This window comes from Microtus oregoni, unplaced genomic scaffold (assembly GCF_018167655.1).
Source record: "Microtus oregoni isolate MIOR12 unplaced genomic scaffold, Mior012 000026F_ref0000081, whole genome shotgun sequence".
Classification (NCBI taxonomy): domain Eukaryota; kingdom Metazoa; phylum Chordata; class Mammalia; order Rodentia; family Cricetidae; genus Microtus; species Microtus oregoni.
In genome coordinates, this window is record NW_024543085.1 from 30,725,867 (window position 1) to 30,796,937 (window position 71,071).

General features: G+C 47.9%; 2 protein-coding genes and 1 pseudogene across 3 annotated transcripts; all 3 read right to left on the minus strand.

Moving 5' to 3' along the window:
- Positions 1-233: 233 nt before the first annotated feature.
- Slc13a4 (solute carrier family 13 member 4) lies at positions 234-41,853 on the minus strand. 2 transcript variants are annotated; one of them, XM_041675606.1, is made up of 16 exons: positions 41,112-41,853; positions 36,189-36,317; positions 23,167-23,303; positions 21,076-21,248; positions 20,611-20,665; positions 18,254-18,293; positions 16,980-17,060; positions 12,272-12,459; positions 11,494-11,613; positions 10,152-10,253; positions 8,493-8,594; positions 7,679-7,776; positions 7,342-7,466; positions 4,405-4,566; positions 3,034-3,171; positions 234-1,342 (listed from the first exon to the last, which is right to left on the minus strand). In XM_041675606.1, exons 1-16 carry the CDS (start codon positions 41,208-41,210, stop codon positions 1,205-1,207), a joined length of 1,887 nt encoding a protein of 628 aa, XP_041531540.1. In that variant the 5' UTR covers positions 41,211-41,853; the 3' UTR covers positions 234-1,204. The 2 variants fall into 2 exon arrangements, with proteins under 2 accessions (XP_041531540.1, XP_041531539.1); XM_041675605.1 differs by having other exon boundaries at positions 16,980-17,063.
- A 5,263-nt stretch (positions 41,854-47,116) lies between these two features.
- On the minus strand, positions 47,117-61,211 carry Fam180a (family with sequence similarity 180 member A). The gene is made up of 3 exons (XM_041675704.1): positions 60,935-61,211; positions 49,867-49,967; positions 47,117-48,483 (listed from the first exon to the last, which is right to left on the minus strand). The coding sequence occupies exons 1-3, from the start codon at positions 61,008-61,010 to the stop codon at positions 48,139-48,141; spliced, it is 522 nt and encodes a 173-aa protein (XP_041531638.1). The 5' UTR covers positions 61,011-61,211; the 3' UTR covers positions 47,117-48,138.
- Positions 61,212-62,334: 1,123 nt separating this feature from the next.
- Positions 62,335-63,333, minus strand: LOC121463291 (annotated as a pseudogene).
- Between the last annotated feature and the right edge of the window lie 7,738 nt (positions 63,334-71,071).

The window sequence follows — 71,071 nt, forward strand, 5'->3', positions numbered from 1 at the left end:
TAACAGATAAAGTGTCCCGAGAAAACCGCTGTCAGTGGTAAACTGAAATCAGTTATAGCAGTGTAGTACCGCAGGGGGCTCTTCTAAGACAGGTTTAACAAGCAACCGAGAGTGAAACCAGAAGCACAAACAGAAGGGATGGAGGTCTCCATCTAGCTGTCCAGCAAGGGCATCTGACGCGGTTCCCCAGCAGAAGGAGTAGACCTTGCTTTGCAGTGGCTTTTTTTCCCCATCAGAAACATTTATTGAACAGTTAGAGTTTAATATATTATAAAGAACCCAAAACACCTCTTTTCCCTCAAAGGTCTCAGGGATGCATAGGAAGGCCTGGTAGGGCCTTTGGGCACTACTTGGAACTTGGTGTTCTCAGAAACAAACTAGTCATTAAATGGAGAAGCAAGTATAACATCAATAATACTGTGGTCTTAACAGGAGGTTTGGTCTCCCTCATGAGACAGATGCGAACCTTTTCCCTCCCTCACCACACTCACAAGGCAATAACATTTCTGGTTAATGACAGTGCATTGAGAGGCTGATTCCACAATGTTTTGTTTTGTTTTGCCCCCCTCTTACCTTTGATGGGATAAGGCCAACCTCTTCCTAAAGGGGCATATCATTTCTTTACAGAAATCTGGTGCCAAGGGAAAGGGAACCACTAAAGAGAAAGACTTAGGCAAACAAAACTGATGGAAGTACAGGTCGCCGCTAAGAGGACCTCTCCAGGGTTGCCTTTTTCTAGACACAGGTAAAAATGCTTGAGAACACAAGGAAAGGCTTTCCCCCAGAAGAGAGGTCACAGGTCTCGTGGTCTGTGTAGGCAGAGTGCTCTGCTATCTCCGATCCCTAGGAAGGGGCAGGGAGCATAAAACCTGGTGTGGCCAGTCAGTTTGTGAGGCTCCCCTCAGGGAACTAAGGCTTGCAGTGTTTTTTGGTCTCAGGAGGAGTTAGGGTTGGACAGAGAGAGAGAGAGAGAGAGAGAGAGAGAGAGAGAGAGAGAGCGCGCGCGCAGCTGTAGGCTTTCTTGAGAGTTGGTTCTAGGGGAAGCAGGCAGTCTGGGAAGGAGACACGCCCACACATCTGGTGGCAGGTGGAGGAATCTGGTGACAGGGATGTCCTCCACACGGGTCTGGGCTGTGCGTGCCTGCTGGCTTCGGTTGCCTGTGGCTCAGCTCCGGATGTGCTGGTTAACTGTCCACCAACTGCGTTAGGTCTGATCGGTGATGTTGCTGACCTTAGCCCAGGCCGGGAAAGTGTCCAAGTGGAAGAGGCTAACTCCCCAAGTATTGATGGCCACCATCACTATCACCAGGCCAATGACATTGACTCCCAGGCCAGCTTTCACCTGCGGGACAAAAGCCAGAAAAACGCTGAGCCAACAGTAGCCAGATTGCCTCATAGTGAGCCCTTCCCAGGCCCAGCCTTAGCCTTGCCCCCGTGCTGTGTGGTTTCTCCCAGCAGCTGCTTAGACTGCTCTTGCTCTGTTCTGTACCCTTCTGTGGCAGGACCGGAAACGCGGTGGGGGAGGGGTTGGTGGGGGTGGGGAGAGGGATAAGAATCACCTTCTTGTCTATAGCACTCTCCCGTCATTAAGTAGAAGCCTGGGAAGTCTGTGAAGCTACCCGAGAAACCAGGTCTGAGGAGTGTTGTTATTTGTATAACAGAGTGATGGGGAAATAAATTTAGCATAAGCAGATCTCCTGAGCAGGAATGCAGAACCTCCTAAGTGCTCACGGACATTAAGAATTAAGTGGCTGTGTTTGCCACTGTTACCATCTCTCGCCCCCCAACAGCTGAGGGATGTAGAGTACCTTGGGTTAACAGGCCGATGATGTGAAGGTCGGTGACTGGTTGAACTGTGACCCAAGCAGGTCCTCTAGCTAGTAGGAAGCTGGGGAAAATGGATGCTGGAAAATTGTTCAAAACACACAACTAGCCTTCTAGCTAGGACCTGAACTTCTCAGTCATCCTGTGCCCTGTTGTGTGAGGCATGGCTGGCCCATGCTTTCCAGGGATGGTGGATGGGGTCTTGCATACTAAATTCAGGTTCTGTGGAATGGAAAGGGACCACAGGAAGTACCTACTTGGAACCATCTTGTTGAACAGGTGAAGAAACTGGAGTTTTAAGTTAGCATCAATCTAGGAACAGAACCTGACACTGGCTCACTTCCTGTCTTCTAGTCCCTGCATTAAGTACTGTCTCTGATAATGGAAAGGCAAGGGGTAAGAGGGGTCAGCCACAGGGGAAGCGGAGGCAAGAGAGTTGAGGCAGAACTCAGCATGAGCAGCCTATAGTGATACAGTGAGAGGGGAGGGGAGTGGCCATGATCTCCCACCCTGAAGTCACCCCCTTGAAGAGCCATTTTAATGGTGAAAAAGGTCTCCAAAACTTGTGTGGCCACTGAGGAAAAGTTTCACCTCATCAAAGGTGATCCTGCTTCAGACTGTTGGGCCTCAGGGCTTTGTGTTAGTTGGTTTAATATCTCCTCGCACTGTGGTCAGCTTTGGGGACTGAGATCAGCTGTAATTATAGGCTGAGAGAGGAATGTGGGTCTGCCCACCACTAATGGCAGCCACAGACTGTCTCTCCACAGCCACCGCCTGGGACCCAGCTGGAAATCAGAGTCTGGGGAGTAGACATTTTAATTTGTATTGCTGCCTTCAGGGCTCCCTCGCTTGGGACACCTTTCACCAGAGATCATGCAGTTTATCATACTCCATGGTCTCCGAATAAATCAGCACGTGTTCAGGAAAGGTTTGCACAAGCTCATGCCTTCTGGAACGAGCCCAAAGCCTGTGCCCTGGTATCCTTCTCTATCCCCGGGCCTGCTTTTTTCCAGATGAGAGTTAGGGAAAGCCCATTGCTATTCTGGAACTTCCAGGCCAACCTAGAACCCTTTGATAGGAATCAGTCTTTCCGCACACCAGAGGGTGCTGGGAGCCTGCTATGAAATCAGAGATTCCAGGAGAAGTTCACACAGCGAACCATCCCTGCCCTCGTGGAATGGGGCCTGGCAGAGGGCACCCACAGCTCACCATGTCTTTGATCTGGCAGTGCCCATAGCTGAAGACGATGGCATTGGGGGGGTTGCCCACCGGTAACATCACAGCAAAGGAGATGGACATGGTGACGGGGACCAGGGTGTATAGTGGATTGATGTGCAGCGTTTCCGACTGGAAGAGAAAAGTTCACAGTGACGTTAACTCTGAGAAGAGGTTGGCATGGCCTGTGCTCTCAAGGTGGCGTGGTGTTGGACACCATGTTCTGGGGCATGTTCTTGTTAGCTCCCTTCCCTCTGGGGCATGCCTTTGCCCACAAGGGCAGAAACTCTGAGGCAATTCCAAGGATGGATGTTTGAGCTTTGGGTGGGGGTGGGGAAGGACATCTTATACTTTATGTTTATTTTACGTGCATTGGTGTTTTGTCTGCATGTATATGTCTGTGTGAGGGTGTCAGATCTTGGAGTTACAGACAGTTGTTAGCTACCATATGAATGCCAGGAATTGAACCCTGTTCCTCTAGAAGAGCAATCAGAGTCCTTAACTACTGAGCCATCTCTCCAGCCCCCCCTTTTTTGCAATTTATTTTTTTTTAATTGGGAGGAGACATCTTAATGAACTGGTTCTTGAAGTTCATTCTTTAGCTAAGAAATCCCTTCTTTAAGAAAATCTCACTAATAAATCTCAATTGAAGTGGCTTTAATGGAAGCAAGAATCCCTCACCGTTGGGGTGTAGGTCTGAGGGGCTCTCCCACCCTGGAACATAGTTTAGTTGCTCTCTTTGGGATTTGAATCCATGACCTGGCTTTCAGTATTGGCATGTTTTAAGAAAATGGTCTTGAAGGGCACCGTGGCACATGGATTTAATTTCAGCACCCCTCCCAGTACTGGCAGGCAGAGGCAGATGGAGAGGGCAGAGAGCAGCCGTGAGAGCTGGCGTTCCATGAAGTAGGAAGGATTTTTGTAGGTTGGTAGGGCCTCCATGCCCTACGCTTCCAGGGGCAGCATTCCATCAAGTGTATTTCCTTGGGGACTTCGACACTTGCTCCACCCATTAAAAACTGGCGTGAGGTCATGCTGATATTGGAGGTGGTGCCTGTTCAAGCTACAGTCTTGTGTATTGTTTTCCTGAGATGACTTCAGTATGCAGCCCAGGCTGCCTTCAAAGAAATTAATTCTGCTTTTTTTTTGAAAAGTGTTTCTAAATTATTGATATATTAATGTATAATTTTATTTTATTAATTGTCATTTTAAAAAAATTCGCCACTTAAACTACGGATTGAACACCAACCAGTGAAAGTGGTGGGCAGTGAGAGAGGAATAGCTATAGGAACAGTTCCCCAGGCCAGGCTTGGCACTGAGGCCCTGGGGTACACGTCTGGCCATCAAGGAGTCTCAGCTACTCACCAGGGTGCACAGGATGGGCAGGAAGATGGTGATGGTGGCTGGATTGCTGACAAACTCTGTGACGATGGACACCAGGACACATGCCAGGAGAGTGATAGCCCACGGTGGGAGGCTGCTCAGAGACAGCATCTGGTGCCCAATCCACGTGGAGAGTCCGGAGCTCTGCGGAGGAGGTGGGCCGGTGAGAAGGAAGGAGCAAAAGCCAGTTCCGGAGGGGTCGGGAACGCTGCCTGGGAGGGCTACCAGGCCTCATCCGACCTCTCCGGCCTCTCCAGAGCCACACTGAGTTCATGAGTAGATCGATTTTATAGTCCAGAAATGTCTTAAAAATGGACAGCATTCTATCTTTGGGTTTCCTGGTCATGGGGTGTTAGAGCCGCCCACCTTGGCCTGAAGGTCCTCCCCAGGCAGAATTGGGAGTCTTCAGGGTTACTCATCCTTCTTCCACCCTCTGACACCCTCACTCCGTGCAGCCCCCTCGCAATGGTGAGGGTTATCCTTCCTCTCCTAAATAATGGCCAATGACATCATCGAGTTTCTGTACTAAAACATCCCAGGTCACCATATGCATTTTTTTCTCTCTTCTCTGTGACCGACACACTCAGACTCTTCCTAGAGCATCCCAGAGACTGCAAAGGCGATAAAGAAATGGAGAGTGGGCAGGAGGCAAAGTGGACTATTTCATAACCCATCAAGCTTAAGGACCACTTCCATGTGGTTGGGCGGCAAGCCCCCTTCGTTCCTCTTCGCTAAAGTCATCGAGAGCTCATGGATCTCTAGGGAACTCTCACCACACCACGGCAAGCTCACAGACTAGTGATGACCAGAGCCCTTCACAGTTCTCTCTGCTGTAACTGAGGCGTGTGGAGGGCTCTGAGAGTGGCCCACACAGTAGTTAGTGTTGGCTAATAATTCATACAGCTCCTCGCAGCCTCTGGAAGCTGTTGTTCTTCCTTCTTCTAACACATTATTACACCAAGAGAATGGTACAAAGGCTGGAAGAGCCACCAGATGAGTTATAAACTGTGTTAGGAAACGACTGAGTTTTACTTATGACATTATCCAGGTAGTACTTATAAACTAAAGTAACATAAGGATAACTAGTTTTCCAACAAATTGTTTATATGAAAGTTTGAAATAAATTGATAAATTATGGTGCCAAGTCAGAAGAAGTACAGTGAAAGATGTCTTCCTTTTTTAAAGACTTGGTTGAAAATGCTTTACAGTGGAGTTTCCTTACTTGTGTCAACACTCTGAAATAGTTTCAGACTCAGTAGGAATGGCACAGATTTTACCTGACTTGCTCTAGAATCAAAGCTAGCTGAGTCAGAAGGGTTTACAGGGACAGGACCGTGGTGTCTATAATTTATACACAGTTTTGATGGAAAAAGGAATAGGTCATGTCAGGGAAGGTCCAGGCCAAATGAATAACTGAAATGCAATAAAAGACAATATAAAACTCTGAGCCCAGAGTCAGAAATGTTGACAGCATAGACACGGGGTGGCTGAAAAGGACTGAGGTTTATAGCGGCCCCTAATGCAAAGAATTAGAGCTGCAAGTGATTGCAGTTTCATTGTAGATGTGGACACATGTGCCCAGGTAGCCTCAGAAAAGCTCCTATGCTTTTCTGCATAGCAACTGCAGGCGGATGCTGCCGTCAGGGAAAGAGGAGGGCTAGCTAATATAATTAACCGATAGATCGGCCACCAGAGGACCATATTTAAATACAGCGGCGGAAAACTTCAGTGAGTCCTGAGTGAGACCAGAAATTGTATGTAACCTCTGAGAACAGTTAAAGGAGCTAGGGACTTTTCGCTGGGGGAAAAAGAGTCTAATAGAACCTATTGGTTACATTAATAACTATTACCTGGAATTCTAGACGACAGCCAGAACCAACACTGACGACACACAAAGAAGAAAGAACAACTTGACTGGAAAATGAGTAACTGTTCTTTGTATAGGGAGTGCCCAGTCAGTGGAGGTGTGCAAGGATGCTGTCCTGGGGCAAATACTCAGGGGGTAGGAAACTGGCCTCAGTGTCCCCTGAGGTTCCTTCCTGTATAGGAGTCTGGCTGGCTGCCAGTGGTGAGATAGTATTGAGGCCCAAAAGGAATGGTACCAGTTTGGGGCTGGCGAGGGCTCTGCAGAGAAGACCACTTATTCTTGCAGGGGACCTGGTTTCAGTTCCCAGCACCCACATGGTGGCTCACAACCAACCCTAACTCCAGTTCCTGGGGATCTAATGTCTTCTGAACTCTGCAGACACCAGGCACACATATGGTGCATATACATACATGCAGGCAAAACACTCATATACATAAAATAAATTCTAAGGTGGAAAATATACCAAGTTTGGGGCAGGTTAGTGCATGAGGCCAAGGTGGAGGGAGAAGCAGTCTGAACCTCAGTCTGATTAATTCACAGGATTCTTTCCTTCACAGAGAGCTAATGGTAGAAGAGCTTCGATTATTCCCACCAGTCTCACTCAAACGATCCCATGCTGGGCGTTCTCAGCCAGGAAGCCAAGCAGACGTATATCTGCTTCTGCTAGGATTCCCTGGGAGGCTCAGTCCAGGCATGTAGATGGTCAGAGGGACAGCCTACTGAGTTGTCATTTGGGGTCTCTATGAACATTTGTGATCAACCTCCTGTCAGTGAGACCCCAGAAAGGAGATACCTATAAAATCCCCACTTCCTTTTGCTTGTGACAGTGTGGGGGTTGCAAAGGAGGTATCAATGTCTGTGCTGACTTGTGGCGCCAGCTAAGATGGCCAGGGAGGAACCAGCGTCCGCTCTACCATGTTGCCGTCCTTCCTAGTGACTTGGTGGTCACTATGCTCTCCCTTGGTCACTTCTAGTCTCTCCTTCAGGGTTGTAATGGACTCCCAGGAAGCTTCTGGACCGATATTTGACCAAGAAGAGAGTTGAATTGTTACCTTGCTGCCAGATGCCAGGGCATAGCCTCCTCCCACCAGGATGACAATCTCCCAGGGCATCGTTTTCTGGAAGTCCTTCCAGGTGATGATGGGCTCGATCCCTTGGGTGGGCTCCTGGCTTGCCCCTGGATCACAGATAGGAAGAAACGGAGGCAGGTAAAACCCTGGAGGCATGACGGTTTGTGAAGAAGAGCCTAGCTAATGTAGAAATTCCAGGGGTTGGGAGCTAGCTATCCGGGTTGGAGTCTGAAGGGCCTCGGAAGGTCTCTTGGCCGTTCTGACTTGGTATTCTCCCATTAAAGCCACCCCTGACTCTGCCCCTTGAGTCTTTTCTCACCGTCTCTCTTCTTCCCAAAGCACGGCTTCTTTGCTGGAATGAGAAAGAGCAGGAAGCCGAGGAACACAGAGACCGTGGCATCGGTGCGGTAGCCTTTCCTAGCAAAGAGAACACGGGGCAGGAGGAGGAGAGTCAGGAATCCTCGAGAGCCACGCAAGTCTCAGGACAGGTTGTGGGGACAGAGCACCGCTTCACAGGACACAACCCAGAAGTGGCAGCAACCTGTTTGCCGGTTGCTGGGCTGTGCTATGGTGCATTTACAGGGAGGGTTAAGGTCTGGAGACAGCCTCCCTAAGGGAGGTGTCTTAGTGTGATGTGACATCCGGGTAGTGCTTGAGCTGAGTGATCAGAGTTCTTTAGATAATAACGAAGCATGGGCCTCTCTCCTGGGGGGGCGGGAACCACACCTCCAGGCTGGTGCTGGGAGAGCTTGTAAATCTGCAGTGGTGGCCTGGGACCCTTATGTGTACCTTGCCTGGTGGCTTCTTTCTCCACAGGGCTCTGAGGCCACAGTCTCATAGCTAGTCCTTTATAGAGGTTTCCCCCTTAACACGCTCAGCGTCTGGGAAATGGGTGAGGCCCCAAGCATGGTTCTGTAAGCTTGACTAAGGTTACATGGTAAATGGCAGCCCCTGGTTCCAACCCTAGACAGGGACTCCCAACACTGTGCTAGCTTCTTGGCTCCATACTGCCTCTTCCCTAGAAAGCATGGATTTCCCAAGGGGCAAAATGCTCCCTGGGGTTTATGTGACCTGTGGTTACAGCTTGAGGGATGAGTGAGGACGGGAGTTCCGGAGGAAACAGCATTTCTTACTTTTCAAAGAAAGAATCCCAGCCAGGGACAAAGCCAGGCTCCCTGGTAAACCACAGCACTGTCATCAGGATGAAGAAAAAAGCAGTCACCATTTCAGGGTAGCTGTCAAAGAAAGCACGAAGAGCCGCTTCAAGAACTGGGAACTTAGCTTTCTCACGTGGCTTCTGAAAGCTCCTATCCAGACCGCCAACACTGACGACATGAAACACAGAGGCTACTTAAGTACTACACTGGCTGGCAGTGAATTAGGAAACACACTGGCAGGGATGCTAGAGGCGACAGAAGCCATGTTTCCTGGAGAAAGGTAGGTGGGAGGGAGGGGCACAGCAGTGTTGTGAATAAGACAGCTTAATCTTCACTCTCAGGAGCGCGCCATACAGTGAGCATCCTCAGATTCGGCCGGTGGGAGCACACACTGCTACCAACCAGGGTTTTAGGGAAATTTACCACACACCTTGGGAGCTTTAATTTTGGTTATTCCCTTCACCCGAGACAATAACTGGCAATGCACAGTGAATTATTACCTATTGAGAAGGGATCAACAGTGTTGTTTCTCCAATGAGGTTCTGTGACAGTGAGTACATTTTGGTATTACCATTAAAATGAGATCCAACCAGTAATAGTCTTGTTGCCATGGCAGAATGAATGACACGGGCCATAATCCAAGCAGAAGGTTAAGTGAAAATAGCACATACAACTACGTTCAGTATGAATGTTATAATATATATATATATATATATATATATATATATATATATATTAGGTACTCATATATACATATAATTATAATATGCATAGCCTATAGTACTGAAGTTTGAACCCAGGACTTCATGTATGCTTAGCAAGTGCTTTACCATTGAGTTAACTTTCGCAGCTCATGTTGGCTTTAATTTGAAACAGTCTAAGTTGCCCAGTCTGGTCTTGAACTTACCTTCTTGCCTCAGCCTTTGGAGTTAATTGAAATTGTAAATCCAGCTTAATCATATAATTTACACATACACACGAAAGGAATATATTATGCTAGCAATTAAAACAAGGATACAAGTCCATTTTGCTTTTTCCTTATACATTCCTATATTTTATAAATGGCATACCATGAACATTTATTCCTTTTATAAATTAAAGCTTTAAAAATATCATTTCTATCTGATTTTTTCACTCAAAGTTCAGTATAGGGAGCACTCTGAGAGAGGACATATAGCATTGGCCAGAAGGCTGTATGGGATGCTGTAGGAATATTGACAGAGTGTTAGTCTAGTTGGTAGTGATGTCCTAGTATTGATTGCCTATCTTCAAATCTGTGTTTTATGCTCTAAATATAGCACCGAGGTCCCCACAGCTGGATCACTATTGAGACATGTAAAAATCTCTGACTTGACTTTACAAGGTTCCATCAGTGGCTGTGTTTTCTTTCTGTTGAATTTTCTTGAACTGTCCCATTAGATTCTTCACCCCATACCTTGGACTGAACACAGAAGACAGAAGAGGGTAGTCACTAAAAACCAGGCCAGCATGGCTCTGACATTAAATAGCACCATCAAAATGCTTAGATGTGGAGTTCTGGAAAATTCTGCCAGTGTGGGGGACTGTCAGGACCAAGGCTGCTGGTTCCCCTCACTGTTGGCACTGGACAGGGGAAAGCGGAACGGCAGTTCTTACCTAATGTCTCCCAGCTTTTCGTATTCCTCCCGGATCCTCTTCTCCGACAGCTCTTCCCGTTTGGTCTTCTTCTTCTTGCTCAGAGAACAGGTCTCTTTAAAGCTAGGAAGGGAGAGTGAGCACAAAGGTAAAATACGCTTCTGAGGTCAGCTATACCGCTTGTCTTCTGTGTGGTCACCTTGTCTTCTTCACACAACGCTGCCCGCCCTCCTGTTCGCACAGCTTCTGTCTGCCTAGTTACCCAGCCCCTCTTAGGCCTTCCCCTGGCCATGGTTATATCCATGAGGACATAGTTGGGGTGTGGGCTTATGTCTTACAGAGGTAGCTGGGTATTTATGTCTAGTTATTTTCATACACCTAAGTATGTGAGTAGAGTTGGAGTGTTGATTGTGTGTGTGTATGCATGCTTGTGTGTGTGTGTGTATGTGCAGACATACTTATTTGTCTAGAGACAAGGTTTGTCTGGGGTAAAGGTAGGTACTAGTTTTATGTTACAATATTGGCCTGTTGTATACAGCCATCGCTGGTTTGACAATAAGCTGAGTAAAGAGTGATGGGTTCCGTAGGCGATTTACTAAGGAAACATCATATGTGTTTTCCCCATTGCATTTGAGGTTGATTAAATTTTAGAGTAGATGGATGGTTATTTTTTTTAAATATTTATTTATTTATTATGTATACAAACACTCTTTTTTCTCTTTAAGATTTATTGACTTGTTATGTATACAGTGTTCTGCCTGCAGGCCAGAAGAGGGCACCAGACCTCATTACAGATGGTTGTGAGCCACCATGTGGTTGCTGGGAATTGAACTCAGGACCTTTGGAAGAGCAGGCAATGCTCTTTACCACTGAGCCATCTCTCCAGCCCAGATGGATGGTTATTAAGAGAAGACTTACTAAGCAGTTTAATATTAGAAATAATATCACAAGGGTCATGTCCAACTTGTCATTTTGAGAGATATGACGAGCACATTCCAAATAAACTTCTAAACAGAAATCACGCCTGTCTATAGAGTGAAAGCCGGGGCAGCTTAGACTCTTCTTCCTAAGAGCAGTTGAGGTTACTCTATGACTTAAGGTCAATGAAACTTCATCAAATACTCTCCAGGCTTTTGATAAACCAGACAGGTCTGTAAGCCAAGTGGTCAGAATTAAAACCATCTCTCTGTGCACTGAGAAGTGCAGAGTTCATGAAATCTCCGAGTCTCCAGAAGAGACAATGTTCAGCTCAGTCTTGTCCCCTGCATCCCCAGAGCACAGGCCGTTGGGGCTGAGCCTGCCCACTTGCACCAGAGCCTCTGGAAGAACCTTGGTGTTTGGCCAGCAGGGCCCGAACACTCACTTGCAGCCCAGGAAGAGCCAGTGCATCCAGAACCAGCTGACCACCAGCATGAGGAGGGAGATGGGGAAGCTGAAGAGGAACCAGGTCCCGAAGTTCACCACCTCTGCTGCGGGGTACTGGCTGGAGGGGAAAGACCAGGGCAGGGGTAAGGAACACATGATATTTCCTCATGGTATTTGGGAGTGACAGCCAAGAGCTCCTTCAGGAGACACACAGCAGGCCCAGGGCAGAGGAAACTACAGTGACGCTTGACCAGGCATTACCTAGAACTGTGCAGACTCGACCCAGCTCCTCCATGTCACTGGCAGTCCCCCCCCCCCCCCCCCCGAGACCACAGGGAGCTCCCTAAACCCCCTATTCTGCATTGTTCTCCAGTTTCCATCCAGAATGAGTTTCCAGAACTAAGACTATGACATCCGCCCTTACTTCAAACTCCTTGAAGGCTTCTCATGGCCTTTCTGGTGCTGGCCAAGCTTGTAGGTCTTGCCAGCCCTTTGTCAATCTGTTCCTCTTCCTTCCATCCTCCTGCCTCAGAGCCCTCACACCGCTGTGCATTCTTTGGAAAGCTTCCATCTAGTTTCCTTTGCCTCATCATCCAGGTGGCCCCATTTCCTTCCTGCAGATGGAGGAGCTCCCTGGGCAGAATCCTGGACTGGTCTTGCCCTCCTCCACTGGCATGCCAGCCGCTCCGCTCTGCCCCTGGCACTTAGCCGCATTCTGGCCTAGCCACCAATAGAGGGTTCTTACTTAGCACTTGCTGAGTGAACGAAGGACTTACTTGTTGAAATACTCTAGGAAGATGAGGCTGGTGGATGTGCCAATAATGGTGGTCAGGCCACCAATGGTGGCGGCATAGGATATGCTCAGAGAAAGGCACTTGCAGATCATTTGGTCGTGGTGGGATCTGTACTTCTTCCTGTTCGGTTCTTGGTTCTTGGAGCTGGGGATCAGGACTCCCGACTTCTCCTACCAAAGGAAAATCAGTGAATCGGCTAGCATGGGCTATCCAGGACATGAAGCCAGAGAGGCTGGAGGCGCAATGGTTCAGTAGACAGGCGCTGAGTTACAGAAGAACCTAGCTTTCGTGAGATGATACACTTGAGCTCTCCCTCCCCGCGTCACTCTTTCTTCTCTCTTGCCTTTGGCCTTTCCCTTCCCTCTTTGCACATAAGCCTCGGTCTTGGCATGGTCTTCTCAGTCTTGCTTGGTCCAGTTCATGGCCTTGAGTATGAACTAAAGAAGCAGGTGCCCCCATTCCTTCCAGGCTGGGTCCTCTCATCTCCCACTAACTCTTTTCATTTTTAAAGTGTTTTTTGACCCATGGTCAATTAGTCCAGTGTAGCCTCAAAATCACCATGTAGCTAAACTTGGTCTTAAATTCCTTATCTGGCTGCCTCCACCTTCCAAGTGCCGGGACTATAGGCAGGCACTACCATGCTGCATGAGACTTGGAGAAGCCTGGTACAAACATCAGCTCTCCAAGTCATAGGAAAACTGTTTTGTGGAAGTGGCCATCTTGCCATGCTTCTCATGGCCCTTAGTTCTTGTGAAATATTAATTTGAGATGTGTTATATTCATCTATGCTGTGGAATATTTGTTTAGTGATGCAAAGATGTGTCACACTCTGTGAAACTGTGTTATTTTGCCTGTCTAAAACACCTGATTGGTCTAATAAAGAGCTGAACAGCCAATAGCTAGACTGGAGAGGGATAGGTGGGGCTGGCAGGCAGAGTGAATAAGTAGGAGGAGAAATCTGGAAAGAGATCAAGGAGCCAGGAAAGGAGAAGAGAATATCAGGGTCCAGCCACCCAGCCACACAGCCACCCAGTCACACAGTCACACAGTCACACAGCTACATAGCCACACAGCCACCCAGTCACACAGTCACACAGTCACACAGCTACACAGTCACACAGCCACACAGCTACACAGTCACACAGCTACACAGTCACACAGCCACACAGCTACACAGTCACACAGCTACACAGTCACACAGCTACACAGTCACACAGCCACACAGCTACACAGTCACACAGCTACACAGTCACACAGCCACACAGCTACACAGTCACACAGCTACACAGTCACACAGCTACACAGTCACACAGCTACACAGTCACACAGCCACACAGCTACACAGTCACACAGCTACACAGTCACACAGCTACACAGTCACACAGCCACACAGCCACACAGCTACACAGTCACACAGCCACACAGCTACACAGCCACACAACCACACAGCTACACAGTCACATAGCTACACAGTCACACAGCCACACAGCTACACAGTCACACAGCTACACAGTCACACAGCTACACAGCCACACAGCCACACAGCCACACAGTCACACAGCCACACAGCTACACAGTCACACAGCTACACAGTCACACAGCCACACAGCTACACAGCCACACAGCTACACAGTCACACAGCTACACAGTCACACAGCCACACAGCTACACAGTCACACAACTACACAGTCACACAGTCACACAGCTACACAGCCACACAGCCACCCAGTCACACAGTCACACAGCTACACAGTCACACAGCCACACAGCTACACAGTCACACAGCTACACAGTCACACAGCCACACAGCCACACAGTCACACAGCTACACAGTCACACAGCTACACAGTCACACAGCCACACAGCTACACAGTCACACAGCTACACAGTCACACAGCCACACAGCTACACAGTCACACAGCTACACAGTCACACAGCTACACAGTCACACAGCTACACAGTCACACAGCCACACAGCTACACAGTCACACAGCTACACAGTCACACAGCTACACAGTCACACAGCCACACAGCCACACAGCTACACAGTCACACAGCCACACAGCTACACAGCCACACAACCACACAGCTACACAGTCACACAGCTACACAGTCACACAGCCACACAGCTACACAGTCACACAGCTACACAGTCACACAGCTACACAGCCACACAGCCACACAGCCACACAGTCACACAGCCACACAGCTACACAGTCACACAGCTACACAGTCACACAGCCACACAGCTACACAGTCACACAGCTACACAGTCACACAGCTACACAGTCACACAGCCACACAGCTACACAGTCACACAGCTACACAGTCACACAGCCACACAGCTACACAGTCACACAACTACACAGTCACACAGCCACACAGCCACACAGCTACACAGTCACACAGCCACACAGCTACACAGTCACACAGCTACACAGTCACACAGCCACACAGCCACACAGCTACACAGTCACACAGCCACACAGCTACACAGCCACACAGCCACACAGCCACACAGCTACACAGTCACACAACTACACAGTCACACAGCCACACAGCCACACAGCTACACAGTCACACAGCCACACAGCTACACAGCCACACAACCACACAGCTACACAGTCACACAGCTACACAGTCACACAGCCACACAGCCACACAGTCACACAGCCACACAGCTACACAGTCACACAGCTACACAGTCACACAGCCACACAGCCACACAGCTACACAGTCACACAGCCACACAGCTACACAGCTACACAGTCACACAGCCACACAGCTACACAGTCACACAGCTACACAGTCACACAGCTACACAGCCACACAGCCACACAGCCACACAGTCACACAGCCACACAGCCACACAGTCACACAGCCACACAGCTACACAGTCACACAGCAACACAGCTACACAGTCACACAGTAACACAGTCACACAGTCACACAGCCACACAGTCACACAGCCACACAGCCACCCAGCCACACAGTCACACAGTCACACAGCCACACAGCCACACAGCTACACAGTCACACAGCTACACAGTCACACAGCCACACAGCCACACAGCTACACAGTCACACAGCCACACAGCTACACAGTCACACAGCTACACAGTCACACAGCCACACAGCTACACAGTCACACAGTAACACAGTCACACAGCCACCCAGTCACCCAGTCACACAGTCACACAGCCACCCAGTCACCCAGTCACACAGTCACACAGCCACACAGTCACACAGCTACACAGCCACACAGCTACCCAGTCACACAGCCATAGAACCAGCCACGGAGTATGAAGGAAAGAGAGGTATATAGAACAGAGAAAGGTAAAAGCCCAGAGGCAAAAGGTAGATGGGAAAATTTAAGAAAAGCTGGCTAGAAACAAGTGAAGCCAGGGCTAGGCATTTATAAGAAAGAATAAGTCTCCATGTGATTATTTGGGGAACTGGGTGGCAGACCTTCCAAATGGTAAAGAGAAAAAAAATCCCCAACTACACTTAACTATTGTCTATCTTCTTCTGAAGACCAAAGTAAGGCATGGGCACTTCTAACCACTGAAAGATTCACTGCTTGCCTGAGCCACAAAGGACCACTTAGATTCTCTGGCTCAAGGATTTCCCATGATCTTTTCTTCTAATGGAATTTATACTGAAGCTGAATACATGAACTAACTTTTAGTTAGCTTTTAACAGGTTTCCAATTCATAGCCGGAAGTCTACCAAGGGTTTAACTATGTGTGCACACTGCCTTGAAATCGAGATGCTGTGCTTCCCAGCACCCCACTGTTGACTCCTGATTTCATTGCTGTGCCTCATTTGCAAGAATGAAGTTCAAAATCACTACTTTGTTGAGCCAGGACTGTGGAGAAAATGCCTAGCATTGGGCTTGGTACATGTTCTTGGAATAAACATTTCATAAATGGTGGCATTTATTAATGGTGGCAGTGAAGATGTAAAATGACAAGATTGGTGATGGATAAAAATGTCTGAAATCAAGGGCTATAGGTGCCCGATGCCTCTTCAGACCAGCCTCAGCATTGCTGCATTGCTGTGTTTTGTTTTAGAGTTACAGCAACAGGAGAAGGCTCATTTGTGCAGAAGAGCAACCGTGCTTGTAGGACACGAAGAAAGAATATTTACCATGAGAACCGGTGAGATGGCCTCATGGGTTAAGGCAGAGAGAATATTTACCCTGGGAACTGGTGAGATGGCTTCATGGGTCAAGGCACGTGTCTCCAAACCCCATGACCTGAGTTAGATCCCTGGGACCTACACCGTAGATGTAGAGAACTGACTCCCCCAAATTGTCCTCGGACCTCCACAGTTGTACCTGCGTACTCCTGTGTGTGTACGTGTATGCACTGCACCGCACACACACTGTGCACACACACTGTGCACACACACTGTGCACACACATACACACTCAATGTAATTTTAGAAATAAATATTTATAGTGCCCTCAAAGAATCATTTGAACCTCATCTCTACCAACATTAAGCACTGACAGTTGGAAACCTGTGACCCAGAAAGTGGCACATTTTGGCTCTTGGTTCTGTCCATTGAGCTCAGGCACTTTGTTTCCATGGCACACATGACAGACACTAAGGACAGTTCACTAATGACAACATCAGGACCAGCACCTTTTGGAAGTAATAAGCTATTTCATATAGGGTTCAGTTACCTGTGATGAATGCTGCCTCTTTGGTTGCTGCTGGTTTGTTGTTTGGACAGGTTTGGTGACCATGGGCACACCGTTTAGGTTCTGCTGGAACAAAAGCCATCGTGCTGTTAGGAAGAGCATGCGGTCCAAGTGCCTGGAGAGGTACCGCTTGACTGTTCCAGGGCTACCATAGGGACGCAGAGAGCAGAAGGCCGAGAGGGCATTCCTAAGGGCACCCCTACCCAGGGTCAGCATCCATCTTCACAGGTTCCATCCAGCCAGGGGAAGAAGATTTGAAACCTGGAATCACCATTCTGTTCTTATAAGCAAGAAGAGCTTCCGGGAGTTTATTAGCAGGTGAAGAACTCTATTCTTTCCAAACCCACGAAACATTAGAAATGATCTACCACAGTGAAATCCTCAGTTTGGAGGCTGGAGAGGAAGTTCAGCCATTAAGAGTATGACTGCTCTTACAGAGGACTTGAGTTCAGTTCCCAGCACCCAGGTCACAACCACCTAGAATTTCAGTTCTAGGGGATCCGAAACCATCTTTGGGACTTTGCACATCTCTGAACTTACATGTATACACACACATACACAGACACATACAGACATACACATAAAATCTTTTAAATAAAATATTTTTTAAAAAAATTGCACAGGACCAGGCAGTGGTGGTGCATGCCTTTAATCCCAGCACTCAGGGAGGCAGGAGTAGGCAGGTGTGTTCGAGGCCAGCCTGGTCTACAGAATGAGTTCTAGGACGGCCAGAGAGATACACAGAAAAACCTTATCTCGAAAAAAACCAAAATAAATAGCCAAATAAGTAAAAAAAAAATTGCACAGTTTAGTTGGCCAGTTTCTCTTCTTGTGAAGAGATGTGAAACCTTCAAGGAAAGAGGGTGAGTCTGGGCAACAGCACTCTTTAGTATGAAGATTTTGCGAATGGAAACCCCAGTGAGCAGAATACAATCCTGAGCTTGAACACAGGCTCTTGAAATCAGAATGTCTGAATTTTGGTTTCCATTCAAAAGATTAACTTGTATTTTACTTATTTAACTTGTCTTGTTCAGCTACCCAGGACTCAGAGCTGGGGTTCAGAACCACCCACACCCTTGTCTGAATTCCCACTGGCCCTTCTCATGTCCAGCCCAGATGAGTTCAAGAGCCTTAAGCTTAAGTTCAAGGCCAGCACCGAGAACTACAGAAAAAGCTACCAGGCATCTCGGTGCCTCAGTTATCTTGAGGGAATTCCACGTGACGTCAAAGCCCAGGGCGGGGAACTGAGGCCATACCTTGTTCTGCATCAGAGAGGTGAAGTCTGCAGTTGGTGTGCTGAAAAGAAGCAAAAAATCAGGGAGAGCCGAGTGGAGCAAGCATGGCGAGAAGGGTGCTCTTCCTCGCGCTCAGTGTTTGGTATAAGGGTCTTAACGTTAGACTCAAGTTTTCTAGCCTCCAAAGAGGACCAATGTTTTCCTAGTCTCCCCTGACTCCTAAGATGCTCTAAGAGTCCAGGGGCTTGCTTCCTCCCAGGGACGGGCCAGCAGCTTCCTTTGAAGTGACACCAACACCCCTAATAATAGCAGATATGGAGTTCTGATTGGGTGCAGGCACTTAAATTCAAGCTTCATTCTTTACGACACCATCAACCTTCATAACAGATCCAGGCCACCAGCATCCAGTCACACCACCTCTTAGCGCTAGGATGTCAGAAGTGGGTGCCCGTGGGACCCTCATTGTCTCATTGGAAAACCTGTGCCCGGATGGTACCCTTACTAGCTGCCTCAAGTAGGTCACAATCTAGAAACAGAAATGTGTGACATGCTATCTGAGGTGACAACAGCAGGAAGGACGGGCAGGGAAGAAAAAAAGATGAGGAAGAATTTGGGTCAGTAGCTGCACCTCAGGGAGGGGACAGTTAGCTGTATGCGCCGAGTCCCTCCCATACCTGTGGCTTCCCCAGTCTTTTCCCTGAAGACAGAGGAAGATGGGAACAATCAAAAATCCCGACACACGGAGTTCTCAGTAGCTGTTTATAGTCTATGTCAGTTGTGCGGACTGTGGCCCTACCGGCTCACCCACTCTGAAGGCAGATGGCAGTGCTGGGCACTAACACACAGAACATAGAGTCCGGAAACCATCAGTGCGTTAAGTCTGCGTCAGTGGGAGCTGAAGAGGATGACAGTAAAGGGTGCTTTGAAGATTACATGATGGACTCATGTTTGCTTCCTAGACTGGCCGAAGGGGGAAGCGAGGATCGCTTCAGAAGGCAGGGGAGGCACTGGTCACATAGAAGAACACCAAATACCCGTGCTTCCATGAGCACAGTGGATCTTGGAGGACAAGGGACAGCTGAGCTTTTGTTTCAGACTTTTGGTACTGACACAGTGGAGTCAGAAGGGCCGGAGAGAATAGTTACGGTGGTCATAGGAGCAGCCTGTGTGCAAGTGGGCATGATGCCCATCTTCTCAGGGAGGGGACACACGAGAAGAAGCAGGACGGGAGCCATCTTGAAAAGCATTGCCTAGAAAACAGTGACCACAGGAAATGAAGAGGCTGAACCATCAGAACACTGACAAGAAGGGAGATATGTGGTCATCCAAGAGCCAAGAGCCATCTGGCCTGGGTGATAAAGAGGTCACTTCAAGGGGGTGACCTGTGAACCCTGGAGGTGGGCACCTGCAAGTGACAGCTAGGGACTGGATCTCAGACAGGATTCTAGCCTGGAGCCTTTTTGCCCTTTGGTCTTTTCTGTAGCCTACATTTGCCCCAACTCTGGAGACGGCAGAAGCAACAGAGTGAGGGGACAGTAGGGGGTGGGATGGGGGACAATGGAAGGTCAGTTCCTTTCCTCTCTTTCATCTCTTTCTTCTGCAGGCTTAGGCCCAGAGGGAACAGGTGTGGGCTCAAGGAGAGGAGAGAAGTTATAGACAGAGCTGAGAGATTTGACATGAGCCTGGGCTAGACAGCCGAGGATCTGATAACGGGATTCTTCTGCCTCTCTGAAAGGACCAGGAAAACTGTGGCATCTGCCTAAGATACCAGCAAAGGTGAACGGCAGCAAGGCAATATGTAAGTCCAAGACAAAGATGCTAGTTCTGCCAGGTCCCCTCTGTGTCTGTCCAGCTATACAGGCTGACTTCACTCAGTGTGAGTTCTCTGTTTTTTGTTTGTTTGTTTGTTTTTAGTTTAAAAGGGAAAATTACAAAGACCCATCACAAAATACAACTTTTAAATGTGTAGTGTTCACTCTGGAATGCCCGTAACAACCGTATTTGTATACAGGCTCTGGAAGGAAGTCAGCTGTGGGTAGACTCCACACATATGAACGCTGAAGAACATGTTTCTCTTTTCCTGGCTTTCTGGCTGTCTAGAGCATCATACTGTCTGCCACCAACTGTCCCCTGGTATTCTAATCGTATCAGTGTGGGTGAAATTGGCCTTGGCAGCTGCAGGGCAGCTCCCACGTTTACTCAGATGTAACATCTTTTTATTCTTCCTCATCAAGATTTTGAGAAGTAGAGTCTATGGACGGAGACAAGCTGGTGAGCTTGGTACACCATATCTAAAGGAGATGCCTTTGGTCCTATCTTTCCTGGCCTCTCCGATGGGCCCAAGAAGCTCTGTCTGGGAGGAGGGAGGTCATACTCACTCTTCGTTGACAAAGATGAGTTCCACAGAAGTTTGTCTGTTGTTTACATCAAGACCTATTGTGGTAGAGAAATACAGGAAGTGAAAACTGAGGCAGGAGTGGACCCTGTATGTGGAAGTCCAGGGGCTCAGGACAGGGTCAGAGGTGAGGTAGATGATCCCCTCCCCTTCTCTCTGGTCTGAGGGTACAGTGGGGGTATAGATGCAGACAGACCCCAGAGTTTTGCAATAATGCTTGAGCACCTAGGACAAAGAGAAGGGGGGGGGGGGTACCTGTGAGCCAAGTAGGAAGGGAGAGTGTCCATGGGTTAAGGGTACTTGGGTTATGGCACCTGGCATGGGCAAAGTAGGGAAATGAAGACGAGGGCATGGACACCAGATTGGGCAGTGTTGCCGTGAAGACTGGCAGGGAATCCAGGGAGGAGGGCGGGGGAGCAGAGGGGAGCTGAGCTCCAGCGAACTGTACCCATGAGCTCGGCCTCCTCAGGGCTGGAGGTGCCCGCTACCAGCTGCTCCTCCTCGGCGTTGATCAGCTCCTGCAGCACGGCCTCCACGATGGGCATCACCATGGCGGTGGTGGAGGTGTTGGAGAGCCACATGGACAGCATGGTGGTGCAGCACATGAAACACAGCAGCAGCCTGCGGAGGGTAGGGGCGATTGGCGTGGAGCATGCCCCTGTGGAACTCATAGCCACAGACTTCGGAGGGCAGGGGCGATTGGGGCGGAGCATGCAGTTGTGGAATTGGGCCTTATGACCCACAAGATGCCTGCCAGCTTCGAGCTCCCAATGCTGGGTGCAGAGGAACCTTTATTTCAGCATTGGTCTAGCGAACAATTTGCATTTTATGGCTAGTGACCATGGCCAGGAAAAAGCCTTTAAAGTAGGAAAGGATAGCTTTGGTAGAAAAGTCCCAGGGTACGGACTCACTGGTTGTTATTCTTGCTCTGTGGACATTAGGTGGAGCCCTGTGATGTGTCTCTTACAGACAAGGGGGTTCTTTCCCCTCTCCCTGCAGCCGGGAAGTCTAGGGCACAACTGTACCCCCCTTGCTCAGTGTAAGTCAGCATAGTCAGAGATGAAAGTCCGGGCACTCGGTTACCCGGCTACTTGTCTCAGCATCAACTAGTTGCAGGAATGGCCGCAAAGCCACCCAAGTGCTCTCTGTCCCCGCTTGTGTGCGTGTCTCCAGCTGGCCTCTAGAAGAGTCAAGCTTGGAGGAACACAGAGCGAAAATAACCTTCAGATTATCTCCCCTTGACTTGGAAGCACAGGGCAAGCTGTGCCTATACAGACCTGGTGCTAGTTATCATTAGATAAGGACACAGAAGTGGCTTTGTTTATACTTCGGATGACCTTGCACAATCTGGGGGCAGCAGATATGTGGACTGTGCCCAAGTAGGGCAGAGTCCTGCCAGTGTTTTGTTTGAACAGACAGCAACATGGTTCGAATGTTTTGCACACTAATGGCAGCATGCCACGCGGGCGCAAACCTGCTTGGGTCGTGTGGTAAACGAGAAGAGAAACACAAATGTGCGAAAATTCTTGTCGATAGTATAGTTTTCAAGAGCTCTGCAGGGGCTAGAGATGTGGCTCGGGGCTACAGTGCTCTCCCAGGGCGAGGTCCAGGTCCAGGCTTGCTTCACTCATCCCAACTCCCTCACCCAGTACCACAAAAGAAACAACGCTAAACGAAAACAAAGGAGCCCTAAGGTCCCAACAGGATGGAAGAAATGCCCCCCCCCCCCCATCCCCGGAAGCTGAGTGGGCAGATGGTCGCTGGGCCTGCGTGGATTAAGCTGTAGTTAGCAACTCCCTTTAGCAACCTGGGAGACAGGAACACGCTTTAGAGTTCCAACATGTTAGTCAAAAAGACCGATGCTGGAAATGAATGCTACCTGATTTACAGTTTGCCCCTGGGACTGGCGAGGCAGCTCACATAAGATGTAGTGGAAAGTTTTGAACTAGGCGCGGAGAAAGGGAAGACAAACAAGGGGCATCCGATCCCACAAAACCGTCCCCCATGACGCCCCCACATATTCTGCGAGGGTGAGGATCTCTTCTCTGCCGGCCTCTTGAAGGTGGAGTGGAAGGAGAAAGAGAGAGGATGTGAGGACATGGAGAGACACTCACTGCCTGCCTGATGGGTCTGGGGTCTGAAGCACCAGCAGCAACTTGGGTGCATGGCAAGAGACACCCATATCTTCTTAAATGACAATGGGGAAGCCACCCACCTCTTGGTCCAGTGTGTACCCTAACCTACAGGGAAAAAAATGGCAAACTGTTTCTGTTGGCCCATTTTGTGCTTTCTATCAAGGCCCTCAGGTGTTGCAAACCTGCTGTCCTTACAGTCCAGGTGTGACGTGAATGCCCTAGGTCAGGTGATAGTCGCCATCAGGGCTACTGTTCAAATCGGCATCCCGGCTATGGGATCTCTCCCACGGATGCGGGAGGTCAGTGTCCATCACTCTGATGTCATCTCCTCATTAGCAGAGGAGCGCCAGTACACATCCTGCTGAGGCTCAGGCCCCGCCCCCCGGTCCCCACACGTGACTCACATGCCTGGCTTGGCTCCGGCCATCAAGACCATGCGCAGGGCGATGCGCTTGTGCAAATTCCACTTCTCCACGGCGGCCGCCACGCAGATGACACCCACCAGCAGCAGTGTGGTGTTCTTGAAGTACTCAGCCGCCACCTGTAGGGAGAGCGGCGAGGTCAGCCACTGCGGAATGTTCTGAGACCCAGAGGCTGGTGAAGGAGAAGCAGGGAGGTGAGGCTTAGTCAAATACCTGGTTATCTCCTCCCCTTAGCGTCCTGCAGTTCCGGGATCAAACCCAGGGCCTTTCCCACGCCGGACAAACACTCTGCCATTAACCTCCACCACTAGTTAAAATGGTTTGTTAACTCCTAAGCACCGGCTGACCTTGGGCATCACCATATCAAACTCTTCACAAAGGCCATCCTCCCATTTCACCCCCTCCAATAATACCTCCATGTGGCCAATAGTCTCCACTTGTAGAAGGTAGGTACTAAATTTGAATTTGATGTAAATTTTTCTTTAATAAATTTATTTATTTTATGAATGTGAGTTTTAAAAAATTAACACACATACATATGTATTTTAATTTTGATCTTTAAAAAATTATCAAAACAGGATGCAATAGCATAGACCTGTGCTGGGATTATAGCCAAATGCCGCAACACTCCATGGGATAGAATTCTTGAAGGGAATTTTACAGTTTGCCTTCCTTTTTTCCTATTTCCCTCAAAGGAAAAAAAATTAATAAAGAAAGAATAAAATTATAGACTATAATTAATTTTTCATCTTTCACTTTGGTTAACATTCCCTTCTCATCCGCATGGTCTCCCCCGCACACCCACTCCCCTCCCTTGTGGAACCTCCCCATTCCCCGTGTTCCCCTTTCTCATCACATGCTCTGGCATGTCCTGACTCAGAACATTCTGTCTTCATCCCTGGCTCTGCGTTCGGAACAGACTTCAAAGCCAAGCTCAGACCCAGTGCAGAAATTCCATACACTGTAGAGCGCTTGGGGCAAGACTGGGGTTGTGGCTTTACTTAAAGCCAAACATTGCAGAGAGCTCAGGGCGAGGCTGGGCTGGTGGCTTGAGGTGTGTGCTGAGGTTTGGTTAGTTCTTACATTCATCTCTTCAGTCTTTCAGTAAAAATTTTGGATTGCCAATAGTGGAATAACGTGCAAAAGTAGATAAATAAATAAAATAATAAATTAATAATACATAAATCAATAAAAATAATCACATGGTTGGAAGAACCATGGCAGAAAGTGAGGAGCTGAACTTTTCAATTTAAAAATGTCTCTCAGAGTGACCAAACAAGAACATTTTTAACTTCAGGAAAAATAATTGCACAGTAAAGGACATTTAAATATAGTAAAATATGTGGGATTGGAAGTCAATGACATTTATATAACCACACTAAGAGTTTCCTTTTGGTTACTGAACTAAAAGAAGTTGGGGGACTGGGGAGATGGTGTGGTTGGTAAAATAAGTGTCAGCCAGCCTGCTGCTATGAACTGGGATCCCCTGAATCCATGTAAATCTGCATGCATCTGTAATCCGGTGCTCCTGTGTGGAGATGGGAGGCGGAGGCAGGAGAGTCATCTGGAAGCTCTCCAGTCAGCTAGACTGTCATAGAGCGGCAGAGACAGGAGATAGCCTGCCTCAAATATATACACTGTGGTACGTACGTACCCGCAGCCACCACCCCTCCCGTATAGTTAGTTATTGGAGAATGAAGGGATCCACAGTGGGGGTGTAAGAGAACACAGTTCTTACCTGCACATGGGAGGTGTCATTTAATAATATCTAAAACCAGCGACTCAGTGGGAATATGGTGATTAGTGCCGGGGGTTGGGGGTAGCATAGGTGAAAGGCACAGCGTCTGAGGCTGGCTGGCTGGGTCTTGGAAAAAGTGAGGAAGAACTGGGGAAGGAGACTCCTACTTTCATGATAGACTCGTTCAGTTTAAACTTTGTTCAAGCAAACCTTTGTAGCCACAACAACGGAACCTACTCCATTTCTCTTTGCTTATCCCCCCCCCCTTAAAAATTTCATGAGTTTTTTGTTTGTTTGTTTGTTTTTTGTTTGTTTGTTTTTTTCACAGTGTGGTTCATGCCTATGACCATTTCCTGGGAGGCAGAGCCTTGTGCTTCTGGTTGACCTAGCTCTTGTCCCCAAGCTTCCTCATCAGTTGACCATGGTCATGAATGCTCCCAGATGCCATAGGAAGTCTTCTACTACCGGTAGTTCAAAATGTTCCTGGCAAAGACACTGTCCCCCAGGAGGAGCGAGTGTGGCTGGGATTCTATGGGGTCCATAGCTGCTATGGGGCCAGTACCTTTCTAGTTTCCTCCCTAGGTTTCTGTGAGTTGGCTTGGGACAGCCTTGAATTTTCCTTTGTCTACCGAGAGGGAACCCTACAACAGACATACGACACGGAAATCATGGGGGATGATCCGTGCACTACCCTGTGACCCCTGCTTCCTGCCACGGAAGAGTTGATGAGACTGTAATTCTACTCCTAGAAGGCTGGCAACAACGACGGGTTCTCTGCTACTTTGACATATGCCATCTCATAACACCAGTTCATCTGTGATGTCTTCTAGAGGGCTCAGTGCTCCTCGGAGGTGGGACTACTCTCTCGCGGTCCCACCCAAGGATAAGAGGAGGACCATCAGGTAGGTTGGAGCACCTTCTACACTCCAGGTGCTTTGCCGTTCACAATTGCTTTTTCCACTAAGCCCTGCGGAAGTCCTAGCGGACGTACACTGGTTGTGTTTAGTTTTTTTTTTTTTTAAGCAAACTTATACAACCTTTTATTTTCAAACAAAGTGTCATACTCCATATAAGAAGAATAAAGAATTTAGACAAGAAATCTATAACTATTTACTCATTCAATGTATATACTCAATAATATAAATGGATATTCACTTGTTTTGAAATTTAGGCGTCATTGCAGTTCTTCCACTTGTAGTTTGAATAATCATTTATAAAACTCTATTTGAATATCCACTGCATATTTTTCATAAAGGTCAACTGATATCTATGCAAATGAAATGGAATATGGACAAGGATTTTTGTATCATAATTAAAATTTTGTCAATAGAAAAAGAAGCATTGAATTTTTAAATAGTTTGTCAAAACCACTCTGAATGAGAAGTAGATGTGTATTTAGTTATTTGCAAAATAAGAATGGATGAAGAAAGTATGGAATATATACATATTAGAGTATTACTCAGCAGTAAAAAACAAGGACTTCTTGAATTTTGCATACAAATGGATGGAAATAGAAAACACTATCCTGAGTGAGGTAAGCCAGACCCAAAAAGAGGAACATGGGATGTACTCACTCATATTTGGTTTCTAGCCATAAATAAAGGACATTGAGCCTATAATTCATGTTCCTAGAGAAGCTAAATAAGGTGAATCCAAAGACAAACACATAGGCATCCTCAGGAATATTAACCTTCATCAGGCGATGAAAGGAGACAGAGACAGAGACCCACACGGGAGCACCGGACAGAAATCTCAAGGTCCAAATCAGGAGCAGAAGGAGACGGAGCACGAGCAAGGAACTCAGGACCACGAGGGGTGCACCCACACACTAAGACAATGGGGATGTTCTATTGGGATCTCACCAAGGCCAGCTGGCCTAGGTCTGAAAAAGCATGGGATAAATCCGGACTAGCTGAACATAGCGGACAATGAGGTTGTGTTTAGTTTTAAGATGAACGAACTCAGAGAGGTTGAGGAACCTGTATAAAGTCACAGTGCGAGGGCTAAGATGGGGTATCCAAGCATAGCCGAAGCTAAAACCTACTAGGTACCATGCTGTATGAGGTGGACCAGCCAGAAAACAGCTGCGAGCGGGTCATTCAGTATCCAGAAAGCCCAGGCCGGCATACATTTCTAGCCTTCACCCACAGCCACAGTCTTGACACTGGCTGTAGCTGCTGAGGCCTGCTGCCAATCAAAGACTCCGCTTTAGTGTGTTACTGGCTCTGTGATGTTTTCTCACTGAGTGTCTGATGAGCTTCAATCAATTCAGGTGTCCTCCCTGACCTCTTGTTTGTGAGCCAGGGGCTCTCTTGATATAGGCTGAGAACACAGAGGTTGCACAGGAAAGTGGGAGGAGCGAGAATTCCAGAGTCAGCCACCCTAGGGAGATTACGCAACCCCTCTTGGCTTTTTTTCTTTTCATCTCAATGAAAAGCAGGGTTATGTAAATCCCTACCTTGGAAAGTTGTTGCTACGAGTAAATGCCAGCTGCAAACCTAGCTAGCTTGGCCTGCCACATAACAACCGGGACTTCTGGCAACTCTCTTCCTGTTCCTAGAAACTTTACTCAAAGCCCGACCTGGTCTGGGGTGACCAGCATATGGAGTAGGCTCCTGCACAGAGCTAAGCCACAGGAGTGCCTGCTCCTTCACCCTGGTGAATGAAAGTCCTGCTCCGTGGCGGCGTCTGTGATTTTCCCAGCCCACTGGCTTCTCTTCCACAATAAGACCGCGCTTAGTTAGAGCCCCTCCAGGGCACCTCCAAGTCTCCAGATTCCTAAGGATTATCTTAACCGTTTTCTTAAAGTGTGCTACCTGCTTCCTGACTCTGTTGGATCTGCCACCTTGTCCCCGTCTCCTTTCAATGGGTTCAGCGTCCGACTCCCAGCCCAGCAGTGCCCACGCACGCACACCTCACTAGCAGCTGCCAGCACTGAGTCTCCCTTCCCTGCCCACATCTTACACTCTCTCTCTCTTCTCAGGCCTATCGGGACAAATTTCCTCAGCTGTCCCTTCCCCAAGTTTTAATACTTGCTAGCTTGGAAGAGCTGACAGCAGAACCTGTTGGAGTTCTCTATAAGCAGCACTAGGGTCTAACAGGGCACTTCTCCCAGGAAGATAGCTCATGGATTTGTGATGAGCGTGGGGGCAGCCATTGCCTCCTCTGCTTTTCCACTCTCTGGCTTTCCCAGAAGCGAATAAGTATTTGGAGACTGCATTTTAGAAGAGATGGGTCCCCTAGAAAAGGTGTCATCAGAGAGAGGGGTATGGGAGAAGCCTGGGCTCTGGAGAGCAGCTGCTGGTTGTTACCCCTACTCCATACCCAACCGTCTTGCCCACGAGCTAGAGGCTCTCTGACAAGCTAACAGACCCCATGTTAGTCACTCGGGCTTGGGAAGTGGCAATAGCAGAGCGACTTAACTCGCTAATAATCGGGGGGCGCGCGGGGGGGGGGGCTTGGTGGCCTTCAGTGAGACAAAGCAGCTGGGCCCCAGGAATGCTCAGCAGGAAGTACTCATCAAGAAAGGAACAGAAATCAGTGCCAGGAGCTGGGGAGTGAGGGGTGGAGCTCTGGTCTGCCAGCACAAGCAGGGGAAGGGAATGAGAAGAAACAGGAGGGACGGGCAGACTCAGAAGAGAGATCCATCCAGGTTTCCTCAGAGAGGGACGAGGGGGACGACTTTGAAAGAGCTGCCTTGGCCTTGGATTGGGGGACAAAAGCCAAAGGATGCCTGTTAAGTAGTCCTTTATTAGGGAACTGCAGGGGACTTTAGCTGAAGGTGGTGAGCTTTAAATATTCCTTTCCCTGGACACGAATGTACCCTGGACACAGCCACCTCCCTTGATCTGCAGTTTTAGTTTTCTGTGGTTTTAGTGACCCACTGTGGTTGGAAAATTCCAGAAATAAACAATCCCTGAATTTTGACTTGTACTCTTCCCAGCAGCAGTATGAAATCTCCTGCCTCCTATTCAGGACACGCGCTATCCCCAGGCCCAGTGTATCCACTCTGTATAGATGAGTCTCCGGCTAGTCATCCATCTTAGTCATAAGAATCACTGTCATCCTGGAGTACCTGTGCTCAAGGAACTCAGTGTATTTAATGATGACCCTAAAGCAAGGACTGGAGTGATGGAAAGGTGGCAGTGATGGAAAGGGCTTAAACTCCAGAAGGACATTTGAACTCTGGTCCTCAGTGGCAAAACTGCAGGGCACCAGGGAACATAATACATCTAGTGTTTAATGCTCCGTGTTTCTAGGCAACCACAGGGAGACTTGGGACATAGCCCTTACTTATAATGTATAAGTGTGTGTGTGTAGTGGACTATGAAGTATTACTTTAACTATTTTTTAACTTTTTTGTTTTTAATGGGAGGAAGTAGATTGTGGCTCTGTTTCAAGAAGTTTGAGAATGGGAATCCAGATATCAACTTCATTTTGCTGTTTTTCTCACAAAGAATGTGGGCTTGAACCTCTTTGGGGGCCATCCTCATGGGAGACAGGCAGACAGAGGACTGACTCCTTATTCTTGCGTGGAAGCTGGTGCCCGATAGGCCCTTTCACACTCAGAACAGCACAAGGGTCTCACAATGTCCATGGAGTAGGTACTTCCACCCTGGCAAGTTTTACAATGTGGGCAAAACTCTCATTGAGCCTAAAGCGTGCTCTTTCAGCCTGGTTGGCCAGCTGTCGTGTTCCCAGAATCCACCTGGCCCATGGGACTAGGCGCAGCACTTGACACCTACAGCCACACCTGGTGTTCTCATGGGCGTTGGAGATTTGAACTCGGGTCCTCTTAATTTCACAGAATGTTCTCTAACTCACTAGGCCATCTCCCCAGCCCCAGTTTACATTTTATGTTGGACTGCATTCATAGTTATTTTAGGGGGCGTACAGTCTGAGGGCCGCAGTGTAAACACATCTACAACTTTAGTCCCAGAACTGGATGCCTGACTTAGCATTGGGTCCTGTCAAAACCAGGACATTATGCTATTCTGGCTAGTGTCTAAGGAGGACACAAAGGCCAGCCATGTCTACCTCTCTGCTTGCTATTCCCTCAAGGCAGCGATGCAGCTATGCTGAGAATATCCTGTAGGGGCTCCTTCTCATCAGTGGATTTTATTCCTGGGAACCCTGGTTTTCAAATGCATCTGCTGCTGTTAATTCCAGGGATAGCTGTGGAAAGGAAGAGACCAAGGAAGTCCAAGTAACTGGCACCTCAGGCTCCCATCCCTGTTTGAGTAGGCCTTGCTCTTTCTCCTGTTTTGTATATTGAGTCCTTAAAATTGGGTTTAAAGAAAAGGTATTGAGTCAGGCCTGGTGGCACACATTTGTAATGCCAGCTGAGGCAGGAGGATGGAAAGTTTGAGGCCAGCCTGGGCTACATGGTAAGACTCCCACTCCTCAAGAAATAAATGAAGGATCCCAGAAAAGAAAAAAAGAGAAGGAGAAAAAAGGTACTGTCGCTTATAAAAAATATTCTTTTGGGGGCTGGAGACATGACTTAGTGATAAAGAGCATTTGCTGCTTTTCCAGAGGACCCGGGTTCGGTTCCTAGCACTCACATAACTGCCTATAACTCTGGCTCCAGGGGATCTGACACTCTCTGGCCTCAAGGACACCTGCATGAATGCAGCGCACATAAACTCATCCAGGTTTGCATGCATACACATAAATAAAAATAACTAAGTAATAAATATTTAAAAAATTATTTTAACACACTACCTTAGCAAGGGGTCCTAGATGAACACCCAGGGAGACCCCAAACCTGGCCTAACTCCCATGTGGCTGGAGGTCTTGACCTTTATTTTCCACAACTCCAGTTTCTGACATAGGATTCTGCAAAGTACACAGAGTGGGACGGCTGAGGCAGGGGCTGGGCTTGAGGCCAGGCATGAAGTTTGGTCTGGTGATGGCTCAAAGGAAGTTGTTCCTCCACAGAAATAAGAACTTAGCCTCAAAGGCTACAGGGTCTACAGCTTCCATATCTGGTCTGATATGAAATTCAGCTGAAGTCGATGGGCAGGCTGAGATTATGGCAGATGGCCCACCTGAGGTACAGCCCACATTCCTGAAGGACCTGCATGCAGGAGGAGGGTCAGCCTCCATATGCAGCCTGTGTGCAGGAGGAGGGTCAGCCCCTTCTGACTTTGAGAGCGAGGTGGGGGAATGGCTTCAGCGTTGAACAAACAGAGAAAGCCAGGGTTTGTACAGCAGGTGGCACCCAGAGGGTCAGAAAGACTAGGAGCCAGCAGGGAATCAGATTCAGGACACCAGACTCCAGCAGGACACTGCTGCTATCCCAGTAGGGGCTGCCTCCAATCTCTCTTTTCCTGGTAGGGGCTCGAATCTCAGTGAGGCTGGCCTAGTGGCTTGCAGGGCAGGGGCAGAAGATGGGGAGGGGGAGGGGGAGTGTACAGAGGGAACATGTAAATACTATCAGAAGTAATTTCTGTGCCTGGGCTTCCCAGGAAACTGATCCAAGCTCCTCCCATGGTGCCACGATGCATCTCACACCACCCCTGCCTCCCTGCCTGTCCCTTTGGTGCTCTCTGCATGCCATTCCCCCTAAGCACAGAGGATGTCAGCTAACCGGAGTGGCACTGCTCCTGTGCCCAGGCTGTCAGCATCACAAGCAACATAGTAGTAAGGGGTGAGAAGACTTTTAAGACAGATATGATGTCAGTAACAATTACAGTCGAGCCCAAACAAACAAAATGAACCTAAAATCCAGGACCAGTTCTGCGCACCAGCAGAGGGAAGTATCACAAGATGCTCTTGGGAAGATTGTAGGCAGGTATGGGGGAATGCCTGGGTGTTGAGGTCAACTTAGACTATGTATGAAGATCTATCCAAAAAACGAATGGCAGAATCCTAAAGTCACGGAGACCATAGTGTCCAATCACCTGCCAGGTCAGGAGAGTCCATCTCTAGCCTAGTGTCCCTGATGTGATGATCATTTGGCTCAAACCTTTTGGAACATGAATCTGAGGACCATACACAGCCACCTGTTCCAGAGTTTCTCCTTACACATGGTATCCATTATGGGAGCTCCTTCTAGCCTTTTGATTGTTTAATTTGGATTGAACCCACCATGCTAGACACAGAAGCCAGAAGCTATGTCTCCCTAAACCATTTCTTCATTCCCTAGGCTTCTCAGGTTCCAGATCTTTGATGCTCTGGCCAATTCACCTCTGCAAGAGCTTCTGGTGCAGAATGCTGTGCTGTGCCAGTCATTTATTAACTCAGCAGAAGCCTTTGGTACAAATGGCCCAGAGGTCAAAAGTTTAAGTTTTAGAACCACACACCCCGGGATTCAAGTCCTGGTTCCATTGCTTACTAGCTGTGCAACCTTGGGTAAGTTACTTAACATTTCTGAACTTCTGTTCGCTCCCATAAAACAAAGGTAGGAAACTATGGCTCCTTATAGAAGATTAAATAATGCAGTGCCTGGTGATGATGTTCCATGGACCCTTGCAGAAGGTACAGAGAAGGGGGAAGAAACTCCTTTCTCTGACTCTGCTGCTTGAACTGGGGCCTCTCATTTTATTTTCCGCTGGGACTTACGGCATCAGCTCCCCTGGTTTTCTGGCTATTGGACTCACAGAGCTCACACCCAGGGCTCTCCTGGGGTTCCTGCTGCTGCAGCAACTCAAGGGATGTCTCAGCAGCCCGGCTGAGTCAGCTCCTTACGACACAGGCATCTCTCTCCATGTCTGTATCTACAGCTAAAGCTGTCCCGTCCTCCTATTGGGTGGCTTCTGTTTTCTCCAGAGCGCTGATGACTATAAATAGCCTCAGGTGGTGGGAACTCAGGAGCCAGAAATAAGACTCGAGTGGGCAGAAATGACGTAATTACTTCTGTCACCTCTGGGCACTGTACCATCCTGAATGGAAGATCTAGAACTCAGAACGCTGAGTGAATGATATGAGGGACAAAAGCCACAGTCTCGGGGCCACACCAACCCCATTCACGTGCTCTCCTTCACGTGGAGGTCATGCTCTTTAGCCCCAAGAAGCACAGGAAGTGAGAACCACAACTAAGGGCACTGGGACACAGGCAGGCCACAAGACACTACAAGTCCTATACAACACATGTCTACAGAAAGTTATCTTTGGTATACACCACTTAAAAGATTAGCTCAGAGGGAAGGGGACTACTCTTAGGTGAGGTCTTCAGAAACATTTGTCAGAGCCTAATTGAGTAATAGAATTACATATACGTATGTATATATACATATATATGTATACATACATACATACATGTATATATATACAGGGTTTCTCTGTGTAGCTTTGGAGCCTGTCCTGGAACTCACTATGCAGACCAGGCTGACCTAGAACTCATAGAGAAGCGCCTGCCTCTGCCTCTCAAGTGCTGGGATTAAAGGTGTGCACCATCACTGCCTGGCCCTGAGTAATAGGATTTTAAAAGTGAAGAAATTTCAAAAAATCTTCTGAAATGGGGGCAACCACCCAAGTCTCAGCAAGGGGATGGTCAAGCAGGAATTGGGTTAGGAACGGTACGTGTGGATGACTTGGAGGCTCTGGAGGAGAGCAGCCTAGCTTTCCCCTGATGGTGAGTGAGCCATGATGCTGGTATAAGGGCACAGCTAGAGGGGGTGCAGTGACTGCTTCTTCTGGCACACAGGGAGCTAGAACCCATGTCCTTTATCTTGGTGGCATTTTCCTTTAATCTGAACTAAGGTCAACTGGACAGACTGTATTTGGACTAAGCTGCTCATTGATGCATAATTGTTAAATATGGCCACCTGCCAAAAACAACTGAAGACAGGAGTAATATTTTTGACTCAAATGATAAAATACATCTTCTTAATCTCACCCTCCTAGAAATAGCAATACCCGATCACACATGAAGGCCATTCCTTTCAAGTTAAAAGATCCCTCCCCAAACTGTTGCTTCCAGAGAGTCCCCCTATTAAGTTGGCCTTCCTGGCTACACAGAGGAGCAGGACTTGGATATCTGTCACCTAGCAACACCTCCATAGTATACTGGGTTGTTGAGTTCACCTGGAGGATTCCTGGTTCCCCTCCAGAACCCCCAACTTCCCAGTGAAGTTCTGGGTCCTCAATATTAAGTAGAAATATGCAGAACAAGTTTGTACTCTTTTCCTAAGAAAAGTTGTCTTTGAGATTGATTGTTCTTTTAGGCACACGCAAGAAACCCATCACATCTCTCTTTTCACCCTCGAAAGAACGGCGACAGGGGGAGGGGGAGGGAGGAGGTAGAGCACCTGTCACACTGACTGGTTTTTGATTGTGACTTTTTCTTGTATCCATGTTACACACATATCTCTAGGGACAAAAACTGCTCACAGTTTGGGAATTCTATCCTCAGGCTATGATTACTCACAGAAAAAGAAAAAGAAACTGAAAGCAAACTAACAAAAATTGGTTAGTCAAGAACATCCCATAGAAAGAGAAGCTGTTCACTGGTGACCATATACAATCATCAAGGCCAAATTCATCCCGTAGAAAGAGATGGTGTCTATTGGTGACCAAATACAACCATCAAAGGAACTTCAAGAATGTTCAGTTGTTCAAGGCTAAGGCAGCCCATAGGCCAGCTTCCTTCTTCCGCCCAGCACAGAGACAGGGATACCTGCAGTTCCCAGCAATTGGTAACACTATGGAGGCTCATCTGTTTTAGGAATTGTCTTTGCATGGTAGAGTGAACACGATTCCAGGCTCTGAAATCTAACAGGTACAGTCTACTGCTTTCTCCTGTATGAGCGGGGTCAGTTTTACTCTCGAAGCCTCTTTCCTGCTGTGTAGACTGGAGCCATCCACACCCTTTCCTAGAACTCTTGAGAGCTCTCTACTGAAGAATGAAGGCGACTTCTAACGTAGTGCCCGATTCTTAGGCAGACACAATCGCCCATTCCCTGCTGTCCTCCAGTGCACCTGACTTGCCCAACTCTGCTTTTCAGTTTCCTCATTAGGTGACCTAGACCGGAACGTCTCAACCTTCCTAATGCTGCGACCCTTTAATACAGTTTCTCATGTTGTGGTGACCCCCCACCATAAAATTATTTTCATTGCTACTTCAGAACTATAATTTTGCTACTGTTATGAATCACAATGGAAATATCTGACATGCAGGATATCTGACATGTAACCCTTGTGAAAGGGCCATTCAACCCCAAGGGGGTCACGACCCATAGATTGAGAACCACTGCCCTGATGGAGCCAGATAACGAAGGAGGCACACTATTTACCTGGCTCCCATCCTGCAGGCTGTTTTCATTTTTTTTTTTTAAAGCAGGGGGCTGAGGAATAGCTCAGAGATTAAGAGCATTGCCTGCTCTTCCAGAGGTCCTGAGTTCAATTCCCAGCAACCACATGGTGGCTCACAACCATCTGTAATGAGATCTAGTGCCCTCTTCTGGCCTGCAGGCGTACATGCAAGCAGAATATTGTATACATAATAAATAATTTTTTTTTAAAAAAAGGTATGCTTTGCCCTGAAATTTGGTCATATCCTGAGTTGTTACCAGCAGCAGTTGCGGTGGGAGCTTTGCTGAACACTGTAAAGTGAACAGAGGGGCCGCTCAGGCGAAGAGATCGCGCAGTGATCTGGAGTTGGGGAGGATGGACCAGAAATGGGTGCTTTTGTCTTAGAAAGGTAGAAGAAGGGAGCCAGGGCACAGGGACACATAGTAAATCCCTGTCAACAGCTCAGTCCCTTCTTCCTGTGAGCCCAGCAGATGGAGGCCCTGCTTCCTGTCTGTGTGACTGCAGCCTGAAGGGCACACAAGACACCGATAAAGATCAGTCCCTGTCTCCTATAGGCACAAACCGTAGAGTTCTTAAAAGCCATGATGGCACATGCCTTTAACTCTAGCTCTTGGGAGCCAGGAGCAGGTGGAGCTCTATGAGTTCCAGGCCAGACGGGTCCATGTAATTAGTTCCAAGCCAATCGGGGCTAGAGGATGAGACCCTGTCTTAAAAACAAATAAAAAAACCAAAACCAAAAACTTCACATGTAAGGAACAATGGGCTGTGTTTGGTCAGGGAAGGCTTCAAAGCAACAAGTTTTGAGCGCTTTGAAGGGGGTGACTGAAGATGGAAGGAAGAAGGGGAAGAATTCAGTGTCTGGATCAGGAGATGCAAAGCCCGGCGCCCGGGAGCTCTTCCTGTGCGTAAGGACGGCCCCTCCCATCAGCGCCTATCTCCTGTCATCTGATGGCCTCCTTCGCTGGTCCCCGCAGACCTGAACACAGGGTTGGGTCATAAGTGGTCTAACCTCACTGGATCGGAGAACTCCGAAGAACGGGTAGAGGAAGGCGGGTACGAGGGCTGCTGCTCCAAGAGGCACCGCCTCGGACACCCAGTACACGGCAGTCACAAGCAACACGTAAGCACACGCGGTCTCCTGGAAGGGGAGGAAAGAGGTACTTAGTCACTGGGACAGTCACTGTTGCCATGGAGACTCCCGATGAGACCCAGGGCCAAGATCCCACCGGAAGGACCCGTGCTGTGCGTGTGGTTGGCTCTCGCATCCATATGCAGCCTGGACTTAGATAGAGTCCTAGCTCTGATGATTCTTAAAGCCACAGAGAGTGAGGATTGATTCTGAGTGCAGCATTTGGGTCAAGTTCACAAACAGTAGAGATGGAGTTCAAAGCTTTAATTGGTGCCTATTGGATCAAGTTGTTTAGCTACTGGAGGCTCTTGGGGGTAGTGGAAGATAGATCAGTGTGCGTCTGATTGGTTCACATCTGGGGTCTGGGGTCAGCCATCCTAACCTTTAATCCAGGTCTACCTTCTGTGAAGATTTTTTGGGGCATCTGTTATATACCCACTGAAACGAAGTGGTTTGGTAAGAAATGAAATTTAAAAATAACCCACAAGGTGGCTTCCGTACTGTGTTCTCATCGCCTCTGGGGAGAACTTCTACCTCAGGACTCTCCTAGGGAGACCAGCAAGGCCTTGAGTCCACCCTGACTTCAGCTTCATTGTATTTACATACTGATGTTACATTAAACATTTCCCTTGAAGCTGGGCGGTGGTGGCACACACTTTTAATCTTAGCACTCGGGAGGCAGAGGCAAGCAGATCTCTATGAGTTCGAGGCCAGTCTGGTCTACAAGAGCTAGTTCCAGGACTGGATCCAAAGCTACAGAGAAACCCTGTCTTGAACCTCCCCACTCCCCCTCCCCCCAAAAAAATTCTCTTGAAATATAAATTCTCTTTACTATCTTAAAAGTAAGTAAAGTTAAATCCCCTTGTTTTAAAAATATTTTTTTCAAGCAATTTGATTAGGTAAGGTTTTTTGTTTGTTTGTTTTTGTTTTGTATTGGGTTTTTTTTTTTGTTTTGTTTTGTTTTGTTTTTGAGGGAAAGGGTTTAGCAATGCTGCCAGGCTGGTTTCAGACTCATGGGTTCAAGTGGTCCTCCTGAGTCAGCTTCCATGACTAGAGGCCTGCCACGACATCTGACTTAGATGTAATTAATTCAACGAATTGCTAGGCAAGAACTATTGGCTAGTTTTCCCTTCAATTCTCAGCCTGAGCTTGTACCATGTACTAGCAGTGAGTGGGGGATCTTTTCTCTGGGAGGGGTCTGGTGTTGACTGTGGGTGGGTACAGATAGGCAGCAATCCCTAGACCGAGGCCCATTTTGGAGGAAGGAGAACAGACACATCTTTTCTCAGCCTTGGCTCTAATGACACTTGAGGTGGGCTCCTTCTTTGCTCTTGGGCTTTCCCATGGGTGCACTGAGCCCGGTCCCATCATTTGCCTCTTCCCACTTAGCCATCAGTAGACCCTCCCTTGTTACGACAATCCCGATCTGTTCTCATTGTCCCTGGAGGTCACGCCCATGGCCTGGTGCCACAGAAATATCCTTCTATAGAGGGGATAGAAGGCTAACCATCTGCAGGAGATGGCAGGGTAGGAAAATCTGGAAATTTACCAGTATTCTCCTCAACTCACCAAAAACCACACTGTGCAAGCAAAGCGTACAGAGGGTAGATAACACAACTTGATAAAAACACCACTGTTCCTAGCCTTGGCTACCAGCAGGGCTGATTGTGTGATTGGTGCCAAGGAGTGGTCCTGAGGAAGGTTAGGAGGTTCACTCTTGGGACGTCACTTTCCAAGATCTTAATAATTGCCACATTCCAAAGTGTTCACAGAGGACAATTATACAGAGACCCAAGCCAGCTATAACTCCCTTAATGTTTGCATAGGATGCAGGTATGATCCAGCCCAGTCTGCCTGCCCAACAAGGAACCTGACAAATCCGTTCCGGGATCAGCGATAGCTGGCTTTAGTGGAAGGGACCTTGCTCCCTCCGGATAGCCACGGATTATGGCAGACTGGGGTTAGGAAGGGGAAGTGAGCCCACTGTTGACTGTAGCACCCACAGAATTTTCCTCTAAGGACAAAGGATGAGATAAGAGGTACAGCTTTCAGAATTGCTGATAACATGCTAGAAGCGATACCTTTTGGAAAGGATGCAGTTTAGAGAAACGACCTCCTCATTGTAGACATGATGCTCTAGCCCACGTTTCCTTTTTGTGGCAGAGAGACAAGAGGAAGGGTTTTAAGTCCAGGTTAGGATAATAGGGCAGAATGTTGTCTGTCCCTCACTGAGGCAACCTTTACAGGGCCCCGATTTAAGTGAGAAAAGGAGAGAGAGAGAGAGAGAGAGAGAGAGAGAGAGAGCAACAGACTGATTTTCTTTCTGCTATGCACCATTGGATTGGAACAGGGAAGAGTTAGGTAGGTTAAGATAACTTTTCTGCTGTAAATAACATAATGAGACGTTGATAGATCTCTTGTCCCCTGCAGAGTTGAGAACAGAGTAACCTACTGTCGTTTTTGTCTAGCTTCCTTTAGAGTAGAAGGATGGAAGACACCTTTAGAGGACATTGTGTCTGTTTCTCCTTAGTTTGCCCCCGGAATCCACACCAGCTTCCTTCTGCCATTTCCCTGCCCTCTTCACCTTTAGGTGACTGTGGAGTTAGATACCCCTGGGACTCCATAGAGTTCCCCACATCTGACCAGACTCTGGGACATGGATAAATTTAGTTGGCTAACAGGTCTCTCTTATCTTATTGTGTTTATGTGTGTGTGTGTGTGTGGGTGGGGGTGCTCTGGAACCCCCAGGCTCCACATGAACATTCAGATAAGGAATGCCTTTAATAGGTAGTGCTTGTTTCTTTACGTTCCCTCCTAAAATCAGAACAGAAGCTGAGCATAGGAGAAAGATTGTGAGCTTGAGGCTAGCCTGGGTTACATGGCAAGACAATGTCCAGAACAGAACAGAACCAGAACCCAACAAAGAAACAGAACAACCAAACAGACAATAAATGGGGAAGTCTTCAAAGCGGCTTTTCCCTATAAAGTCAGTTTTCTACCTTGGGTTTCCTCTCCAGGAAGTTCACCCTTCAACACCCCTCAGTTATATCTCACACAAGCCCTACTAGAAGGGACTTGAAGTCTGTCCCTCTGCTGTCGCCAGTGACTGAGGGGCACTTTGAAAAATCTCTTTTGAGAGACTGGGGTGCAGCTTCCACTAGGGATACCGAAGTGTTCAGACGAATGTCCCTTTTGGTGGTTCTCTGCTGGAGAGCAAGTCTAGGGCCTTTTGCATGCTCAGCAACTGCTGTACCACGCAGCCACATTCCCAGCTCTGCCCTCTTCTGTAACATCATAGAGTCCAGACTTTAAAGAATTGGGTAAGGAGAGAGGAAAAATCATTTTGACGCCCCCTAAAATGTGGCTATGGCTCATCACTTGGGAGAACCAGCAGATTGCAAGCTAAGGGCTCCTGCCCAGATGCTCGGCCGCCTCTCTCAAGGGCAGCCTAGAACAAGAGATTCCGTCTAGGAATGCTAAGGATTTTAATATCGGAGTCTCAGAGTTGCATGCAAGGGGTGGAAGGTAGCCGGGAGATATAACTGCCCCTAGTTTGTGCCTCCTGTGGCCACTAGTTAAGGTCCCCAAGGATGAAGGCTGTTAGGAGGGTGGGGGAGTGAGGAGGTGGGCAGGCAGGGCTTCCTAATACTGCTCAGTAGAAGAGGGCATTTCCTTAAACTAACCTGATATTGGGAGAAAAATACCATAAAAAGAAAACTCAAAACAATCAGTTAGACAAAGCAGAAAATTAACTGTTACACAGACCAGAAACAAAAAATGTCATTGGCAATCACTGTCTGCTAATCCCAGACCAGAGTTAGCTGGTGCCTTCTTGGCAGGCTGAAGTATTTAGTTTGCTGAAGATTTAAGTCAGCTTGTGTTTAACAAGACCATGATAATCCCTTCTGTTCAACTTTTAAAATTTCATCTTGGTTACCCAGTTCCCCAGAGAACAGTGTGGGAGAGATTCCTTTAGTTAACCTGCCTTGGCTTATTCTTTTCTAAAGTCTCAAGGACAGTGCCAGCTTGGAGGTTGGCTACCCCCCCCCGTGTCCCCCCCCCCCCCCCCCCCCCCCCCCCCCCCCCCCCCGCTGCACACCAGACCTGTGAGGAGAGAGAGGGGAATAAGGGAAAGGAGACCGCGAAGGTCCAAGAGACTGATTGAACAGTTTCAGTGCCTTTGCTTCCAAACTCAGGCTTTAAAATTTGGCCATGGCCTGGAGTTTTGGGGCTTGCATTTCTGTTTTCTTGTTGTTTTAGGTTTTTTTTTTTTTTTTTTGACAAAAAGGAAAACACAGAAGCTTCCAGATAGTCCGAGGACCAGAGTAACAGACTAACCTGTGCTTCCAATTTCAATACCCCCTTCCCAAAAGTTTGCATAGCAGGTTCAGGATGGCCATTTTCATATCTTGTGGTCGGAGACCACCATGATCTCTAGACAGGCTCCCTCCCAGCTCCACCCCTTCTGGATAGTTAGTGAAGGACTTTCTGTGTCTCTAATTGGTGTCACATAATAATAGCCACAGGTAGAGAAATAGGGGCTCCCCGGCCTGTCCTTTCTGTGGGTTCAACCACATCTCCTGCGCTTTTTTGCAACATGACAGTCATTTCAGCTATGGTCTCCCACTCAGTGGAGGCCAGAATTGGGGGGCCTTTCTTGGAGAAGTATGACAAGTTCATCCAAATGAAGACGATTTCAACCATAATGAAGTCATCTTGGGGTGCCCCACAAACACTCCCAGACCTCCTCTGCTCCCGGACTCCCTCTGATGCCCTGGCAGGGGTAGGCAGGCTGCTACTTACACTGGTGGGGTAGATGGTGGGCAGAGGCAGCAGCAGCAACGGCACACAGATGACTAATAGCAGCTTTCTTGCTTGGAGAAGGCCCTGCAGCAAGCCCATGGTGGACCTGTCTGGACTGAGTCCTCGACAGAGACCTGGACGGCTGGCTTTCTCCTCTGCTCCACTCTACGCACTGCTCCCAATCCGAGAAGACGTCTCACACCTTCCCTGGCTTCCAAGGGTCAGTCCTCTTTGGTCGTGGGAGCAGAAAAGCAGGGTGGCTGTACCCAGTTTCCACATTAAGCTGGGCTCCCTTAGGTAGGATTGAGCAGCATTGTGTTATGGCCATCGAAAAGGAGCTGGAAAAGGGTTCTGTGCCGGGGGGCGGTGGGTTCTCCCTCCGTGGTTAACGAGAGGGCGGCTCCATTCTAGGTGTCAGCAAAAGCCCTCACAAGCAACGTGCTTGCGGCTGCTGATCAGCTGTGAAGAACCATTGAAGGCTTCAAAAAATAAAAACAGTTGCTTTTCTTCTTGCTGGTGACCCTTTTGGGGGCAGTTGCTGTTTTCCCTCCGACCTGGCTGACTGTTGGTAAAAAATCTGGTAGCCCCTTCCCTTAAAGCAAGCACCGATTTGAGTCTGAGGCACGTGCAGACCTCAGATTGGGGAAGGGTGAGGGGAGCGCTGTCTCCCAGGATCTGACACCTTAACTCTGCTTGGATGTCTTTCCTTCAAACTGGGCTCCTACTTAGAGCTTTCCTGGAGTCTGGCTTTCCAAAGCAGGCATGAAGAATCTCCAAGACATTCCTTTTTGTTAGAGTCCTAAGACCTGCTGGAGGCCCACCTTTAACTTTCCTGCACCAATGGGAAGCAGGCTCAGGGGCCGTCGTTCCGCCCATTCCTCAAAGCCTACCGGCAAGTTGAAAAGAATGAGCCAACGTTGCATCGGAAGGCAGCCCTCGATTGGTCACAGCAGGGGCCTGCTGATTTGGCAGAACCCAGGCAGCTTCCGAAGCTTGTTTTTCCATTTCTCAAACATCCCAGGGGTTGGATGTTGGTCAGCACCCCGTGCATAATCCCACCTCCCCAAGCACCGCTGCACTGTTTCTGAGCATGGGACCCGGCTTTCCTGGGAGAATCACTCGCTCGCCACCCCGGGAAGACAACACTTTTGGTGACAGGAGAATATGGACATTAATTCTGGACTGAACAATATTAAGTTTGCTTCTTGGACACTTAGGGGATAGAAAGGTCAGAGCCAGCAGGAAGCATTGGCCTGGAGCAAAGACCCTGGGATGAGTGGGAAGGGAGGGGGCGGCTCCCCTCTGCTCTCGAAAAGACTAGATGACAGTTGGAGTGGGTATTTATGAAACTCTCTGAGGCTCTTTACCAAAGAAAGGAAGCAGGCAGTCTTCCTTGATGGAAACACAGGGCAGAGACAGAACGCAGGCCCATGCTGGTGATGGGGACAAGGCTCATCAATAGTTAGATCCAGAATTTCTCCTGCTTACAGATCTGGAGAAATGATTAGCCTCTTTTCCTTTCCTTTTCAGAAAGGACATATAGATTTGAAATAAGATGAGAAAGAGAAAGGGAAGACCCTAATATCTCCTACAAGATGGTTTTGGTCAGATCACCTTGACCCAGGCTGCAGAGCTGTGGCTTGTAAGCATTCACCTCTAAACTCTGCAGCCTAAGCTCCTGAAGTGATCCCTGGACTAAAAGTAGAGCGCCCAGAGAAGTGGCCCAACCAAACCCGTTCTCCTTGATTTTCAGGGTCAGAGAAACTACTGACAGATCTTTGAACTCATCCGGCTATCGTAGCGAGGGCTATGATGAGTCATCTCTACCTGCATGTCCAAGACGGGCTAGATCGTCTTCTGCATCCTTGCCTCATATTTGGGACGGTTTGGGAATGCAGAATAAACATGACCACATGCTTGTGATGTTTTGGTTACAGAGATGAGAGGGATTGGATAATAATAAACAGCTGTAGAAATCAGCATCTGTCAAACCCAGGAGCCGCTTCAAATTCCTCCATGACATAATCTGAGGTGACAAAGATTCCAGTGAGTTTAGTAACGCCATTGGGCCAACTGTAATACACCATAGGTGAAATCCGTTGACTATAATGAAGCAAGGCAAGTTACATGTTAGGGCCAGGAGTTCGCCTGGCCTATAATGCCCATATGAAGACAGCGCTTTCCAATATAGTGCTAAGGAGTATTGGATAGATTCCATGTGAAGAAGGCACCTAAAGTAGTCAAACTCTCAAACTATGTATTTTGTCTTTTGGAGACAGTCTCACTCTCTAGGCCAGGATAGCTTGGAATTTACTATGTGGCCCAGGTTGACCTCCAACTCATGGGGATCCTCCTGCAGCAGTCTCCCGAATGTTGAGAATACAGGTGTGAGCTCCCCCCCCCCCCGCTAAAGTAGTCAAACTCTCGTGGGAAGTGGAGCAGTGGCCAAGGTGTGGGGAGAAATGGGAAGAGAGTTGTTCAAAGGTCATCGAGTCCCAGTTCATCAAGATGGAAGCCGTTCACATCGGTGTGAGGGCTGCTGACGTGGCTCGGTAGCAGAGCACTTGCCCAGTGGGCAGGAGGTCCTGTTTCTGAGCCTTACACATTACAACCCCCCCCCCCCAATAATAAGAAAGCACCGTGCAGACACATGGGTGTTTGGAAACATCAACACGGCTGCGGTGGCAGGTTTCAGGTTGTGTTTGCTAACCCCAAAGAAAGGAGGATATGTAATCTATTAAGACAGGCTGGGAGAATAGGGGACATTACCAAGTCATTTAGCTGGGATTTCCTTTCATGCTAGCTCTCCTGATGACATGCCTTCGACGGAGTGATCCCAGATGTGACACCTTCGTTAGATTCAGGCGAGGTGACTGAGCAACACAGCATCAGCTGTGACAGGTGTGTCCTTGTGACCCCAGAGATGCAGATGGCTGTGTGCATCTCAGCTGCCCAGGAAGCTTCTGGACAGTGTGGCCATGTCAGGCTCGTCTCCTCAGCAAGCGCTCTGTGAGTAAATCTGATTGTCGCACGCGTGTAGGATGGGCAAGAAGGAGGAGAAAGCAGGAGGGTCTGTTTCTACCCCTTTGCCTCTGTCCTTCACTGAGCCAAGTGTGGGGCTATTATTTGGGGGAGGTTTTATTTTGTTGAACAGTAACATAATATTTGATTTTGTGTATCAGTGAAGTCAATGTTATAAAACTTTTTGCGTGTAAAATTAATCTGTCTTCGTTCAGACGAGAGTGATGCTTAAGAATCTAGTTACTCCCTAGGCAACAAAGAGGACCCTAAGAGAGGCATACATGGATCGAATGTACATGGGAAGTAGAAAAAGACAAGATCTCCTGAGTAAATTGGGAGCATAGGGACCATGAGATAGGGCAGACTGGGAGGGGAGAGGGAGAGGAGCAGAGAAAAATATATACCTCAATCATCTTCATCATCATCATCATCATCATCATCATCATCATCATCATCACCATCATCTAGTTACTCCAGGAAAGACTTCCACTGGAGGAATTTGGACCCCAACCCAGCCATGTAACTACTGACCTTCAGTTTTCCCTGCCTACAAGATGTACTAGGGTAAAGGTGGTGCAGAATTATGGGAGTGATCAACCAATGATTGGTTCAGCTTGAGACCCATGCCATGAGAGGTTACCCACCCCTGGCACTGCCTGGAGGGTCAGGACCCAGAGGCTGGACAGCCCAGAGACCTGGGATAGAACTAAAAACGACTGGGGAAAAAAAGCCAACGAAATGATTCCAAACGATTCTGCTATACTCATAGAATGGTGCCTAGGCCAATTATCAGAGAGGCTTCTCTTAGCAATGGATGGAAACAGATGCAGTGCTCCACAGCCAAACAGGTGAAACTCGGGGAGTCCTGTGGAAGAGGGGGAGGAAGAATTGTGGGGAACCAGAGGGGTCCTACAAGAAAACCTACAGAATCAGCTAAACAGAGTTCACAGGTGCTCCCAGAGACTGAACGTCAACCAGAGAGCTCCCGTGGGAGGTCACTAGGCATTCAGCAAATGTTACAGGTGTATAGCTTGGTCCTCTTGTGGGACAGGAGTTAGGAAACGATGGGAGCAGGGGCTGTCTCTGACTCTGCAACCTGCTTTTAGAACCCCTTCCTCTTACCAGATTTCCTGGCTCAGCCTTTATAGGAGAGGAGGTTTCTAAGCTTACTGTAACTTGCTATGCCATGGCTAGCAGATTTACAGGGGAAGCCTGCTCTTTTCTGAAGAGAAAGGAGTGGGGGAGGATAGTGGGGGCTAGGGGGAGGGACTGGGAGGAGAGGAGGAAGAAACTATGATTGGGCTGAAAATATAAATTAATTTAATAAAAATGATTTAAGTAATCAGTTAATTTGAAAATAAAGTTTTCATTTATCTTGAAAAGATCATGTCCTTTTTACCTTTTTTTTCAGCCGTTGATTGCCACGTAAATTTAGGCTCCAATGTATGAATATAAAATGCTTTTAATTTGTGTGTGTGTGTGTGTGTGTGTGTACGTGTGTGTGTTGGGTGAATGAATTACTATTGATCTCACCATTTCTTGAAATAATTTCCCTCCTCACCTGTCTCCAGTTCTCCTCCCCACAAATTGCTGCTCTTACAACATGGTAGGCAGCCAACCTAATCTTCTGCTAGCTCCTGAGTACGAATCTAGTGTAGTCTCCGGTCGGGAGCAAAGCACTCTGAGGGTTTTGCACAGTATCTAGGAACTGAGATATTGCTGGTCCCCTGCTCATTTCACATCCAGGAAACTACCCAGAGTAGGTCACGGATTATGGGTTCATCTCTGTAAAATCCAAGTATGTCTGCATGCTGTCCTTTGTTATAGCTGAATGAAACAAAGGAAGCCGTATGGGTGGGGTGAAATACTGAGAGGGAGGAGAAGGGGGCCACTAGAAGAGGCTGGAGACATTATCCCCCTCCAAATATTCACAACGGGACCCAACTGTTGAAACATCAGAGACGCCAACTATATTAGAGAAAGAGGCAAGCAGAACATCAAAGACCGTGTAATGTGCAGGAGCAAAAACAGTATCAGGGTTGGGGAATGGCTCAATGGGTAAGAATATTTGCTGGGCGAGATGAAGACTTGAGTTCAAATCTCTAACATCCCATGTAAAAATCCAGATGTGACCATGAACCCCAGTAACCCCAGCAAATAGGACAATTATTGGGGCTTCTGGTAGCCAGCCTAGCCCAAGTTCAGTAAGAGACCCTGTCTCAAGGGAATAAAGCAGAGGCTGGTAGAGTGGGACAGCTGACTCTTTCCTCTGGCCTCTATGTACACTCCCCACATGCACATACATGCACAGCACGCATGCACACACACATATGCACACACAGAGAGAGCAAAGGCAAGAAGAAGGAGGCAGAGAGAGAGAGTCACTGTTAGAAATGGTTTGGGAGTTAGGAAGAGAATACTCGGGTGAGGAAGAGCACGACCAATGGTTACTGCCTGAGCAGGTGAATTTGAAGATGAAACTCCAGGCTTGTTCTAGTGAGGCACCTTCATCTGGATCCTTAGGTCTTCTGCAGAGAGATCATGCAGCTAGAACATGTAGGCAAAACTCACCTAGAAGATTTGGGAAGTCCAAACTCATTGTGCTTAAGTGGCAATTGTAAAATACCTTTTCCAGAATGTCACCCAGCAGATGCCCACACTCAAATATCAGACTTCCTGCAGTATAGACCCCAGAATCCAGCTGGAGCCCAGAAGGAGAAAGAAACTAGATTTCCGTGCTGGGGCAAAGCCTTCCAGAATGCAGGTGCTTCACTCCCCGACACAGGTCATTGCCTATGACCTCAGTCCAGAATGTTAACAAGTCTGGCTTGTTTAGGACCAGGCCACTCAAGAAGGATAGCTGAAGGGGCAAGTGTATGGGTAACAATGAAAAGTGGACTTTAATGACCTGGATGTGAGGGGACAGTGGAGAACCCAGGACCCCACACAGGATGGACAGCGCTTCCCTGGATCTCGTGTGTGAGCTGGAGCAGGGACTCCACAGGCACAGGAAGCTCCCTGTAGAACCCCACGGTTGTTAGATGACTGCAGTCATTTCATGAATAGAAGGGACCTGAGAGCTGTCCGCCTCCTTTGTTAGAATGTCCTAAATAATTTAAATATCAAACAAGGGCCAAAGACATTGCATACGTATAGTTTAAGTATCAACCAGTAATTATTTAATATAAATAATGGATATTGACCCAACATTTTGAAAATTAGAAGTTCAGCATTTGAAAGTAGACAATCTGTCATCTGAAAGTGGTTTTTATCAGGAGCACCAAAATCTCTGACAATACTATAGTATTTTAGGACAGACAAGCATGGTGGTGCCACCTCTTTCATTAAGAGGGTATTATGTGCTTTAGCTTGGCTTCCATTTTCAAATTACAGGGTGTGGATGGGCTAGTAGCACTTCCATGGCCTTCCTATTTCTCCTGTCTGAGAATAACTACCTTCAAGCCATGTAGGTCACCACATTACTGATTTTCTGACTGATTCTTCTCCATGACTTTGAGGAAAACCAAGTATATCCTCCTTAGACAACAGTGTGTTTATTTGAATGTATCTCTACTTTTTTAATATTTATCATAGAACCTGGCAGAAATATTCATTAAACACAGGTCCCTTAGAACCAACAAATTCTGTCCACCATCTTCCTGTCTTGTCTAGACCCCATCCTCAGTTCTTGCTCTTGTGTGTGTGGGTAAGTATATCTTAGTTTTCTGCTTATTACCAGGTAGACCAGTTGGCCTCTGGAGGTATCTTGAAAGCTCAATCTAGTTCTTTGTTTTAGCTCAGATTACATTATATTATAGGTCAGAGATATATGTCAGGAAGCAACAAGAAACAAAAGAGTATTGGGATGACTCATTTATCTTTGCTATTCTGTGTGGACAGTACAAACTTTCTTCATGGACTCTGTGAGTAGAGTAAAGGATGAATATCCTGGAAGACTGTGTGTGCCTGCCCATGCTTCAAGGTCCTGGTATGGGCCACCAGGCTCTCAGGAAGACACTCCAGGGCCCAAGGACCGCATCAAGTCATGCCTCAGGGCCTGGAAAAGGCTAATGAGGGCCTGAGCCCAGATGTCTTTCTGATGCCCTTCAGACAAAGCTGTTCTGTAGGCTGTATAAGCCAGGGTCAGTGCTGTCCTTTCAAAATCTTCTTTCTTGAGGATTCCAGGGTGGTTGGCCAGGTTGACGCTCAGCCTGCGGATATCTGGGATGTGCTTGGGGATTATATTATTGCAGATGGAGTGGAAGTTCAAGGCCTTCCTCAGGGAGGCTAGTTCCTCATCCTTGATGGAGATCTTCAGGTCTGGGCTGATCTCCATTTCAGCCAGCAAGAACTGTGGAGAAAAATGGGATACGGAAAACCATGAAGCCAGGTATTGTTAAAGACAGAGTGAGGGTCACTAGTCACATGTAGAGAGGCAGCCATAAGAGGAGCATAGAATCCAAGGGACCTGGGCCCAGCTCTGATCTTCCTTCTTAACTCCTCTGGGCCTCAACTTTCTTTTCTGTAAAATGACCAGTTACAGTGTGTGCTCCATTGGGACAGCATGAGAAATATGCAGGACAGATTTGGGCAAATGTGACATCGTGCCTGGTCTCAACTACAATGCTGTCATTTAGTTGGCTGATCCCATCTTCTCTTTTCCCCTCTTGCCCACCAAAGGTCTTCTGAAGTATAAACTGACCACCACAGATAAAATCGTAACCAGAATCTGGGAATTTCAAGAATGCAGAGGCTTGTGCTGGGGGTACTAGAATACAGAGATGTCCTATCTCACCAGCTTGCAAGAATAGGGGCTGTATCTATCATCTTCATCTCTGCCCTGTTCCACAAGGAACCTAGTAAATACTCCAGGAATGGAAAGCCTCCAAATTCTAAATTCCTTCTTTCCCTCTGCCCTCCTCTGCTGCCCATGACACTCCCTGTTGTCCCTCTGCCCTCCATGACACTATTGTCTCCTGAACCATTGATTTGTGAATCCCACTTTTAAGGCTTAGTAGAGGCCATGTATGGCAGTTTGCTGCCCAGGGCAGTGTTTGAAATCTCCTCCATGACTTCACTGTGTCATAAGCGTCAAAGCTGGAAGGGAATTTGAGGTCTCACACTTAAACTTCTTGTAATAGCTGAGAATCAGGGTCAGAGACTCTTGGTCAATGACTCAAGTTCAGACTTTGAAGTTAAAGCTCCTGGCACTGATCTGAACCAAGAGACCTCAAGAAACGCACCTGGTGGTTTTGAGGAGTGGGCTCTCAGGGAAGCAGGTATAAATGGAAGAAGGAAGCCTGTCCAGTAGTACAGGCTTCCGGAAACTTAGGTGAGTTTGTGGAGCCAGCATCTCTGTACAGCAGGCAAAGCCTCAGAGATGTGCCAGTGCCTGGGTCTCAGTGTGGCTTTGCCAGGACACTCCTGATGTGTGATGCCTAAAGTTTTTGCTTGGGACCTTCCAGTCAGTGCCTGGGTGTGACTGTGGTACCTATGGGTATGGGATAATCCCTACCTTTCCTTATGCCTGAACTGAACTCTGAACACTGGCATTTCTGTCAGGACACATGGAAAAGGTAAAGTGGTCCCAGGAGTCCCTTACTTATCACCTCCAGGAATGAGTTTAGGCCATTCCCTGCCTCAACTCCACTGGCCCAGGCAGACCTCTTCTCAGAGAAAGAGAGGACACGCATATCTTTGGGTGACTTGGGTTGATGACTTTCCCTCTGCTTACCTCATAGAGGAGTTCCACATCCTCCAGGGAGGTCTGCAGGATTGGATTCAACGGCAATGACAAGGACCTCTTTGGCCGGTGGGCAGCAGGGAACAGCGCAGCTACAAGAGACAAGAGACTGACTTGTGGGACTGGCAGGCACATGGCCACCTCTACTCCACCTTGAGGGAAGCCCTCAAGTATATCTTGAAAGTGGGTGGACGTAAGTGCGGGGAGGTGACAGGTCTCTTCCTGTGTCTTAGAGAGCTCCCAGATATGCCAGACTAGCAGATCATCAAAAGCAGCCAAGAAACTGGAAAACATTTATCTGCTCGGGCTGTGTTTGTACTAGGAAATTAGGTTAAAACCAAACAGATGAGGCAAAATAGAAAAAAGGTGAGAAAATGAGAATTCCCTAATCCCACAAGGGAGACCCCAAAACTATTGCCTAATACATTGCATACCTGAGTGCTCAAAACAGTCAGTCTGTAAGTGCTGACCTGCAACCTTGTCATCAGAGACTCTGGCTAACCCAGGTATCTGAAGGGGAAGTGCCACGGGTCCTTACGCAGATGACAAAGGAAAGGAAGCAGGCTGCAGCAAGACCTTGACACTGGGCTCAACGGGACCATGTGGCTGAGTTCAGAGCTTCCCACAAGGACCAGCTAATTTAAGGGAGCATTTGCTGCACAGTCAAGGCCAGGGACACATTTGGAAGCTGGAGGAAGCTGGGTGGGTTCCTGATGGGCTGCAGGATCGGAAGCACTAGGAACTGAGGGAGGCGTGAAGGAAAAAGCAGAAAATGGTTGAACAGGATGCTTATGGAAACCCCAGGTCTTCAGGACTGGATCAGACAGCCCCTGCCACCTGCTCAGCCCCTTTATGCAGCAGACACTGGTCACGAATGATTGACAAGCCTGTGGGTAGACAATGATTGTGACCTTTGGAAAAACCAGAGAGAGGAATGTAGAAATCAAAGGGCTGTGAGGGTGGCCCTCTGATCTGCGCAACTAACTATACTCGTCACAGCCCTTGGTGGCTGTCCTGCTACATGTCGTGTCCCCGAGCCACCAGTAAAATGTTCAGTTGTGTCCAGGGCACTAAGTTATGTTAAATGTGCTAAAGAGGGCAGAGCAGTGTAAAACATTCCAGAATGTTTTCCTTCAGATATGATACACGAAGATCTCAGCTAAAAAGGCCCTTCCTAAAAATAAAAAAAATCTACCATTGAAATCTCCTGCTTCCCATACAAAGTGGCTACGGACAGCTTCGCTGAAGTGGCCTTTTAGTAGCTCCTTCGTGACCATTGTCCCAAGTTCCTCAGGACTGGGGTGAATGGGATTTTTGCTTCTACATGCTTATTTGAGCCTGGAAGTCACAAGTGAGGGTCCCAGCAGGGTGTGGGCTTGGTCTCTGTCTTCTTCATAGGGAAGGAAACATGGGTGCTTGACATAGATCAAGGAGAGAGCCATTTCTGCGTGTGTGCGCATGTGTGTGCACACGTGCGATGGTGCCCTTGCTTGTAGGGGCTTGGAGTTGGCATTTGGATATCTTCCTTAGTCATGTCTTGACCTTCGTATTTTGACAGGGTCTCTCACTGAATCTGGGGCTTCGGTTTTAGCTTGATTGGCTGGTCAGGGAGCCCCAGGGATTCTGCTGTCCCCACCCCACAGATCTGGGGTTACACGTTCCTGCTGCCATGCCTGGCCTTTACATTGGTGCTAAGAATTCGAACTTGAGTCCTCATGCTTGCACAGCAAGCACCTCACCCTCTCACCATCTCCCACTGCCCCTTTATGAACTTCTCTTTTACACATGTCTGAAAAGATGGAGGAGACGGACTCACGCTAGGACCAGAGGGAAACTTCACTCCCCAATTCTCCCAGAACATCTTTATTTTTTAATTGAGTTTTTGAGAATTTTATATGAGTGCTGTATTTACATCAACACCTCTTCTTCTTCTTCTCTCCCTCCAACTCCTCGGCCATGTTCCTTCCAACTCCTTCTCAAATTCATAGTCTCTAATCTTTAATTATAAGTGATATATATGTATATATACACACACACACACACACACATATATGTATGTATATAAATTTATAAGCACAACCTTGTGAATTCATTTAGTGTTGTTCATAAGTATTTAGGGTTTATCTCCTGAGATTTACCAACCTCCCACAGTGGTCTCATCTCTGGAGAAGACTGATTCTCCCTCTCCCTGCAACCACCAATTGCCTGAGTTCTTCTTGTATGGGTGGAGCCCTGTGAGAATTCCCCCATCCATGTTGGCATGTCCTTTGTGTTGTCTCTTTTGTTTGTTTGTTTTTAAAACAAACGTCTTGTGATTTTTAAAAGAATTATTTACTTTTATTTTATGTGCATTGGTGTTTTGTTTGCATGTATGTCTGTGTGAGTATGTAGGATTCCCTGGAACTGGAACTACAGACTGTTGTGAGCTGCCATGTTTGTGCTGGGAATTGAACCCAGGTCCTTTGGAAGAGCAGTCAGTGCTCTTAACTGCTGAGCCACCTCTCCAGGCCTGTACATTGTCATTTTTAAGGTCTTATTTAGGCCACCATATTGTTGAGACTTCCTGGGTATAGTTTCCGTCACATATAGAAGACTCTGTCTCACAGCAGATGTCCTTTCCTGGTCCTCTGGCCCTCAGAATCTTTCTGCCCCCTCTTCTGAGATGTTCCTCGAGCCTTAGGTGAAGGGGCTGTGTTATATAGCTCTCAGTTTGGGCCAGGAGCCCCATGGTTAGTTGTGATGTTCTGTAATGGCTTCTATCTGCTACAGACAGAAGCTTCTTTATGTGGGCTGAGAGCTACACTTATCTGTGGGGATAAGGGTAAGTATTTAGAGTCCAGTTAGAAACTATACTGGTTTAGTGTGGTGTCAGTAGTAGGGTTTCTTCTAGGGTCCATGGCCTCACCAGTCACAAGCAGCAGGCGTGAATTCCTCCCTCTGAGCAGACGGTAAGTCAAATTAGATGGCTGTTGGTCACAGCCAAGACAGAAGTACTGCTATTTTATCTCTAGGAATATCTTGCCATTCTAGCCCTTGTTATTGTCCATAGTTGGGTACAACTGTTGATTGGCTTTCTCCTTTGGCAGCTTGCATAGCTCCTCTGCTGCAGTGAGAGCTAGTCCTCACGAAGGAGGTGTCCTTGTCATCTCTACCCTAATTCTTCCATGTCGTCTGCCATATCTTTTTTTAAAAAAAGTACTTATGTATTTTATTTAGAGTATGTGCATGCCTGCTTGTCTTTGTGTATACCACATGCATTCAGCATCCAAGGAAGCAAGCAGAGGGCTTTGGATTTCCTGGAGCTGGAATTGCAGGCAGATGTGGGAGGCACAGTGTGAGTGCTGGCCATCAAACCCAGGTTTTAGGATAGAATAATCAACGTTCTTCATTACTGAACCATTGTTTTTCTAGCCCCAGAACCGCTTTATTACTGAAAAATTTAAAATATCTACCTTTAAATGCCTTGTGAGTTCTATAGGCAGTGTGTCAGTCTCATAAAAATATCCACCCTCCTGCAGATGGAGGGAGAAGGCAGCAATGTCATAGGCTGAGGGTCTCTCTTTCCTGCCATCATGGGCTCCCTAAGGGCTCCTCAAGGGCTGCCCAGGGAAGTTACTGTAGTTTTAGGCCTGGGCATTCTTCACTTAGTCCCTTTCCTGAGGACATGTCTTTTATCATGCTTGTTTTATTTATGGAACCTCTAAGTCTCAGAGTCAAGGAGAACAAACTTACTCATTCAAAACTGAGCGTAACGATGGTCACTGTCATTCCTAACAGCTGCTATTCTCATGCCTATAATGACACTTGTGGTGAGTGTCAGAAGTAGCTTCAGCCCTCCAGATGTGGATGGAGGTGGTGTGGGAAGAGTGCACAAATATCTTGCTTTTCCTTTTCATGTGTGTGCTGTTTGCGTGGGTGTCTGTGCACTTGTACATGTGTGTACACATGTGGAGGGCTGAAGCAGAGTTCAGGAACTTCCTCCATCGCTCCTCCACCTTGTTCTTTGAGGCAGGGTTTCGCAGTCAAACCCAGCGCTCACTAATACAGCTGTTCAGCTGGAGCACAGGTATTTTAAATATCCTTCCTTTACTTCTCCCATTTCCCACACTGGCCTATCTGTTGGCATTGTTGCACCCCATATTTCTATAGCCGACTTGATCCTGTGCATTGGAGACCTGTATGTCCCTAGGCTGCTGGAGTGAAGCTTCCTATAGGTTGACGTCTCAGTAGCTCTTCAACTGCTTCGATGTGACTCGTTAGGTAAGACCTGGAGATGCTGGAGTAGCCAGTGAGAAACAGTTCTGTTCCCCTAGGCAATGTCAAACACGGAGGTGGAAATTTAACAAGTGTCCGTCCCTAGATGCTCTTGTCCATAATTGTGAAGACTGAATCCTGCCAAAAATACCCATTTCCAAAACAAGTGCCCGTTGGGGTTGAGAGAAACATATACAAAACTTGAAGTGAATCTTGTTCTCACGTCGCTGGGTGACAGCCCTGTTTTTCCAGGAATCCTCTCCTGTGCACCCCATGGTGTGAATCCACCTCTGAGGCTTTTTTGTCCATTCTGCATACTTAGTGCCTTGCTGTCTCCCCACTTAAAATGTGCTCTCTGGATTGCCAGTTCCTGGGATAGGGAGCAAGTTTTCTGCTCCCTCAGCTCTGCATACTGTAAGGCTCAGAAGGGAGGCTCAATAGGACTGACTTAAAAGAACAGCCGGATGCTAAATAAAGCAGCAGCCTCGACTTATGGATGCTACTGTACCTTTAGCCCCTTGTTCACTGTGAACCATCCCTGAACTGTGTAGCAGAGTGAACTTGGCAAGGAGGTAGTACTGGACCACTATCAGGCTTGGCTCCTCCCACTAGAGGGAAGGGAGAAGGGGGAGAGAAAATGGAAACAGCAGAGAGTGTTAGAGAGAGTGCCCCACATTCCCTGGACCACTGGATCTCAGACAAGAAGGTTGCTGGAAGCTTTGCTCAGACTCACACGCCTTGTGCACATTTTGTGGGTGTAAACCTGGCCTATTTGCTTGCTTACTTTTCTTCCTAGTGTTGCACAATCAGAGCCCAATCACGAAGCATCTCTCCGGAGTGTGAATATCCTCATGAGGCTCTCTCCCCGTGCCCATCTCAAGGACCCCTGGGACTCACTGGTCTGCTTGCTTAAAAGACTGCAGTACAGGTTGGCCTTGGGGATGAGGGCAGAGATTGTCCCCTTCTTTAGAGGCAAATGAGTGTCTATGACATATTGGACCTGCCAACGCAGAACAAAGGATTCACCTGCTCTGATCATGCCGGGTGGATCAAGCTGCTTTAGAAACGGGATCCAGAACTACGTGATCCATCTGTTGCAGCAAGTCCCGTCCTTGCCTTCTGTTGAGAGACATGGTCGGACCTCAAACAGAAGCTACTAAATCAAGGCACTCGTGTGTTAGCAAGAACCCTAGAGTATCCACTGTGTGCCCGTCAGCAGGCTGCGTCTTTCCTGCGTCTACAGAGAAGTAAGTCTCATTTTAGAAATGGTGATGCTCAGAAGTCAGGCACCACCAAATTTGCTTGAGATAGACCCGAGAGTAAGATAACTATCCTGCAGGTTGACTTAGACCCGAGGGTATGTTACCTATCCTGCAGGTTGAGATAGACCCGAGAGTATGTTACCTATCCTGCAGGCTCCACAGCCTGACCTCACAGGGACAGGTACACAATGCTCATTTGCCCCAAGCCCCAATGTTCTTCAGTTCTCACTAATCATGGGAGAGATGTGTCTGGCATAAAACGTGTCCTTAAATGGATCGCACACGTGTGGAAGTCAGAAGACAATTTGTAGGAGTGAATTCTCTCCTTCCATCATGTGGGGCCCAGGGATGGAACTCAGGTCATGAGTCTTGGTGGCAAGCACCTTCACTCACGGAGCCATTGTTCAACTCCTGCCACCTTTCCAGGTCTGCACATCTGCCTGTTTTTGGAGGGGGACATTACTCTTTTAAGTAGCTGTATTTTAAAATCTCAGTCACCCCTTCTCTTAGACCCTGATGCTGTCCAGCAGACCCTGGGTTTCCTGTCTCCTCCCATGCTCACACTTTCTTAGACAACTTCTTCCTACCTTTAGCTCCTCCCGCATGCCAGTCACTCGATTCTTGTACACACACACACACACACACACACACGCACGCACGCACGCACGCACACACGCACACACACATGCACACACACCACCTTCTACGGCCTAGTGAGCCACATTCTTCATGTGTGCACACAGCCTCTGTGAAGACAGATCCAGTGATTCAGTTTCTCCTTTCTGATGGATCTTATAGGGCTCCATAAACACATGGCTGTGTCTTCCATGTGTTTCTACCTCCTCCTGGCCCCAGGTGCCTCTTCTTCTCCCCAGCCTACTAGCAAAGCAAAGTGCTGGTCTCAGTCTTGTGTTTTCACCCATCTCCTGGCCACACTGACTGCTGGACTGATGTTCAGCTTTTAGGTTTCTAGGCAGACTCTCCTTCCCCTGGAACTTCCTTTGGGGATTTAAGCGCTCTTTTTTCTTAACTTTGCCTTGGGGCTAATATCTCCCATTTACTCTGCATCCCCCGCCCCACGTGGCTCTGGCCACAAACAAACTCACTGTTTCTAAGCACTTCTGCCAAGGTTTTGTCTCAAGGCTTTTGTATATCTGTTTCTCCTGCCTGAAATACCTGCCCCCAAGCTCCACCAAGGTTGCAAGACTCCCACTTTTCCCCTCAGGCTGTTTATGGTTTTCTTTCAAAGGGGCCTTCTGTGACGCTCACATTTAGGATGATAAGCCTTTGCACACTAGCCTCTGTCCTTACTTTATTGATGTCCATCAAATCACAGTTATCTTTTTTAATTCATGTGCTTGTCCCCCCCGCCCCCCCCCCCCCCCCGAATGTCAGCTCCATGAGGGAATGGAATCTGTCTGTGTTGTTCATTACTGTATTCCTAGTACCTAGCCTTGGCCCATTACTGTTTGTTGACTGGATAAATGGTACCATATAGAGACACACAGCCCACTCTGCTACTGGGATTGGCTCTTTTCAGAGTGCTCCACAAAACCTCTCTGCAAGAGAGTGATTCTCTCATTGTTTGCAGTTTTAGGTCTGGTCTTAGCTAAGAAGATGAGTTGACTTTGGTCTGCACACTCCTTCCCCTTATCTCTTCCGAGTCCCAGCTCCAGCTCAGAAGGAGCTGACTGCATTTATCTCTGGTAAGGCAGTTGCTATCTCTCCATTCTTTGTCCTGTGCAGACTTTGGGGCATAGAGTGTGCAGCCAGAAGGCGCCTGAGGAGGAAGCTGGCTCATGGTGGGGTCTGACCTCTGACTTGTCATAATCCTGGTTCAAAAGTCTTTTCTGCCTTCCTGCTCCCATTCCTGTGTGTGCAGTGCTCCCTTGGGGTCCACTCAGTTATATATTTGCACCAAAGAACTTGCTGGAAAGGATGCAGGCTGCAATCTAAGCACAGCCCCACTGTGAATGAATCCTTGAAGCAGCTCTGGGTGTGGAAGGGAAATGTTCTTGCTCATGAAAGATCTCCTGCCAGATTCTGATGTCGTTCGCTTTTTGGCTCCTGGACCAGCCTTTTGGAAAATTGGTGCTGTTCAGAGAAAGCCACAGTCATAGCCTCTGTGCCAGGTTCCTGTGGGACAGCGTTGGAGGGGAGCTGTCTTGACTAGAAAGCTCTGCAACAGGGGGATGGAATGATGGCAAGTGAACAGGGTCGTGGGAGTGATCTCAGATAGTCACGAAATCACATCCTCTCAGCCTCTAGCAGAGTGATTCGGGGCTTGTCCCTCCTTGCCCAGACCTTCTACTTCCCTTACCTGCAAACGTTTACCTGCAGGGAGTGGTAGGCGATCGACGCGGCAGTGATCAGCATCAACTCCTGCCACTCATTGCCCTTACCTAACCGGGCATCCCAGAGCAAGGACACACCCACCTGAAAGTGAGATTCCACTAACCCTCGGGGCTGTCTTCCTTACCAAACTGCTTCATAAATAAATACTTTAGGAGGTGGCGTGATGGCTCAGCAGTTAAAGCACTGACATCAAGAGTGAAAACCTGAGTCCAGTCCCTAGGATACACAAGGTGGAAGGAGAGAACTGACTCCTACAAGTTGTCCTCTGACCTCCACAAGTGCACAGTGGTACACATGTACATGGATGGATCTATCTATCTATCTATCTATCTATCTATCTATCTATCTATCCATCTATACACACACAATAAATGTAAGATATATATATATATATATATATAAATACTGTAAGAAAATAGAAATAATTTATATGTACTTAAAAATAACATAGCAATGGTAATTGGTTATTACGTATTGATTTTACAGCTTTTTAAAGACAGGGAAGTCCTCTCCCTTCAAGCATTGCTCTGACAAGATGCTAGGATGTGGAGTGTGTGTATGTAGGTCAGTGTCCTCAAGTTGGCCCTGCTAACCACAGTAACCATAGGTGAGTCACCGCTTCACCACGCTGGTAGAGAGGGAACTGGCCGTCCTGGATCTCGCTGTGGACTCTCCGATGCTGAGGGAATCCTAGAGAACATTTCTTAGGAAGAGGGTAGGAGAAGGGGAAGAAGGCACCCTGGTAGTGGGCAAACTTCTTGTGGGTTTCTTTGCATAGAGAGAGTGGGGTGTGGGGGCAAGGATGGAGGTAGACAGTCTAATAAGGAGGGCTTCCCTCAAACTCTTTTTAAGGAATGCATTGATAGCTGGGTAGCAGTTCTCAGATGGAGTAAGATGGCTTAAAAGGGACAGTGTCTGTCGACACCATGATTTGTTATAGTGTGTGTGTGTGTGTGTGTGTGTGAGAGAGAGAGAGAGAGAAAGAGAGAGAGAGAGAGAGAGAGAGAGAGAGAGGGCCAGAGACAGAGACAGAGGCAGAGAGGACAGCCTTGAGAATGCCACCCCCAGGAACACTTCTTTGAGTCAGTGTGTCTCATTGACCTGGAACTCACCAGTTGGCTTGGGCTGGTGGATGGTGAACCCTGGGTTCCTTCTGCCTCCGTCTCTGCAGTACTAGGATTGCAAGCACAGGTGGCCACACCCATCTTTTCTACACGGAGTCTGGGGTAACTCAGGTTCTCATGCTTTCATGGGAAACACTCTTCTTAACTGAGCTCACTTAAAAGTGACAAGGACTATGTCCTTTTGTAATTAGAAAAAAATATTTAAGACAGGAAAAATAAAAGCCAACTACGTGGAAGAGTTTTGATGAAACTTGGAAGGACTCCACACCATTTGTTGCTTCTGAACACAGTCTTGAGCCATAAATTTAGCCCTTCAAATCATTGTCCCATAATGGCCTTTTGGTCATTTTTGTTGGCCTTGATCCTTTATAGACAGAGCCTGAGGCACTGCTGGGAAAGCTTTCGCCAAAGAGCCTCAGATATTACTAGCAAACCTCTGTTGAGAGCCTCAACTTTTTTATTAACGAATAATGTTTTTTAAGTGCTGTAGCCACTGACACTTAGTGCTTCATCTTTTTCGAAGCATATCTTTGAATACGTCCCTCAAATCAACCCCGTGAAGGCAAGCTTTGTGGTTGTTAAGATGCTACCTGCTAACAGCATCCAGGGAAGTTAGGGGCCTGCAGGAGATCCTGCAGCCGGCTTGTTAGAGGCAGAGCTGAAATCGCCGAGTCCTTGCAGGAGTGCTCCCGAAGCAGCCGACATCTTTATGAGCCTTGTTACACGTCCTGGCTTCCGGACAGTCTATGCCTTCAGAAGAGTAGATGCTTTTGTCTCCTTTGAATAGGCAAGTTGACTTGTACTCCTGATATGACAAGAGTAAGTGACAGAATCCAGTTCTAAGATCTCTCTGCTTTCCATCCCCAAGTGTGACTGTGCACACGATGAGCAGGCAGGTGTGTGTGTGTGTGTGTGTGTGTGTGTGTGTGTGTGTGTGTGAGAAAAGTCTGTGTTATTTACATCTCAGCAATACTCACTCCCTGGCTCTATTCAGAGGCCTGGCCAGTCCCTAATAATCAGGGTTAAGCACAAGGAGGATAAAATAAAAGGTAAGTGCCTTGGCTCCTTCTCTTCCATTGCAGATGCTGCAGCACGGGCCTCTCTTTGTTTCCCCGACATTGTATCGGAGAAGGAGGGGCACATCCCTGTCACCGTGCCAATCCTCATCCCACTTGGGGTCTCTGTAAAGAGCTTCTGGGTTGATCTGAGGGAACACGGTTCCAGGGTACATGAACTCCGCTGACTGCAGGCGGTGGAAAGATTTCCCTTCAGACTGGCACGGGGTGGGTAGCACTCCCAGCTCGTCATTTCCCGATAGCAATAAATGAGCCGGCTTGATAAGCTCCCAGTGCCTGCCAAGCACAGGCAGACCCCGGGCGCAGAGTAAAGATGCCCTTCTGCTTCCTAGAAGTGGCACCCTGAGAGAGAAGATGTCAGCACGAGAAGAAAACTTCTGCACCGATCCTGTTCTTTCCATAGTGACGGGATGAAGGTGGCAGGAGCCAAACACCCTGCGAGGGTGCTCACAAAGCCTCTTTTGTTCTTACCTGCCACCCAGCAGCTTGACCTGGCTGCAAAAATGCATCCACGGCAGCCTGGAGACCTCATTCCTGGCCAGTGTGACCAGGAACACTCTGCTTTAGTCCCTCAGGTAGCAGCCTCCTCCATCTCAAGGCCACCGTTCCATCACACAGGCAGCTGAACTTGCCTCTGTGTTCTGCTCCCAGGGGTCCAAGAAGTCCTAGCAGGGATCTGGGGAGGACCTGTCCCCATTCTCTGAAGCAATCAAGCGTTCTTTCTGGCTCAGCAGCAGGGGCGACCCCATGGTTCACAACCTCCACCAGGGTCCCGAATCGGCTGCTTTGATATTTTTCCACTGTCTTTTTCCCTGTCACCTTTACCACGAAAGAGCCTGCCAATATGCATAGAACACTGGCAAAGATAGTTTACAAAGTGGTAACAGGGCTTCTGATTCCTCCCTCCCTCTACCTCCACTTCATAGCCACAATCCTATTCAAGAGAGATGAATGAGCACCAGAGAAAGCAAGATTAAACACCACTCACCCCTGCTCCACCTGCGGGACTCAGTAGCCTGGGTGCCGGAGAACAGCAGAAGCAGCATCAAGGCCTTCCAGGGCATCTTCCAGAAGGCAGAAAAATTGACCCTCTAATCCCGTGGGACCCTGGGAGCTACAGGGGGGCCCTGAGTTCTTCTTTGTGGAATGACAGAGTTCTCACTGGCCTTTCTTGTCTAGAAGGACAGCAAGGGCCACTCCCTGGCTCCACAGGGTGGAGGCGGATGCTATCTCCTGGGTGGGACAGAAGTTGGTACCTCTCCTAACCTAAGTCTCTCTGGGATTGGGGGACCGGGCTTCCACACAGAGGCTCTGTTTTTGAGCACATCTGGAGTGACTCACAGGGCATGTGATCTCTTTGGCAGTGGGCTGGATAAATATAATTTCTGTACTTGAGTTCCATGTGTTGGATGCGCCCACTGGAATTTTTCTTTAACAAACAGACCCGTGGAACTTGTTAGAGAGCCCGGCAAAATGTTGGCTGTTCACCCCTCCACCCGGCCACCGCCCCCCACCGCCCCGCCACCCCTGTCCACACATACTACTTCAGAGCCAGGACTGAGGACTGGAAGAGGAGCTGGGAGATTGCCTGCCAGACAGTGGGGCTGGTGAAGCTCAGAGTTGCCTGTGCGACAGCACAGTCCCTGTAGTACTGAGGTGGAGTGTCTCTGCTACGCTTCCCTGGAGATAGACCTGTGGATCTTGGGGTCCAGCACCTTTCCTAGGTCCTGGGTAGGTGGGGAGTGGGCAGGATGTGAGTGAGGGGCATAAATGGACAGGTGGCATGGGAAACAGGTATTGCCTTGTGAAGCGACGCAGATAATTACACGGGAGGCTGAGGGAGAGCTCCCATTCACATCCATGATGCTTGCAGTAGGTGCTTTCCATTGCTATAGTAAAATGTCTGAGGCTCGATGATTTGTAAAGAAAAGAGGTCAATTTAGCTTATTCTTCTTTTTTTTTAGGGTAAAGAATTCAGGCCACACATTTATTGTGTTTTATAAAAAGGAAAGACAAAGAGTAAAATGCAGCTATTATGAAAGATGAACCATTGTACACATATCTTTGCACTGACAGTGGTATTGGAGGATTAGCCACAGACTCTGGCTGCTTCTGAGTTCACTTTACAGTGGGGGGTGGATGACCTTGAACTTCTGAGTCTCTTGCTGCTAACCTCCCAGGTCCTGGGATTACAGGAAAGAACTACCAAACCGACTTTCTTTCCATGTGTTAGAGACAGGACTCAGGGCTTCGCACATCTTAGGCAAGCCCTCTCCCAACTGAGCGACATCCTCAGTCCTCTCCAATTTCATTGACAGTTTATGACACAACAGTAAGACACGAAAAACAAAACAAAACCCAACAATATTTTTGAACAATCCTTCATGTTCAAGCCCCTACATGGGAAGAAGTAGGTGAATATCTGTAGGAATACAATTTGTTGTCTGCTCCTCCACTCAGAAGTAGCCCTGTGTCTGTCCAGTCCACACTTAGAACTTTGTCTTCATGAGCAGCTAGATCATAGAGAGGAGCCTTACAACTTCTTGTGTCCCACAGCTTGACAATGTTGTCTAGAGAGCCTGAAATCAGCTGCTGTTCGTGGGTAGGAGACCACTTCACTGATGTCACCCAACCTGTATGTGAGGTGAGGGACAGGGACACCAAAGAACCATCTTTAGTTCAGGGATTCCACAGTCTAATATGCCTATCTGTGCTTCCAGAGGCCAAACTTTTACAGAGGGGAGAATAGGAAATACAATTAAACACTTTATTTCCTGTCAAAGTTGACTTAAGGCCACCAGACTCAACATCCCACACTCTAATTGTGTGATCCCAAGATGCACTGCAGATTTCTTCAGTATCGGACCAAAGCACCGAGGAAACTGCTTCAGTGTGGCCAGAGAGGGTCACCAAGGGAGTCCTTGTTAGCCCCAATTGCTCTGTTTTCTGCTTTTTTCTTGGCCGATTTGTGGATTCTTCTATTTCATCTTCTTCATCTGTAGGAACAGTAGACCAGATCTTTAGCATCTTATCCCAGGAGCCACTGCAAAATTTAGTTCCTGAGCTGTTGACCGCTATGGAGTCCACACTCCCAGCATGACCTCTGTAGCAGTGTAGGGTTTTCACTTTGTTCTGCTCCACATTCCATTCCCATAAGAGAACCGTCTGATCCATTGAGGCACTCAGGAGCAAGCAGGACACACTGTCTTTTTTCACCCAAGCCACATCTTTCACAACATCTGTATGTCCCGCAATTGTCATTATTGACTTTCCTTCCAAGGACCAGATCCGAGAAGTCTTATAAGAACCAGACAGGATCCATTCTTCTGTCCCTTCAATCGAGCTTATTCTTTTGAAGAGCCAAGAGCCTGACACCAGCTTCTGCATAGCTCTGGTTAGGATCTGATGGCAGAAGACAACCCAACGGGGAATGTTAGTATGGAAGGGATTTCCTGGTGATCCAGGAATCCAGAGAGTTTCAAAGGTCAGACTTTGTCTATTTGCAAAACCTTTCAAAGTAACTAATTAGGGTCCCCAGAGAGCTACATTAATCATTTCCAATGATGTAGTTACTTTGCACCAAATGCCCTCCCTCCCCCGCATCTTGAAGGTTCTACTACTTTTTTATTTTTTTTGGTTCTTTTAGAGACAGGGTTTCTCTGTGGTTTTGGAGCCTGTCCTGGAACTAGCTCTTGTAGACCAGGCTGGTCTCAAACTCACAGAGATCCGCCTGCGGTTTTACTACTTTTTAACACTGGGAACCAAGCATACAATATGACCTTGAGGCCACTGAACCTCTTTGTGCTGTGCCCAGTTCAGGGACCAAGCCATTTAATGTCTCTCAAAATGGGGAGTGTTTTCCCATGATCACTTAAAAAATATCGGGGATTTGGCTCAGCGGATAAAGTTCTTGCTGTCTCAGCAAGAGGACCTGAGTTTGATTCCCCCGTCCTCATGAAGTAAATAGGTGCAGCTGAACATGTCTGCAGCCTCAGAGCTGGGGAGACAGAGAGAAGAGATCCCCGCACAGCAAGAGGACCTGAGTTTGATTCCCCGTCCTCATGAAGTAAATAGGTGCAGCTGAACATGTCTGCAGCCTCAGAGCTGGGGAGACAGAGAGAAGAGATCCCCGCACAGCAAGAGGACCTGAGTTTGATTCCCCCGTCCTCATGAAGTAAATAGGTGCAGCTGAACATGTCTGCAGCCTCAGAGCTGGGGAGACAGAGAGAAGAGATCCCCGCACAGCAAGAGGACCTGAGTTTGATTCCCCGTCCTCATGAAGTAAATAGGTGCAGCTGAACATGTCTGCAGCCTCAGAGCTGGGGAGACAGAGAGAAGAGATCCCCGGGGCTCACTCACCTGCCAGACTACCCGGATTGGTGAGCTCCAGGTTTGGTGTCTCAGCGATTAAGGTGGAGAGTAGCTGAGGAAGATACCCGACAAGGGTCTTACACGCATGCACATGCTCATGCTCACTTGCCCCTCCCCAAACATGTACAGGCACATGAAAGTACTGCTGTAGACATGCCTTAACCATGTCCTTAATTAAGTACCACTTCCCCACCTCCTCTGTCCCCCAGAGGACAACACTAAAGCTTGACAAACTTTGAAGGATCTTCTACCTTTGGGGTTTTCTAGCCTGTGGAGATAGTGACCAGGCTACCAGAGAGGACACCATGAGATCTCCCTTACTTCCTTCAGAGCTCCCGGCTTTATGGTGAAAGACACTGATGTCACTAATATGAATAATGACTCTCGGTGTTTAGTGTGTTTGGGGTTCCGTGCTGGGCCCTTTCCCTGTGCTAACAGGTCAATGCTTACAACAGACAATGGGGGCAGCACTCCTCGCCGACACACTAGACCCAGATGCAATTACAAATTCTACCAGCCTCCTTAAAGACAGAGAAACAGGTGTAATAAATCTAATTCTACTTATTTAATTTACTATACAGTATTAACAGTAATACACACACACACACACACACACACACACACGTGCACACACACATATACGCCCATACACACACACAGTACAAAAATCTCTGAAATGTCTTATATGTGTCTCACATTCACATCCTTCGATTTCAGTTAACCAAACTGAAGTCCTCTGTAGTGTGAGGTGGCTGGTGACCACCGGTCAGGCAGTGCAGAGCTGGAAGCCAGACTGGGCTCTCAGGTCAGGCTGTTTGCTCTTGTGACTCTGCCTGTCACTATGAGATCTTAGGGTAGTCCCTGTCTGCCTTTGCCTCCATATCCCACTCTGCGGAAGAGGGGACTAAGAGTTTCCTTTCCAGGGATTGCTTCTAGGCATCTAGGAATGAATGTGTGTAAGTCCTGAGACCAATACCTGCTACAAGACTAAGTGTTCCGTGTATAGGTACTATGTACACTTGAAGAAACAGGCTCAGAGGGGTCAAGGAATCTGCCTAAGGTCACCTGTTAGGGGAGCTGGGGTTTCAGCCTGAGCCTGTAAGATTCTGCTTGCAAAATGAATCCCTTAGCCTGCCTCACAGACTTCTGTTTTGAGAACCCTTAAGTGGAGGGTTGGTCAACCAGTTCTCAGGGAGTGGGTAGAAGCCCTAAGTGGCTTGCCAATTTCTTTGGTGAAAATACTCCCACCAAAGCTGATCTGAAGTTACCAAATGGTTTACAAAGCAGCAAGCAAGGTTCTGAAATGCTAGCAGTGGGCTCTTGGTGTCCTTTAAGAGCTGGCCCAGCACATGATCTCATCTCAAGAAGTTAGTCCTCCCGATTCTGATACTTGCCGGCTTCTGGTACCTGTTTTCTCATAGAGTTTATTTTGTAAACATGCAAGATGTTGTCCAAAGGACCCCATGGGAACACAGCTCCCTGGATGTTTTCCGATTGGCTCTGAAGCTGGGCAACCTTCGGTCTTGCTATTCTCCTGCTGTCCCTCTCTGGGCTCTTGTCTTTCAACTTCCACCTCTTGCCTCCAAATATCCTGACCCATCTGGCAGCCCAAAGGCAAGAGAGCTTGGTGACGTGGTCTACAGAAGTCAGCCACCTGGACACAGAGAGTCATAGCCAAGGGAAGGGTTGATGGACAAGATGAATGGACCCATTCAGTCTGTAGGGGAAGTGCTGAATGAACAAGCAGATGAATGTAAGGAAGCAGCCACACGCTTTGAACAGTGAGAATCCCTGTACTAGCTTCCAACTACTGGCTTGGAACCCAGAGTCTGAGTCTACCGAATCCTCCCTTTTTGTCTACGCAGCCAGCACCTCTGGATTCTATTTGAAACCCATCAGTAACCTGGCCTGACCGCAGAGACACAGCTGAAGTCACCAAGTACCAACCTCCAATGCAGACGAGTCATCCAGCCTCCAGGACCGCCATCGTCCCTGACTCAGTTACACACAGGCATGTGCCAGGCCATGCTGGAATGTCGTCCCACCCCGCCCATGTGGGTAGAGTATTCTCTGCCATGTGCACAAGGCCTTCGGACAATTCAGCTCTCATGTCTATGTGAGAGACTGCAACACCTTGCTGTTGCTGGAAGTTCTGCTTGCCAGAGCAGCATGTCACGAGAGTAAGGGTTAGTCCCACCAATGTCTGGGCTGGATGAGCACTTTGGATCAGGTCTGCCAACTTTGTGGGGCTCACACGAAGCACTCTGGGATCCGTTCTTTATGTTCCAAACTGTGAAGAAGAGCCTCTTGGTTCCATAGAAATGTCAAGCTCCTCGTCTCCAAAGAATTGTGACTTAGAAAGCAAGAAATGTGATTTAGAAAACAAACACCCCCCCCCCCCCGCCAAAAAAAAAAAAAACCCTTTCTAGTCATGGCCCAGTTTGGCAAGATCAGCAGATATTAAATGTGAGCAAATGTGAAACTTTCATTGTGCTAATTCTCTGAGGTGTTGGAAGTGTTTGTTGTAGCAGCTAGCCTACCCTGACTCTGTCTCTCTGTCTCTGTCTCTGACTCTCTGTGTGTGTATGTGTGTGTGTGTGTGTGTGTGTGTGTGTGTGTGTTAGAGGTCAGAGAGGTGGAAAGTGGGGATGCGTATGATACCAGAAGGATTATTTTAGAATGGCAAGTTCCCAGGAGAGAAAGAATATCTTGGTTGCTCATTGGCTGCCTTCCTTAGATAGAAGAAGACACACGCAAACTTTATGGAGAGAGTGGTTAGTGTCTCCCTTATCTTCCCCCCTGAACTCTGGCCCGGAAGAATCAGCATGAACATTTGCTGTTCCTTACAGTAAGTGGACAGGCAGCCTCTGTCAGACCCAGTGGGTAGCAGTCTGGGAACAGAGAGCCTAGGGAGGAGCTGGAGTCTCTGCTCCCAGTTATGTAAGGAATTTCCCGCTTTGAATCGCCGTGCCAATAACCACAGCTCAGCAGCGTGTCTTCTGGCCACCGTCCGTGAATTTCCAAAAACACCTCAGAAGCAATTTCACATTTGTCTTTTAACAGTCAAATTCAGCCCAGGACCAGATCATTTCCCAATCCGATTTTGAGTAAGAAAGTTACAATTGGTTTATTTTCATCCACAATCAAAATGGAAGCAGCTCTTTCTTTTCTCTCCTCTGAATTTGGGAAGTCTGGTAAGGATTTGTTCCTGAAAGAACAAGAGGTGGGTGGAGGGTGGGAGGGTTAGAAAAACACCCTGGTGTTTAGAGCCCTGGTAGGGCTGACACCGGCTGGCTGATGATACAACCATGGCTTTCATGTGTTGAGGGCGAGTCCAGCCTAGAGAAAGGAGAGTTACAGACCAGAACAGTGTCTGCCTGTTGTTGCGCCGGGAGCCCTGAGCTCAGGCCTTCCACCTGCCCCTTGATGTCCCAGGAACCATTTCCTCCCTGACCTTAGCAAAGCCAAGAGGGGTGGGATGTTGCCTTGACCCAACATGACACTAGGGGAAACTGAGGCACTGGGTCAGCTGAGGTCCCCAGAAGACTCCAGGCACATGTGGGGTCATGTTGAGGAAACAGCAGTTTCTAAAGGGGGTACAGGGACCTGAGCGGTTTGAGCGGAAGCTCTTTAGCTGCCATGTCTCATTGTTCTCCATCCTCTTCTCCCGAGCCCACAAAGGACGGCTATGAGCAGGGAGCAGGGACTAGCTGCTTCAGGGGAAAGCGGGAGGGTGGAGGAGAGAGCGACCAAAAGGGAGTCCAGGGGGTATGGGGTGGAATTGCTGCCTCTACATCCTGCACATGGTACTTTGGTTGTAGTCTGAGGACCTCAGTAGGCATGTTGGTTACTTTTCTTACTGCTGTAACCAAATTCTTGACAAGAAGCAACTTAGAGAAGGAAGGGCATGGTTTGGGTTATTGTGGCCGGGAAGGCATGGTGGCTGGGATGGCAGTTCACAAGCATCTTCAGTCAAGAGGCAGAGAGATGGATGATGGTTTTCCCTGTCTGTCGTGTTCCTTTGTAGATTTATTTATTTTACATGTTTGAGTGTTAACCTGTGTGAAATTGTGTGTGTGAGCACATGCACGTATGCATGCGCGCGCACACACACACATACACACACACACACACACACACACACACACACACCCATGTGCACTCTGTTAGTGCCTGGTATCCAAGAGGGCCATAAAATCCCTTGGAACTTGAGTTACAGATATTTGTGAACCAGAATGTGGGTGCTGGGAACAAAACCTGGACCATCTGAAAGAACAGCAGGTATTCTCAACAACTGAGCCACCTTTTCAACCCCTCTTCTTTGTTTTTATTCAATAGGGAAGTCTAGTCCATGGAAAGGTTTCATTCACAGGATGAGTCTTCCTACCTCGGTGAATCTAATTTAGATAATCTGTCACAGACATGCCCAGGGGCTTGTCTCCTTGGTAATTCTAGATCCTGCTGAGTTGACAATCACTGTAGACAGAAGTTTCTGTCCCTCCTGGTCCCAAAGAAACAGACAGAGGCCTGTTATTAACTATAAATGTTTTGGCCTATTACCTCAGGCTTATTATTAACTATCTCTCCAACTTAGATTAACCTGTACTTCTTATCTAGTTTAGTCATGTGGCTTGGGACCTTTCCTCAGTAAGGCATTCTCATCCTGTTTCCTCTGTGTCTTGCTGGTGACTGACTCTCAGTTATTTCTCTTCCTAAAATTCTCTTAGCCTGGTACACTGCCTATATTTCCTGCCTGGCTACTGACCAATTGGAGTTTTATTAAACCAATATGAGTGACAAATCTTTACAGTGTACAAAAGCATTATCCTACAGCAAATCAGAGATCACCTCTGTAGCATTTGGTGGGTGCCTGTATAAGATATCATGTCCCATGAATGTAGTAATTCTGACTTTGAGAGATTCCGTACTTATGGTTTAGTAGACCTTCATAGACTAAATCTTCAGCAAAATGTTTTTTTTTTTAAAATGTGTGTATTATTTAAATGATTGTTCACTGTTTCCTTCTCATGTCCCGGGATGCCTCCCTCTGTGATGAAGTAAGGTTGTATGTTGCACTCCAGTTCAGCAGGCAGAGAAGAGACTATAAAAATATGTATCAGGATAAAAATGAGGTAGGATGCAGTGTAGGACCCAGGAAGCTTTGGAGGGAGGCCAGGTCCATGGTTCCATGGTGGGCTTTGCTCTCCCCACACGTCCCCAGGAGAGACTGCTGCTGGTTTCTATGGAGGCAAGAGAGTAACTCAACCCGTTTTCTGCTATTGCCACATAGCAATACCTGAAGTTAGGCAACTTACGACAAAAAGAAATGTACTCTGTTCCAGGATTCTGGGAGGTTAAGAGCATGGTACCAGCATTAACCTGGTTCTGATAAGAGCTTCAGAAACAGAAGGGCAAGGAGCCATGTGGGGGAAGACAGAGGGGGTGGAGAAAGGGAGGAAAGAGGGGGTCTCAGGCTCACTTTATAGCAACCCATTCTCGTAGTAACCATCCAGTCTTGAGAGACTAACCCCTTTCCAGGCGAAAAGTGTTAATTCTTCCAGGGAACCCAATCCTCTCCCAGATGCCCCTCAATGTTGCTCTGTGCCTGTCTCTGTGATGGAGTGAAGCCAGTTTGAGTTTTGATGGGAAAAACTATATTTAAACCAAAAGAAGTCTTTTTTTTTTTTTTTTTAAAAACTCCTCTTGGTTGAGGGCAGATGGGGCGGGGGAGAAGATCATTTCTTTCTTTCTTTCTTTCTTTCTTTCTTTCTTTCTGTTGGGGAATAAGTCATCTGAAGAAGTGAAGAGGGGTTGGTGTGTCTCTTATTCTTGAGTGAACCCCCTGGTCTTAGTTGGTGAGTTTTCAGGTGCATAGGTCCCATCCCTATGTAGATTAACTTTCCTCTGCGCTGGGCTCAGAACAAAAGCACCTGTAATGCTGCCCAAGCAGGCACAGAACAGCAGCAGCCACCAGGCAGGAAAGAGGTGACTGTAGGGTTTCACGCTGAAAAGATCTTCTAGGAGGTTCTAACACGGCTTCCTGACTCACGTATTTTTTTAAGACCTTCCGAGGATGACTTGATTAGCTGTTATTTGGAGAGGAATTAAAGCTGGGCTAACATCACCATCAACAATTGAGTCCCTGCCCAACTCTTATCTTTAGAGTAAATAACCATAAAATCCCAAACCTAAAAACAACCCCAATGTACTCACTAAGGGGATGGATAAATGTAACAGAGTACATTCATACAATGCAATATCACCCCACAGTAAAAGCAGCCACATGTCACCACAACACAGAAAGTATATTAGACCCAAGAATATGAGATTGATGATATGAGGAACAGATAAAGCTAAGCTATCAAGATAGAAATAAAAAGATATTTATCAAAAGAGGGTTGACTCTTGAGTAGAACAGGATGAGGGGATTTTCTAGGGTAGTGATGACTTGTGTGTTGGTCTTTATGCACACTGCACAAGTGTACTTGCATGTGAAAGTCACTGAACTGCACACACTTAGATCTGCTGCACAGGTGCTGACGGAGCAGCAGTTAAGAGTGCTTGCTAAGCCGGGCTGTGGTGGCGCACGCCTTTAATCCCAGCACTCGGGAGGCAGAGGCAGGCGGATCTCTGTGAGTTCGAGACCAGCCTGGTCTACAAGAGCTAGTTCCAGGACAGGCTCCAAAACCACAGAGAAACCTTGTCTCGAAAAAACCAAAAAAAAAAAAAAAAAAAAAAAAGTGCTTGCCATACT

Coding starts and splice junctions, on each gene's coding strand:
- Fam180a (XM_041675704.1), bottom strand. CDS start 61,010: ATGCCCTGGAAGGCCTTGATGCTGCTTCTGCTGTTCTCCGGCACCCAG. Junction 49,968..60,934: donor GTCCCGCAGGTGGAGCAGGG/GTGAGTGGTGTT, acceptor TGTCTCTTGTAG/CTGCGCTGTTCCCTGCTGCC. Junction 48,484..49,866: donor ATGTGGAACTCCTCTATGAG/GTAAGCAGAGGG, acceptor TTTTCTCCACAG/TTCTTGCTGGCTGAAATGGA.
- Slc13a4 (XM_041675605.1), bottom strand. CDS start 41,210: ATGGGCTTGCTGCAGGGCCTTCTCCAAGCAAGAAAGCTGCTATTAGTC. Junction 36,318..41,111: donor CCACCATCTACCCCACCAGT/GTAAGTAGCAGC, acceptor CTCCCCTTCCAG/GAGACCGCGTGTGCTTACGT. Junction 1,343..3,033: donor ACTGCCAGATCAAAGACATG/GTGAGCTGTGGG, acceptor TTTGTCCCGCAG/GTGAAAGCTGGCCTGGGAGT.